General features: G+C 33.5%; 2 protein-coding genes and 1 non-coding gene across 4 annotated transcripts; 1 reads left to right on the top strand and 2 right to left on the bottom strand.

The window, feature by feature from the left end:
- Positions 1-3,003: 3,003 nt before the first annotated feature.
- On the bottom strand, positions 3,004-4,586 carry LOC114281355 (uncharacterized). Its single transcript, XM_028223801.2, has 3 exons — positions 4,328-4,586; positions 3,992-4,185; positions 3,004-3,483 (listed from the first exon to the last, which is right to left on the bottom strand). The coding sequence occupies exons 1-3, from the start codon at positions 4,584-4,586 to the stop codon at positions 3,004-3,006; spliced, it is 933 nt and encodes a 310-aa protein (XP_028079602.2).
- A 39,050-nt stretch (positions 4,587-43,636) lies between these two features.
- LOC114281356 (uncharacterized) lies at positions 43,637-51,678 on the bottom strand. Of its 2 annotated transcripts, none has more exons than XR_014348023.1 (6): positions 51,498-51,678; positions 50,082-50,225; positions 49,848-49,931; positions 47,496-47,557; positions 46,621-46,770; positions 43,637-43,850 (listed from the first exon to the last, which is right to left on the bottom strand). It is a non-coding gene; the product is annotated as an uncharacterized LOC114281356 (transcript). The 2 variants fall into 2 exon arrangements; XR_014348024.1 differs by having other exon boundaries at positions 46,621-46,710.
- A 1,155-nt stretch (positions 51,679-52,833) lies between these two features.
- On the top strand, positions 52,834-56,461 carry LOC114281374 (uncharacterized). Its single transcript, XM_028223816.2, has 3 exons — positions 52,834-54,270; positions 55,027-55,569; positions 56,129-56,461. The coding sequence occupies exons 1-3, from the start codon at positions 53,344-53,346 to the stop codon at positions 56,225-56,227; spliced, it is 1,569 nt and encodes a 522-aa protein (XP_028079617.1). The 5' UTR covers positions 52,834-53,343; the 3' UTR covers positions 56,228-56,461.
- Positions 56,462-72,089: the final 15,628 nt, after the last annotated feature.

Here is a 72,089-nt window from a genome sequence, read left to right as displayed (position 1 = left end):
CCGCAACCGCCCGCAGTGCGGTTTGCGGTTTGTGCGGATAGGGTTTGCAAATGTGCGGGCGGTTTGCGGTTTACACTTTTTTTCTTTAAAAATTAATTTTCGAGTTTTTTTTCCCAGCGAATTTAGGCATCAAATTCATTTTATATATTTGTGATAACAATTTTTTGATGAGTTTACAAATAAAAATTGAATATCAATGCATTAAATGAAAGTACCCAAAACAAAGAGACTCTATACTAGCATTTTTGCCATGAAAAAAATGTATATCAATGCATTGAAGGTTGTACTCAATTGGAATTGCCAGTTCAGTAATCAATAATCAAACTATAAGTTCCATCGACCATTAGAAGGAAAATTTTATTAGGAAAAAGTGGATGAATCACCAATGAAAATCATATAAGAAACTAAGTTTAGGACTTGATAATTCTACGGTATTAAGAAAGTTGAGAAATACTTAAAAATAAGGATCCTAGTGTCATAGATAATATAATGGTGCTCCTGTAAAAGTTACAAAGTTGGTATATAAAAAATAATAATAATAATAATAATAAAGTGCGGGCGGTTTTGCGGGTTGCGGATTTAAACCGCGACCCGCCCGCAACCCGCAAATTTGTCATATTTCAAACCGCATCCGCCCGCATTATGTTTGCGAAACCGCCCATTTATATGCGGATTGGGCGGTTTGAGCGGTTCGGATAAACCGTTGCCCACCCCTACCATGTTTTAAAAATTCTTCAAGGTTCACACACCTCGCCTTCAACGATTCATCGCTGCACTTTTTCAAGTCAAACAAAAAGCCAAAGTTTGCCTCATATACTTTGAATTGTTCGAACCTAATTTTGAATGAACAAATGGCTTGATCAACAAAATAAAGGAAGTAACCAACTTTAAGGGTGTGTTTGGTAACGTTTACATTTTCAGTTTATATTTACAAAAATTTTATAAACTGGTTTTTGTATATTTTTTGTTTATTTTTAGAAAAACATAAACTACAAACGTGTTTGGTAATTGATAAAATGTTTTAAAAAAAATCTAAATATAAAAAAGAGTGAGAAATGGCAAGTGGTGGCGGACGACGGTGGTGGCAAGTGGTGGCGGACGACGGTGGTGGAAAATGGTGACGGTGGGTGGTGGGTAGCTGGTGGTGGTGGGTGGTGACGGGTGGGTGGTGGTGGTGATGGGTGGGTGAGTGTCGGTGGCGGATGGTGGGTGGTAGCGAGTGGGTGGTGGCGGTGGTGGTAGTGGTGGTGGCGGGTGGTTGGTGGTGGTGGCAGGTGGGTGGCGGATGACGGGTAGTAGGGGGTGGTAGCGGATGGGTGGTGGTGGTGGTGGTGGCGGGTAGTGGTGGTGGGTGTGTGGGTGAAAGTGTCGGGTGGTGGGTGGTAATGAGTGGGTGGTGGTGGTGGTGGTGGTAGTGGTGATGGGTGGTTGGTGGTGGCGGCAAGTAGGTGGCGGATGGCGGGTGGGTGGTGGTGGCAGTTAGGTGGTGGGTGGTGGTGGTGGGTGGGTGGGTGATGGTGGTGGGTGGTAGCGAATGGGTGGTGATGGTGGTGGTGGCGGGTGATGGTGGCAGGTGGGTGGCAGATGGCGAGTGGGTGGTGGTGGCAGTGGTGGTGGTGGGTGGGTGGGTGACGGTGGCTGGTGGTGGGTGGTAGCGGGTGGGTGGTGGTGGTGGTGGCGGGTGGTGGTGGCAGGTGGGTGGCGGATGGCGGGTGGTGGCGGGTGGGTGATGGGTGGGTGGGTGACGGTGGCAGGTGGTAGGTGGTAGTGAGTGGGTGGTTGTGGCGGTGGTGGTGACAGGTGGTGGGTGGTGGTGGTGGTGGTGGTAAGTGGGTGGCGGATGGCGGGTGGTGGTGGTGGTGGTGGGTGGGTGGGTGGGTGACGGTGGCGGGTGGTAGGTGGTAGCGAGTGGATAGTGGGTGGTGGTGGCAGGTGGGTGGCGGGGTGGTGGGTGACGGTGGTGGTGGTGGCGGCGGCGGCGAGGGGTGGGTGGTGGTGGCGAGTGTGTGGCGAGTGGGTGGTGGTTGGTGGTGGCGGGTGGTGGGTGGTGGTAGGGGTGCAACTCGGCCGGGTTCGGTCGGGTTGGGGGTCTGCCCAAGCCCGACCCGAATTGTATTTGGCAGTGCCCAAGCCCGCCCAAGCCCGACCATGAACCCGAGCATTGCTGCCCAAGCCCGGCCCGAGCTTTGTATTTTGAACTTGGGTTAGCCCGAATTGCCCGAATTGCCCGAGTCCAGAAACCTGTAGGTAGATCTAAGGGTAGGCATAAAAGATGCTAATCTAATGGTAGAAGACTAACCAAAAAAAAATAAAAAATAAAAATTAAGGCTAACTCTTTTACTTAATAGAAGACTACCCAAAAAAAAATAAAAAATAAAAATTAAGACTAACTCTTTTACTTGATTTATATATATTATATAATTTATTAAATTATATATATATTATATGTAATTTATTATATAATTTATATAATATATTAAATTCAATTCGGGTTCGGGTTGCTCGGGTTGGCCATTGGTTCTGCCCAAGCCCGGCCCGAATTGCAATTCGGGCATCAAAATTTTGCCCAAGCCCGTCCAGATTACAAGATATAGTTGCCCAAGCCCTAAAAAAACTCAGGCTGGGCTCGGGTTGCTCGGGTTGAGCCCGCCCGAGTTGCACCCCTAGGTGGTGGTGACAGGTAGCTGGTGAGTGGTAGTGGCAGGTGGTGGTGAGGGATGGGTGGTGGGTGGTGGGTGGTGGTGCCGGAAGACGGTGGTGGAAAATGGTGGCAGGTGGTGGCTAGTGTTGGGTGATAAAAAAAAAAAAAAAACTCAAAACTCAAAACGGAAACACATTTTTTGTGTTTTCATTTTTTGGCCAAATTTATAAACTGAGACCACTGATTTATAAATCAAAAATTTTACCAAACAAGTTTTTATTTGAGTTTTTTAAATTTTTGTAAATATAAACAGAAAACTGAAAACGTATTACCAAACGGCACCTAAATGATTCTTCAGCCGACTAGGTCACCTCTTCGCTAACATTTTCATCAAATTGTTTCTTTCTAGAAATGATGAGCTTTTCAACAAATGTAGGTTCAATTCCCAATTCACTTGCCATTTCTTTAGCTTCAACCATAGCCTCCATGAAACCAACTTCTCTATATATTGCAACATACTTAACAAGCCCATCTAGGTGCTTTACAGCAACTGCTATATCTATATCTTCACTTTGAAGAATCTTGCTAACAGAGTTCACATGAAACAACAAATTGTACCAAATTACAATACTAAACAAGAACTCAAAAGTCTCAAGTTCGTGAGTTAGTAGGGATTTAGCTTCACTTTTTGCAATCGAATCTGTGGTAGGATTGTTGTACAAGTCAACTAAAGCATCTCTTATTTTTGAAGCATAGTATCTTAGTGGTTTAACACTTTCAATGTGACTTTCCCAACGCGTTTGCGACAACGACGTAACCGTGAGGCCTTCCTTTAGATTATCCTTTAAAATTGCCCAACGTTGAACGGAAGATGAAAACAATACATATATGCGTTGTACCACACCAAAAAAAGTTTTTGCTTTAGAGCAAGAATTGGCCATATCACAAAACACAAGGTTAAGACTATGACAACCACATAGCGTGTAGAATGCTCTAGGATTTACTTGAAGTGCTCTTGTTTAAACACCTTTGTTTTTGCCTTTCATGTTAGAGCCATTGTCATATCCTTGCCCTCTTAAGTCACCAATATCAAGTTGAAGGTTAACTAATGTTTCTTGAAGTTTATCAAAACGTCCCATCCCCGATGTATCATCCACATTCAAGAATTTCAAAAAAAAACTCTTCCACTTTAATTGGACTTGTTAAAACATCCACGCATCGTACAACAAGAGACATTTGTTCTTGATGGCTTATATCCGGTGTACAATCAAGTATGGCCGAAAAGTATTTTGCTAGTTTGATTATCGACAAAATTGTACTTTTGACTTCCCCGGCCAACATTTGTATCACCTCATTTTCAATTTTGTGACTCAAATAATGGTAATGAATCTCACACTTTTCTATCTGCCGCAAGTGTTGTTCCATCGTTGGATCGAACTCGCCAATCATTTCAATTATGCTTGAAAAAAGTCCATTGCTCTCTTCATAAATCTTCTCACGGTTTCCACGAAAAGGCAAATTATTCTTGGCAAGTGTTTTCACAACTGCAATTATCATCAATAAAACCCGTCTCAAGTGCTTGTATACTGTTAACTTGTTCTTGTATACTTTTATCTATTATTTGATGTTTTCCCAATCTTTCCTCCAACTCAATCCATTTGCTCATGCAAGTAATGTGCTTGTTACCACTTTCATGGCCTTTAAGTCTCTCACCAATATTTCTCCAGCCTTTAAATCCTTCAGTAGCCAATTGAGTCTTATTTCCCTCTTGCTTAAACAACTTACAACAAAAGCAAAATACTCTATCCAAAACTTCTGAGTATATCAGCCATGTCCTATCAAATTTTTCTCCATTTGGTAAATGCCGAATGTAATGAACAGGTGAGAAATGCCTATGCTTAGAAGAATCATCCTTAGGGAAGTTGAACTCATAATTTCTTCTCATAGGACCTCTTTCGACTAAAAAATCTCGTAAATTCTAATCAATTATTCTCCAAGTCCCTGGATCATCTATATTTGAATGCTCACATTCCGTATTCATCTCATCATCTTGATTAGCTTATGTACTCCCAAATTTTTCATTTCCTTCTTCATCCACCAAACTTTCATTCTCATTATTCACCAAAGTTTCAAATTCTTTACTATTCAAGTCTTCAATTGATTGTTCTGTTTGTTTGTCACTCGTAAAGAATTTATCAATAGCTCATCTTTGACACTCAACTAATTTTTCGACTCTTTGCTTATTTTTCCTTTTTGCGAATCCAGATGGATAATTTCTTTTAAGAGTCATGATGAGCTGAGATCAAAATATTTTTTTGGATCAAAATTCAAAACAAAGAGCACCACCACTTAACAAAACACAAAACTTTTAAATTATGTGATGTAAACTATTAAACTTAAACAAATTCTTCTTGATGATGTAAATACCAATATTATAATAGCAATTAATTGTGCAAAAGACAAGACAAATATTTAATTAATGAATAAAAAAATATTTACCTGTGCTTGCTGTGATGAGATCAAAATATTTTATTAGATCAAAATTCAAAACAAGAGCACCACCACTTAGCAAAACACAAAACTTTTAAATTATGTAATGTGAACTATTAAACTTAAATAAATTCTTCTTGATGATGTAAATATCAATATTATAATAGCAATTAATTGTGCAAAAGACAAGATAAATATTTAATAAATTGAATAGAAAAAAAAAATTACCTGTGCTTGCTGCTTCGTTCATGTGTGCTGCTGCTTCATTGAATCGTTACTTTGCTTTGTTGGCTTGGGCTGCTAGTGTGTGCTATCAAACAAATGTAGGGAAGGTTGGATTAAAAGAAGATAGGGTTAGAGGAAGGCTTGGGCTGCTAGTTTGTGCTATCAAACAAAAAGGGGCCTTTCAAACTATTGGGCTGGGCCTTAACCGTTGGCCTTTTAATGGGTCAAAAAAATTAAGTTAGTTCGGGCCTTTTTTTAAATTTTTTTTGGACTTAAAACATACCTAACATATTATACTAACTTATAATAGGAGGGGACGCCTATTTTGGGCCTATTTTGAGGGGCCCTGAGCCATGGCCTTGTGGGCCTATGGCCAGGGCCGAGCCTGAGGCTTAGATGGTTGAGAACTATCGTATTGTGCGGCTCATAGGTAGAATTTTGTCCTTCTTATCTTTCCTTCAATTATTTTTCTTTTTCATCATCGTTTCTTTTTTTCACATTTACATTTACAGTTTTTTGTGCAAAATAGATCCCTTTTTTATTTTTCTTTTTTAATCTTTATAGTAAAGGTTAGCAACTGTGGAGCCACATGGGGACTAGGGGGGTCACGTGCCCCCCTTGGATTTTTCAATTTATTTTTTATTTTTTATTTTTACATATGTGAGGGAGATTTCATAATCTGGCTTTAGGCCGTGGTAATGACCGGGCTAAAAAGAGGTCCGAGCGTGTTTGGGCCAAGATAACGTTGGCTGAACTAGAGTAAATTGCTTGGTTAAGGTCCAGGGCCCATTCAGCTGAGATAATTGTCTGTCAACCAAGGCTTATTGTTCACGCATGTAGCTTGGTAGAAAGGTCTCTCACGGACCAGCCTAACCTGTCTGGAGCTCGGCCGTACTGGAATGCTACCGAGCTCGGTTGTGATGGAGCTCGACGAGTGGCACTGTTAGACTCGTTAAGTAGCTCGGTCGAAGGAGGCCGGGGTGATGCCGCCGGGCTGCCGAGTTCCCGTTAATGTTGTCTGATGATTTGGTTAGGTGGTGTTCGCTGGATTTGTGCTGACAAATGAGAGAAAAGCTCCACATGTAAAGAGACTAATGGGTGCAGAGTTGAGCGCATAAAGTATGTAAGCATGACTGCGCCCCCCATGCCGATGATGGAACATCATTTGGTGAGATAAACTTACATTCATTCAGCTTCTCTCTCTCTCTCTGGGTGTGTGCTAACTTGACCGTCGGAGGGGTTTTCCGGCCACACACCACCGGGTAGCTCATTGCCGTTATGCTCGCAGGTCGATCGGATAGACAAGGAGTTTGGACGAAAGGAGTACAGGCTCCGCGGAATATTTGCGCCCCATATAATTGGCACCGTCTATGGGAAGTCGACAGACAAAACCTTGTCCTCCAAGCTTCTTTGGTCATCTTTTATGGCGAACCACGACGATATTCCGTTACTCGCCATCGATGGCATCACGCCAAAGTCCGTTCGGTGCAGAGATGGCCCCTCCGCCATTCCAACGATGGCTGATTTGGAGACCTCCGAACAAGGTCTTCCTAAAGATGAGCGAAACGAGCACGCAAGGAGTTCTAGGCGCTCTATCGGTGCAAAAGAGCGTCGCCGACAGCGAGATTCATACACTCGGCACCTGGAAGACAAGTCGAGAGACCAAGATACAATCATTAAGAAAATGGCGACAAGGGTGGAGGCCATGAGACGCCAGATGAAGGGAAAGGGCGTCACAAGAGTGAGAAACCATAGTGAGCACGCCCACTCTCGCCGTTCTGACAGTCAGAATAGACGCCGCACCCCTTCACTCTTCATCACGAGAAGCTTCAGAACTGAAGACTATGTCACGCCGACAATGACATCTCGTACGCGGGACAGCAGTTACTACCCCTTACGTCCGACGATGGCGTCGGGATATTCACGCTCCAACCGTTTAAAAGACCTAAGGGATGTGTTGAAGGAGCACACTTGCCGGTGGAAAGCACAAAGGATGGCGGTGCAAACAACCATGGAAGAGATCTAGAGAGTTTGGTTTTGGAAGACGTCAGTCAGAAAGTCGAGGAAAAAGGGCAATCGACAATCATTTTGATGGAAAGATTAGAATTCCTTGCCAGGCTGATTTTGCACGACAAGATGAAAGTTGGTGTTTTGTTCAACTTTGGAATTCCTTACCAGGCGAATTTTGCTCGGCGAGAGATTTGTTGATGGTTTTGATCAACTTTAGAGTTCCTTGACGAGCTGATCTTGCTCGCCAAGAAGAAAGTCGCCGAGTTGACCTCACTCGCCGACCTTGGATTTCCTTACCGAGCTGATCTTGCTCGCCAAGAAGAAAGTCGCGGAGCGGATTTTTCTCCCACTCTTGGAGTTCCTTGCTGAGCTGATCTTGCTCGCCAAGAATGAAGTCGCGGAGCGGACCTTGCTCACCGAGCTTGGAGTTCCTTGCCGAGCTGATCTTGCTCGCCAAGAATGAAGTCGCGGAGCAGACCTTGCTCGCCGAGCTTGGAGTTCCTTACCGAGCTAATCTTGTTCGCCAAGAAGAAGGTCGCGAAGCGGACCTTGCTCCCGCTCTTAGAGTTCCTTGCCGAGCTAATCTTGCTAGCCAAGAAGAACGTCGCCGAGCTGACCTTGCTCCCCGACCTTGGAGTTCCTTGCCGAGCTGATCTTGCTCGCCAAGAAGGAAGTCGCAGAGCGGACCTTACTCGCCAACCTTGGAGTTCCTTACCGAGCTGATCTTGCTCGCCAAGAAAAAAGTCGCCGAGCTGACCTTGCTCGCCAACCTTGGAGTTCCTTGCCAAGCTGATCTTGCTGGCCAAGAAGGAAGTCGCGGAGCGGACCTTGCTCGCGCGACCTTGGAGTTCCTTGCCGAGCTGATCTTGCTCGCCAAGAAGCAAGTCGCGGAGCGAACCTTGCTCTCGCTCTTGGAGTTCCTTGCTGAGCAGATCTTGCTCACCAAGAAGAAAGTCATCGAGCTGACCTTGCTCCCGCTCTTGAAGTTCCTTGTCGAGCTGATCTTGTTTGCCAAGAAGAAAGTCGCCGAGCTGACCTTGGACCCGCCCTTCAAGTTCCTTGCCGAGTTGATCTTGCTCGCCAAGAATAAAGTCACCGAACTGACCTTGTTCGCCTACCTTTGAGTTCCTTGCCGAGCTGATCTTGCTCTCCAAGAAACAAGTCGCGGAGCGGACCTTGCTCTCGCTCTTGGAGTTCCTTGCCGAGTTGATCTTGCTCACCAAGAAGATAGTCATCGAGCTGACCTTACTCCCGCTCTTGAAGTTCCTTGCCGAGCTGATCTTGCTCGCCAAGAAGAAAGTCGCCTAGCTGACCTTGCACCCGCTCTTCAAGTTCCTTACCGAGTTGATCTTGCTCGCCAAGAAGAAAGTCACCGAGCTGACCTTGCTCGCCTACCTTTGAGTTCCTTGCCGAGCTAATCTTGCTCTCCAAGAGGTAAGTCGCCGAGCGGACCTTGCTCGCCGACCTTGGAGTTTCTTGCCGAGCTGATCTTGCTCGCCAAGAAGCAAGTCGCTGAGCGGACCTTGCTCGCGACCTTGGAGTTCCTTGCTGAGCTGATCTTGCTCGCCAAGAAGAAATTCACCGAGCTGACCTTGCTCGCCGACCTTTGAGTTCCTTCCCGAGCTGATCTTGCTCGCCAAGAGGTAAGTCGCCGAGCGTACCTTGCTCGCCGACCTTAAAGTTCCTTGCCGAGCTGATCTTGCTGGCCAAGAGGAAAGTAGTCGAGTGGACCTTGCTCGCCGACCTTAGAGTTCCTTTGCCGAGCTGATCTTGCTCGCCAAGAAGCAAGTCGCGGAGTGGACCTTGCCCGCCAACCTTAGAGTTCCTTGCCGAGCTGATCTTGCTCACCAAGAAGAAAGTCGCCGAGCTGACCTTGCTCTCTGACCTTGGAATTCCTTGCCAAGCTGATCTTGCTCGCCAAGAGGTAAGTCGCCGAGCGGACCTTGCTCGCCAACCTTGAAGTTCTTTGTCAAGCTGATCTTGTTCGCCAAGAAGAAAGTCGTCGAGCTGACCTTACTCTCCAACCTTGGAGTTCCTTGCCGAGCTGATCTTGCTCGCCAAGAAGAAAGTCGCCGAGCTGACCTTGCTCGCCTACCTTTTAGTTCCTTGCCGAGCTGATCTTGCTTGCCAAGAGGTAAGTCGTCGAGCGGACCTTACTCGCAGACCTTGGAGTTCCTTGCCGAGCCGATCTTGCTCGCCAATAAGAAAGTCGCCGAGCAGACCTTGCTCTCCGACCTTGGAGTTCCTCGTCGAACTGATCTAGCTCGCCAAGAAGAAAGTCACCGAGCGGACCTTGCTCGCCTACTTTTGAGTTCCTTGCCGAGATGATCTTGCTCGCCAAGAGGCAAGAGGCAAGTCACCGAGCGGACTTGCTTGCCGACCTTGGAGTTCCTTGCCGAGCTGATCTTGCTCGCCAAGAAGCAAGTCGCCGAGCGGACCTTGCTCGCAACCTTGGAGTTCCTTGCCGAGCTGGTCTTGCTCGCCAAGAAGAAAGTCGCCGAGCTGACCCTGCTCGCCAACCTTTGAGTTCCTTGCCGAGCTGATCTTGCTCACCAAGAGGTAAGTCGCCGAGCGGACCTTGCTCGCCGACCTTGGAGTTCCTTGCCGAGCTGATCTTGCTCGCCAAGAAGCAAGTCACCGAGCGGACCTTGCTCGCCGACCTTGGAGTTCCTTGCCGAGCTGATCTTGCTCTCCAAGAAGCAAGTCGCCGAGCGAACCTTGCTCGTCGGCCATGGAGTTCCTTGTCGAGCTGATCTTGCTCGCCAAGAAGCAAGTCGCAAAGCAAACCTTGCTCGTCTACCATAGAGTTCCTTGCCGAGCTGATCTTACTCGCTAAGAAGCAAGTCGCCGAGCGGACCTTGCTCGTCGACCATGGAGTTCCTTGCCGAGCTGATCTTGCTCGCCAAGAAGCAAGTCGCAGAGTGGACCTTGCCTGCCGACCTTGGAGTTCCTTGCCGAGCTGATCTTGCTCGCCAAGAAGAAAGTCGCCGAGCTGACCTTGCTCGTCGACCGAGAAAAGTGAACCACCGAGCAAAAAGTCTAGCCCGGCCTTGTAATGTAATTCCGGTCACGCAAATGCGGACAGAATTAAGGGGCAATTGTGAGGGAGATTTCATAATCTGGCTTTGGGTCGTGGTAATGACCGGGCTAAAAAGAGGTCCGAGCGTGTTTGGGCCGAGCTAACGTTGGCTAAACTAGAGTGAATTGCTTGGTTGAGGTCCAGGGCCCATTCGGGCAAGATGATCGTTTGTTAACCTAGGTTTATTGTTCGCGCATGTAGCTCAGCGGAAAGGTCTCTCACGAACCAGCCTAACCTGTCTGGAGCTCGGCCGTACTGGAATGCTACTGAGCTCAGTTGTGATGGAGCTCGGCGATTGGCACTATTGGACTCATTAAGTAGCTTGGTCGAAGGAGGCCGGGATGATGCCGCCAGGCTGCCGAGTTCCCGCTAATGTTGTCTGGCGGTTTGGTTAGGTGGTGTTCGCTGGATTTGTGCTGACAGATAGGAAAGCAGCTCCATGTGTAAAGAGACTAATGGGTGCAGAGTTGAGCGCAGAAAGTATATAAGCATAATTGCGCCCCCCATGCCGAAGATGGAACATCATTTAGTGAGATAAACTTACATTCATTCAGCTTCTCTCTCTCTCTCTGGGTGTGTGCTAACTTGACCGTCGGACGGGTTTTCCGACCACACACCGCCGGGTAGCTCATTGCTGTTGTGCTCGCAGGTTGATCGGATAGACAAGGAGCTTGGACGAAAGGAATACGGGCTCCGCGAAATATTTGCTCCCCGTACAACATATATAAATAAAATTTTAAACAAAAATAATATTTAGAATAAAATATCAAGGGCATTTTTAAATTTATGAAAACAATAGTGATTCTTTTATTGAAAATGAAGTGACGACAACAAATTATATTTTTATGTATGAAAATTTTGTGAAAAAATTTCAATATAAAGATAATATCCATCATTATTGATATGCAAATATAATTAATCTCACTATATATATGCAAAAATTACTAGAGTGTTAGTTATATTTGCATGCGGAGTTCACATTTCATATGTTGCTTTACTATTGGTTGGTGATATCATATGTCAATAATGACGTGATATCACTATTATATGAAATTTTTACTCAAATTTTGTAAAAATTTGATTTATCTTACCATTATATAATTTATTTTACGGCTTAAGTATATGAATTTTTTACATTGTCCATGATACACTAGTTACATGCAATACTTTCTTTTCAATTTTACTCGAAATTAATTGTAAAATTTTATGTGAAATACATTTGTAACAATTTGTTTAATTTTTTGTATTTAATATTAATTCAAAAATTATTATTATCTTCTTATTATTGGTTATGAAAGAAAAAAAAGTTATAATTAATAAATGCCCCTCCTGATTTAATTTCCTAACTCCGTCACTGAAGGTTAGCAGCCAAGTGTGAAATCTAGCTTGTTTTATAGGACTTTTATAAGGTATTTGTAGCTCGACTTTTTCGTGCCTCCTTTCGGAAGATAAATAAGCCTTTACAGTATCAGACTCTACCTGTGGTTCTGAATCTGATTTCACAAGTGCCATGTGAAATAATGAAATCACAAAAAGAGTCCAAATCCGGCAATTCTTTTTGAAAAATCGATGTTTGAATCAAATGCCAAAAAATTGGATTGCTTTGCCAGATTTACAGAGTCGCCACCTGAATATTTTATTTTAGAAAATTTAGGAAACACATGACTTGTGCCGAAGGCCACTTATCCGTCATCACCAACATTGTCTCGGTTCGGGAACTTAGGTACGAGAGGGGAAAGTCATGAATGCATTTGAGCACTCTCGCTCGCCCGATCAAAGATCAGCCTTTACTAATCATGAAGCAATTTTTATTCACATTATATGCTCTTATTTCGATTATTATTAGGCTAACTTTACTATGTGATGCATACAAGTATAAACTAATTTTGCAAATATTAGAATACTTGTTTCATGTTTGTTTTGAAAAACAAAAGTGCTTTGAATATGTACCACTTGAAAAAGTGATTGCATGTGAACATTATTCCAATTTAAGCAAATAGCATTCATCCATAGGCATTCAAGCAGTTTATCAATTAAGCATTTAGTCTCATGGCAAGCATGCTAGACATAGCAATAATCACACTTATGCAATGTGCTAAAGCATAAAAACTTACCTCGTACTCCAAGCCAAAAGAAAAACTAGTTAGAAAAATGCATGATCCTAACTATGCAACACGGCTAATGCAACACATGCGATATGCAATTAAATAAGCTCGTCTACTAGCATGGCACATGAATCAATTTGATAGTATGCAGTTTAACATGTATTCGAAGAAGTATGCAAACAAGCAATTTAAAATGATGAACCGAGTCATGGTGCATGCAAGACAAGTGGATGCAAACATGACTAATGCTAAATAAAACACGATGTCCCTAATCTAACCATCATAAGCGATTAAATAAAAGGGAGAAAGACGTGGGGTTGGAAGACCTACACATTATTATAAAATTGTGCCCTCGTACAGGAGGGTTCAAATGTCTGAGTGTCCAAATTAACTATTTATTACAAATCCAAATAAATAAATAATTAAAAGGGCTGTCTAATTTATTATAACAACAATACATATGCAATGCTCGTGTGACGCTCCTCGGAAGCCACTTTGTCTGCCTTGCCTTGTTAGGAACTGTTTTGTTTCACCCTCAGTCACTATTGCAGTCACTATTGTTAACCAAAAGTGTACAGTTTGCCATATATTGTGGTTCGGCTAACCCCGCAATCGATTTGAGCTCAAATAAGTCCGACCATGCCTTATTTCTTTGCAGAAGACTGTTTATTCGTGCCTGAGGTGAAAATAGTGCAGACAAGGTGTTCCGAATTCTGTTTGTCCCTCTCACACTTCTCTATCAAGCCTCGAGAGAAGGGTGGAATTGTTTCTAAAATCATGAATGAGCAAGTTAATTGCTTGATGATTTCAAATAGAATTTGGACAAAAATTAATAAATGAATGGAACCACCACTCCCTCCTATCATAGATTGAAGTCAAAGAGGGAGGTAGAAAGTTCATCTAAAACATCATCATGAATTGATATTTAGACAAGCTTTGATACAATAGACTCGGCATAACGTCCGGCCGAATCCAAGCAATATACTTTATTTTGTTAGTCATAAGTCTAAGGTGACGATTATGTCCACTAAATGAGAAGTGCACCAAATAGGAAGTAATTCTTAATATGAAAGAGAGATTATACCATTGGCGGTGAACCTCCGTAGAGATTAAGCCATTAAGCATAGATCTCTAGCTTATAGTTTGAATAACCATCAACCATTTTAAGTCACTCTCAATTTAAAGAAATGGATAATAGGTGATGCTTCAAGATTCGTCTAAAACATCATGAATTGGTGTTTAGACAAGCCTTGACACAATAAACTTGGCATCACGTCCGGCCAAGCCCAAGCAATATGACTCATTTTTTTATGTATATTGATTGCTTTTAAATCAATTTTCTTAGTCATTTCCATTTTTTAGTTCATTTATCTGAAGTGATTATTAAGTCCTCTAAAAGGAGAAAAGTGTCAAACGGGAAGTTGTTCTTGGCATGAGAGAGATGTAATGCCCTGGTAATGAACCTCCAAAGAGATTAAACCATTTAGCGTGGAAGATCTCTTTCTCATGCTAAAAACAAAATATATGGGATTTCAATTCACAATTTTCAATTAGATTACAACAATATACAATATAACAATAAATCAAAGCAAAAGAGTAAAATAAGTAAGAAATACAAGAAAATGAAAGGTTTGTGAAATTCACCTGGAAATGATGAACTCCTTAGTTTACAAACTCCCTCTTGATCACCCTCAAATGTAGAAATTGTGTTCTCAAATCCTCAGTAGCTATGGAAGTTTGGAAGTATTTTGACTCAAGGTTGATATGTAGACAAAATTACTCTCCTTTCTCTCTAACTCTCTTGAATCATTCCTTCCTCCAAACAAAAAACTCTCCATTTGTGCTGAACCTCTCCCTCTTTATATAAGCAAACATATAATAATATATGCCTAATATATAAAAATATTATAATAATATATAAAAATATATCTTATATAATAACATATATATATATATATACAATCATGATGTTTGATGTCGACAGCCGAGGGCTGACCGATAACAAATGATTTTTTATTATTTTATTTTATAATATGTATAATATAATATATAAAATATATAATTTATACCAATTAACACTAAAAAAATATGAACAAACACATAAAATTATGCAAAATTGTAAAATACTAAACTAATGAAATATTTCGTAGTTTAAAATAACTTGGCCATAATGATAAAGGTTGGGATTAAAGTTCAAATTACATCTCTCTTACTGAGGATTCTGTGAGAAACACATTCTAATTGTCATCATTGGGTAATAAAAAAAAAAGCACCCAAGTCTTAGGGCCAGTCAAAATGGGGTGTCTACAGTATTCTATGATTTACGGTACATAGTGTTGCGTGGTTAACATAGTCAACAAATGAGAGATTTAAGAAATGAATGCATTAAGGGAAGTTACAAGCACCATTTGTAGATAAAATAAAGCTAAAGTTGTTCAAGATGGTACCATGACCAACTACTATATGAGTCTGGAGTGATTTGAAATCTATTGAGGGTGCTAAAAGAAATAGGGATAGGCCAAGGACACAAATTGATACAGTAAGAAAGGACATAAGATATGTTACATGCATATAGGTTAATAGAGTCAACTAGAAGAAAGTGATTTATGTAGCCTACCCCAAAAAATTGGGAAAAAGGCTTGTTGATTTGATTTTGAGATATTTTATGTTAAATGCATCAAGTCGGTAACAGTAAATTCTGCAATTGATTGTTCATTCATTGAAGTCATGGAAAAAAGATGTTAGGCTCTGTTTGGAAGAGTTTTGGAATTGTGATTCCAGCTCTTAATTTGTATACGATGTTTGGTTGTGGCTTTTAAAAATTAAATCCACACTCACTTTTAAAAACTCATTTGAAGGCGGAAAAATTTGAGATAACCGATTGTCCCACCGGTTAACCGGAACAATGCAATTTTTATTTTTTATTTTTTTTTGCAATTGACACATGTTAATTTTTTTAAGTTCAAAGAGCACTAGACTATTGCCATTTCTTTTTGGCTCTTCTCTACTTTAAATGGCATGAATATTGAATTTTGGATTCATTTGTGCTTGATAGCCACTGACCTACCCCCAATCCTAAGTTCTGGTTTTGGTGCCGTAAAAACCCAAATTTGTTGTAGTGTGTATAGTCAGATCCACAGAATTTTACAAAATTAAATGGAAATGTAAGCAAAAATATTATTATTAACAACGTTTTCTTCGTTTTTTTTATTGCAAGTAGCTAGAGGTGTGGTTATGCGTGTTTATGGACATAAGTTTGCCGGCGCATTAATTCTAAGTTGTGCTTATATGTGGAGTTTTTGATATATTTTGCATCAGACAAATATGACACGCACTTGGATATGAATGGTTTTTGAAATCTTTGATGGTCTTGTTAAATATGTTTTTGATGTGGTGAATTCATTTGTAAACTAAATGAATGAATGGATAGTTATTTTGTAAACTAAATGGATGGATGGATGGTTATTTTGTCAAATACTTAATGTGCTTATGTTGACAGGTGGTAGTAATTAGATAGATTAATTACTATTTTGACTTCCTTTCGATGATTTTTTGATTGTAGATTGGATTGTTGATGGATTGGTGTGTTGAAATTAATTGGATGGACATGAATTATGCATTAGTTGCAAATGTATTACAGGTATTACAAAAAAAAAAAAAAATAGCATTACATTGGCCAAAATGATGTTTAAAATTGAAAGCTTTTTTGCGACCAATAAAATTTTAGTCGCAATAGGTCTGTGGGAAGCTTGTAGAAATAGCTGTTGTGATTGACTTTTCGACCAAAATATGTCATCACTAAATGACAACTTTCTGTGACTAAGCTAAGTTTGGTCGCCCAAAACCACTTTTCAGCTACTAAAATTGGTGGTCGCAATTGTTACCTTTCAATGACTAGATTTTTTGTCTCAAAATGAACAACTTTCAAGAAATTGAAATCGTTTCCAGGACCAAAGTTTATGGTCGCAAATGCTTACTTTCCATGACCAACTTCAGTTTTGGTCGCCAAAAACAATCTTTGACGGGCTTTTAGCGACTAAATTACGACCAACTTTTTTTGGTCACTAAAAATCATCAGCGACTAGATATGATCTTTTTGCGACAAAAAAGTTGGTTGCTAAAAGTGTTATTTCTTGTAGTGTCTTCTCATCTCTGCTAGCACGTCGTTGCCCCTCTTAGCTTCATCGCGCCGTCGTGCCTCTGTAGATCTGCCTATCCTAACCCTAGATCCGTCTACTCTAACCCTAGATCTAGACTACTAGATCTCTTTCTCTCTCTTCCAAGCAACATCCTAAACCCTATTTTCTCTTTCTTCTTACTCTATCCTCTTCGCTTTCAAATCCACCGGAAACCTCTCTTCCTCGATTCCCTCCGCAAAGATGGCATTGTTTACATTCGCATGCAGGAGCTCTGGCGACAAATGGAGCAGCAAGTAGCTCTCTGGGGACTTTGAGGCCTCGGTTGGGTCCATTTACAAGTTTGTGAGGAAACTTTTTCAAGCCTAAGCTTGAAATAGTAGGTTCAAATCCTTAAATACATGTAGTTATGTAGAAGATCATGAGTATGATCTGTGATTTGATCTGTTAATTATTATTATATGTGTATGGTTGTTGTAGAAGATCATGGTTGTTTGTTTGTTTTATTTGATCTATTGATTATTATTATATGTATATGGTCTATATATGTTTATTGGTTTTGTTTTTTAAAACTGAATTTGTTTTTTTTTCTTCTGTTGTTATTCTTGTTCTTGTTCTTGTTGAGATAATAATGATGATGATGATGATGATGATGATGATGATGATGATGGAATAGGAAGTGGCAACAATTGAGAAGAATGGAGAGAGAGAGAGAGAGAGAGAGAGAGAGAGAGAGAAGAAAAAAAAGAAAGATAGAAACAATTTTTTTTCTTTGTTGTTTAATGGATCAATCCTTCATTTTTTTTTCTGTCCAACAGATCATTCCTCCAAGTCTTTTATTGTTGTTGTTGTTGATGATGATGATGATGGTGAAGAACAGATTACAATAGATTATAAAAAATAAAAAAAATAAAAATTAACAGATATGACAGATCTGTTCAAAATTTGAATAGATAATAAAATTTGGATAGATTTGAACAGATGGTAGCTTAGTTATTTTAATAACAAAGATTTGAATTTCAACATATAATAGATAATATTTTGTTGATTATTGCAACATATAGGGTTAGTTTGGCTCTGTATTTCAACAGATAAGATTTGGTTTGGCTTGCATTTCAACAGATAATAAATTTGAACATACATTCGAATAGATAAGATGAAAAAATTGAACATATAGCAAAATTTTGACAGATTAAATTCAACAGATAGAAAGAGAGAAAAGATGTGAAAAAATTTAATAGATCGCGTGGTAAATTTCAACATATAGTAAAATTTTGAGCAAATGAGGGGAAAAAATTAAACAAATAATCAAAAATTTTAAACATATAGATATAAATTTAAACAAATATTTAAAAAAAAAGTCAACAGATAAAAAAAATCAAACAGATAAATTTAGGGATAAAATTGAAAACAAAATATCCTCTAAAACTAATAAAAGGGCTTATCACCAGACTATTTTACAAAAGGTAGACGTCTCACCAACAAAAAATATTTGTTGTACTTAATGTCTTATACACTCTTTATATTGGATTTTTCATCAATTTTCTCAATAAATTTTTTACACGAATTTAGGGGAAAAAAATTCTTAAAAGAAATTAGATCCTTTTTATATGTATATTTTATTTATACATATATAAGTTTATTTATATTATGGTCAATAGAATTCAATTTGTTTAGGTTGTGAACCCTACCCAAACCATGATCAAACTGAATTCAATAACAAATTTCAGTTCAAACTCGAAATAAATTTAAAATTATACTGTTTAAAAGCTCTATAGGGCTTCTCTATACTTGCTTTTGGGCCAACTCAACCAAAAAATTTCAGTATAGGCCTGAACCACATAGATAATTGATATTCTACGCTATAATTTTGGATTCATAATAGGAAAAATATTCTCTGGTGTAATATACACCGTATGCAATCTTAACATAAAATTATATAAATTTTCACGAATTTATATAAGTAATCTCATAAAAATGTATAAATTAAACACAAATTTGCGTAAGTTTTTACTAACTTACGTATCTTTGTGAATTTTTATTCAACTTACGTAATTTTCCTCATAATAGAGTTGACAATCCAGTTCAGGATGGGTTTACCAATCTCTAACCAAATCTTCATAAATATCGATTTCCAATTTTTAATAAGTAAACGTTTCACAATTAATAAAGCTTGAGGACACAGAAGAAAACAATAGAGGAATGGCCAAGTTGGCCTCATATTTTTCAAAAAAAATTTAAATAAAAAAAAATCCATCTCTAATTATGCATTATATATATACACATATGCAAGTGCTTACCAAAAAAAAAAAAAAAAAAACAAAGTAATTTATAAACCCAAATCCATTTATTGTAAGACAACCATTATACCTAGGTTAATTACACCAAAATTCATTTAACTATTAGCGAATGTCACTTTGTTTCCCTCATCTATAAACTCATTCACATTGATCCCCTCAACTATAAAATAAGTATAAATGCACCCTTTCTAAAGGTGGTCTAGGAGGTAAAAGTAATAAATTCGCACAATTGAATGAGTCAAAATGAAAAATAAATAAATAAATAAATAAAGAAGATAAATTAGTATTCATACATAATTAAGAGAATTTTAGTGTAATTTCATTCTTCTAAGTATTAATAATTGCAAAACATACAAGTGGTCCAACAACATAATTGAATGACTCGTATTCCAACAACAACAATTGCATCTACATTAACAACAGTGTCAACAAAATGCTCCTCTCTCTAGAATTTCAAGCATTGAAGATGAATCTAGAAGGGAATTAGACTCCCAACAATTGCTTATCCTCTTGGGATTCCTCTCTCTCTCCTCTTCTCTCTCTATTTTTGCTGCTTCTTCTGGAAAAAAATTTTTAATAGTAGTAAATTTCTTAAAAAGCAACAAAGGTGTATTTGTCCAAATACTTTTGTAACTTGATTTGTTATAGAGTATTAATGGCTTTGTTTTCTCTCTCTGTGCATCACTATCTAGGATAACATTTAATAAATCGAGCTACCTAGAAATTTGAAGTCCTTTAATAAATCGAGCTACCTAGAAATTTGCCATAGTTTGAGTCTGAATTAGTATAGATTAGGAGAAAATGAAGATTGAAAGGACTTCACCATTGCAGAGTCGCCGTCTCTCTCTGTTCGTCTCTCATCGCCTCTCCTTGCCTCATCGCCACCTCTCCTCGCCTCCGTTGCCTCGCTAGGAAACCACGTCACCCGCGCATCCCTCTTTGTTCGTCTCTCTCAGAGGGGTTAGGTTTCAAAAACGAAAATAGACTAAAAAGCAAAATAAAATTAAAATTAAAATTAAAAAAACTAAAACGACGTCGTTTTGGAGGGCGGTAAGAAAGCAAGAAAAAAACAATATAAAGTGGGAGATAACCCTTTTACAAGAGCTGGGTCTCATGTATAAGTCTCACACATGTAGATCCTATCCTTTGTAAGAAAATTATGGCGGTGTTTGGGAACAATTTTTTTAGGTTTTTTTTTTTTTTTTTTTCACTAAAAGACAAATTGGTTACAAAACTAAAAAAAACACATCCAAACAAAATATCACATCAAACCTCATAATCATTTCATTTTTTCTCTCACAAACATCACATCCAACCATTAAAAAATCCAACTATTAAAAAATCCAACTATCTTTCCAAACACAAAAAAAAATTTCTTCAATAATATCCTACAACCAAAAAAATCTATAAAAAAATCCACTTCCTAAACATCCACTATATCTCATATTTAATTTATATATACATAGACATCTCTAAAAAACAATCCTCTTTAAACCAAAATTCAAAATGTAGCAAGTGAGTTTCACAGAAAAACGTAGGCTCTATTTGGTTGTGAATTCAAATCACAATTCTACACCTTAATTCAAGTATGGTGTTTGGAAAGGGTTCTCAAATGATGTTTTCAAAACTCTGCACAGACACTTGCGGTTTTCTGTTTTGACAAACGCGTTTTTCCTTCTTTTTTTTTGAAAATTTTGTTTGGCGGGACGTCCGGCCGGTTGACCGGAATAGTGATTTTTTTTTTTTTTGGGCAATTGATTTATATAATCGAAAAAAATATTTTCTGAAATTTTTAAAAATTTTTATGTGCTTTAAAATAATTTTGAGTTGTATATTTAGTTATGAGTTATAAATTTTTGTATCACATATCAAATGTCACATCAATAATTCTCCACTCAAATCAAAACTCTTTTCAAAATTATTTTTAAAACTCTTTACTAAATAAATTTTCTACACTCAAATCATAATTTCACAATACACAAATTCAAAATACAATTCATACTCCCATATCACATTTACAAAACTCAACATAAACACTTGTACATATATGATACCTGTCAAGAACATACATGCCCTACAGTCCAACCACAGCCGGTACCACACCTCTCATTAGTTGTGAAAGTAGTGATTACTTCAAGTGATAAATAAATATATATATATATATATATATATCTCTGAGCGTACCTTGTCCTTGTCAACATTTAATGTTCTTCCCGAAAGCTTGTTTAAATGGTTTTCATTAGCGAGATGTGATTATCCTCGTATGTTTATAAGTTGATGCACGTCAATGTCTACATCTTATATTACAAGCAGTGACTGAATTAGAAAGTTAAATTAGAGTACATTTATTAATTATAATATTAAATAAAATTATAAAAAATTTTACGTAAATTTTTATAATTAATTTCGAAAAATATCATAAAAATAATATTATTTATAATTAGTGTACCATAAATAATATAAAAATATATAGATATAAGTCTTAAAATAAATTATATAATGCTAAATTATTTTTTTTACAAAATTTAATATAATAATAATATGCGATATCATCAATTAATAGTAAATAAACACATAGACAGTGAACTTCACATGTCAAATGTTACCAACGATCTAATAAATTTCATATTTTTATAGTGAGATTACTTATAATTGCATGTCAATGATAATGACATCACCGTTACATTTAAAATTTTCATAGATAATATGGTTTATAATAATCTCTTCATTTTTAATTAAAAGAATCATTATTATTTTCATAATTTTTAAAATGTCATTGATATTTCACTCTAATAATATATTTTATAATCCTTTTTATTTAAAATATTTTCTTTATATTTATAAAAAAAAAAAAAAATCACAAAAGCCAAGGGGACACGAGAACCCCCGGCCCTTTTACGTGGCTCCGCCACTTATTACAATATTATCACCCAGGTTTATAAGTTGTAGCATGTTTGTTTAAAAAAAAAAAACCCTAAAAACTACGTCAATAGGAGAGACAAAAATAACATTTATTAATTATAATTTTTATTTTTATTCATAACTAACAATAAGAAGATAATAATAATTTTTGAAATAATATTAAGTACAAAAACTTAAATAAATTATTACAAAAGCATTTCACATAAAATTTTATAATTAATTTCGAGTAAAATCAAAAAAAAAGTATTGTGTATGACTAGTATATCATAGACAATATAAAAAAGTTATATATTTAAGTCTTAAAATAAATTATACAATGGTAAGATAAATTAAATTTTTACAAAATTTGAATAAATTTTTTATATAATGTTAATATTACGTCATCATTGACATATGATATCACAAACCAATAATAAAGTAACATATGAAGGGTAAACTTTACATGCAAATATAACTAACACACTAATAACTTTTACTTATATATAGTGATATTAATTATATTTACATATTAATAATGATAAATATCACCTTTATATTGAGATTTTTTCACAAAATTTTCATACATAAAAATATAATTTGTTGTAGTCCTTTTATTTTCAATAAAATAATCACTATTGTTGCCGTAAATTTAAAAATGCCGATGATATTTTATTTTAAATTTTATTTATATATATATGTACAAAAAAAAATAAATCTAAAATCGAGGGGACACGTAACCCTGACCTCCATGAGGCTCCGCCACCGAATAAGAGGATTAAGGTGCTAAGAGTACCAAGATGCTAACAAGGTTGACACAAGAGAGAAGACAAATTATCTACCTAAATCAATTCAATAGTGTATATACAATCCTCTCATTTTATAATTGAAACGGTACACTTGCCACACATAACCATTTTTCTAGGGGCAAGAGGGACTTTTCACTCTTATGTATTCCCTTTCATCTTTTTCCATTCTCTTTCTTTCTTCTTTTATTTTTGTTGTGCATGTCAATGGGACCAAATAAAGAAAGTGGGTGTGAGGGGCTAAGGATGGTGAAAGAAGCAACAATGGAGGTTGCAAAAGCGAGAGAGCGATGACAGAGAATGTAAAAGGGAATGGAGGGGACCAAGAAGGATGAGAATGAGGAGTAGGGTAATAAGAAAGGCTGGAAAATAGAAGGTTCATAGTGAATGATGGAAAAAGTGACAGGCTAACAATAGAGGATATGAAAAGGGCTTAAGGTGGCGAATGATGTGAAAAGGAAAGGGGGGGTAACAAAAGATGAAAATACGAGATACCAATGAGTGAGACAGGAAACTAACAAAAAAAGAAGTGGCAAACACAGGCAAACTACTTAAGGCTTGGTTTGGGAAGTAGGTTGGCTTTTTGGCTTTTTGGCTTTTTTGGCTATTTTAGCCTGGGCTAAAAAGTTTGGTTTGGGAAGGGCTTTTTGGCTTTTTGACTTTTTTGACTTTTTTTGTAAGAGAATAATGTAATGATTATAGGTTGGATGTGATGTTTTGTTTGTTATGGCTAAAATAGCCTATTTTATTTTTTGTGACTAAAATAGCCAAAAAAGCCTGAAAATCAACTTGCCAAACGGAGGCTAAGAAGGCTAGAGAAGGATAATGCGTGTGGCATGGCATGCTTGAAAATAGTTGGGAGCGATTGTAAAGACCTCAAAATTTAAACTTTAATAAACTACAATTGTGGCCTTAGTCTTTTATTTAATTTCATTTTTAATTAATTTAATTCTACGAATTGATTAATCAATATATGTGAATGACTTTTCGTTCTGGCTTAAAATTAGGCTCGATATACCAATTGGTTGTTGGTCGAGTGGCGATTGGAGCTCGACTTGGTATGGAGGACTACGGTTCGATCCCCCGCAACGCCAATGGGGAGGGGGCTTGAGTCTAACCATCCAGAACTACTCCCCCGAATCCGGATTAGTCGGCCCAAAGTGGGTCGGATACCGGGTGGGTAACCAAAAAAAAAAAAAAAATTAGGCTCGATATTTGACTTTTTTGTGTCAATATTATTAAATATTTAATATTATATTGTTATTACGGATTAAGATTTATCAATTGCATTAAGGACCCAAAATTTTGCATATTTGCACAATGATCCCTAGATTTTCCCATCTACCCCTTTATTTGGCCAGATTCCCTATTCTGTTGCTATCACCTCTCCTTTTGGTAATATTGAGGAGTTGTTTGGAATGATCTAAATAAGTGTATTTTTTGACTTTTCATGAAATATGGGTTAGATTTGGATTGGGTTTGAAGTGATGTATTAGAGAGGTGATGTGACTTAAATAAGATGATGTGACTTAAATAGGATAGTGACTTTTTGACTTTTTAATTTTTTTAAAACTTGCTTTTGGGAAGTTGATTTTGGTGGGTTAGGGGCTAAAATAGCCACAAAAAATAAAATAGGTTATTTTAGCCACAAAAAACAAAACATCAAACCCAACCCATAATCATTACACTCCTCTCTCACAAAAAAAGTCAAAAAAACTAAAAAGTCAAAAAATCCTTCCCAAACCAGGCTTTTTAGCCTCATGCTAAAATAGTCAAAAAGCCAAAAAACTAACCCAATTCCCAAACGGAGGCTAAACTAGCCCTGAGTTACACTTTGACTTACACAAGCCTAAATTCTAGGATCTTAATTAGCATTAAAAAGAATTACCATTAAAAAGGTAAGATTAGTGTTAAACTTTGCGTTAAGTGTTAGGTGGTGTTTGGCAAGTGGGTTGGGGCTAAAATAGCCACAAAAGACAAAACAGGCTATTTTAGCCACAACAAACAAAACATCACATCCAACCCATAATCATTACACTCTTCTCTCACAAAAAAAAGCCAAAAAGCCAAAAAGCCCTTCCCAAACCAAACTTTTTAGCCCAGGCTAAAATAGCCAAAAAAACCAAAAAGTCAAAAAGCCAACCCACTTCCCAAACGGAGGCATAATTCTATATAATCTTGAAAGACTTGTTTTGAGTCAATCACGTTTTGTGCATTGTTCAAAAGGATTTCATTTTCTTTTTGGAGCATTTATCTATGATATTTACATGGCCAGTCTTGAGTTATTAGGGGTAGGACGAATTTTTTAAATTAAGCATTTCATATATTATTACCTAATAAAAAAATAAAAAATAAAAATTATCTGGATAAAACAAAAAGGATAAAAATTTATTTCTATTGCATTATAATTTAACAAAATTTAGATAACAAATATATATATATATATATATATATATATAATAGTTGAATTTCAATTAGTTGAATCGAATTTTTATTTTTTAGTTTATCAATGCTATAATAACTAAAATTAATTTGAGGTAAAGATGAGAATTTTCGACACAACTCAAACAATACATAAAATTAACAAGTTAGAGTTGACTATTTTTCAACATAAATACAAGTATGACACGATTTAATAATATGAATTATTACTTATATATTTTAATATTCATTAAGGGATGCCGTGATATTTTTTTAATCTTTTATTTAACTCCATCTAACAGAATAAAAAAGTATGTAAAATAATAATTAAGGCTAATATCTTTTTTTCATTTAAGATATGTATTTTTTTGTTATCTATTTTAGAGTCAATCTAGTAAAAAATGTATAGTAATAATGTACAATTTTTTAATTAGAAAAATGCAATTGAATTAAAATCAAACATTCTATGAATAATTTCATTTAGTAGAAATAAATTTTATAAAATTCAACTCATGAGAAAAATTTTAATCTCTCCATACACTTGCTAAGTTATTTTTAACTAAAAGTGAAAGATATCACATTAAACATCAATCGGACACAAATCAAAATAAGACCATACGATAACATGAAAATAAATAAATTGAATTAATATTGAAATAATTATGAAATAACACGACATGATACAACCCCTAGTTGAGGCCCTAAATTTTATTCAAAATTGAGGCTCGAGGCGACTATTTTAGTTGCCTTACCTCAGGGCCAACTATGGATATTTAGACTTATTTTAATAAGTTGATTAAAAGTCAATTTTTTAATTTTTTAAGATTATATCATCTTTTTATTTTTTATAAATTTTTAAAAAAAATTAAAAAATTAATTTTAAAAAAAAAATTCTTAGTACACTTTAATTATTGTTAATGATTTTTGTAATGTTAAAAGTAAAATGATAATTTTGACTCATTAGAATGTCATTGGCGCTGTACGAGACGGGATTCTTATAGTTTGGTGCATAAGTACTATACAAAAATAATAATAAGTATCAAAAAAAAAAAAAAAAAAAACTTTACAATGAGTGGTTAGGATGTTAAGGTCAAAATTAAAATTGACAACAAAATGAAATGACAAGTGATTTGACATGCATATTGTTCAATTTTTCTTCCATTAGTCAAATTAGCAGAGAAGGGCAGGTGGTTTGGATAATAATTTTATTTTTTTAAATACTCAATATAATAAATAATTATTTTAATAACCATTTTTTAGCGTTACTAATTTTTTCCCACATTGAAAAACATTTCTCTTTAATTATTCTAAATTCTCTTTTTGATAAGTGTCATAACAATTGATATGTAATCGAGCAAAAAAAAAGAAGAAAATCAATGGATATCAATATTAATGTGATAATAATTAACAAAATAATTTATAAATCAATTTATAATTGAGTTGTCATACCAAGTCATCTAAATACACAGTTTATTAGTGATCTAGCAATCAAATAGGGCCAAAATATTATTTATTGGGTAAAGAAATATCCCTTAATTTGAAATACTTTTTTTTTTTTTTTTTGTATAGATTAAACAATCTGAAATGTATTATTCATTTTGTATCTAAAAGTTTGAAAAAATCATTATTTAAAATCCATATCCTTTAGCCTCTTTGGGCTCGTTTGTTTTCAGAAGTAGAATGGAGGAGATTCATAGTGAGGGGATTAATGGTGAGAAAATTGTTAGTGAGGGGATCGATAGTGAGGGGATTAATAGTAAGGAATTGTTAAATTATTTTTATACAAAATAATAAAACAAATAAAAAAATATAAAAAATTAAACATTAATATTTTTTAAAAATTCCCAATATATAAAAAATAAAAATAAATAAAAAAATTTCTAATCCCCTCACTATTTTTCTAATACCATCTGTACCTCCTCCTTTCCAATCCCCCTTCCAAGACTTTTACTAATACCAAGGGATTAAGAGTCCCCTACCCGTCTCTCAAAATTAAACATTTGTGTGTTTCATCCTCTGTTCCTTTAATATTTTTGGTAATCATGTTTATTTTTTATCAACACACGACTGGTAAGAAACCTTCACTTTCACATATTTTTGTAATCATCATTGCTAAGAATGTGGATCAATGTGGATAAGAAAAAATGTGGATCAATAAAAATAGGGGGAGAAAGAAAGAGACATAAAAAAAAGGTAAAAGATTTGTATTTTAATTCAATAAAATAAAATTGTCATATATATATATCACATAGATTAATGCCCCAGACCGCCTGTACTTCCCCACCCCCACTGACCCCAGTCCCATGTGGGGTGGGTGATTGGAAGAAAAGAAAAAATAAAATAAAATAAAATTGGCCAATGAAATGCCAGTGGGGTGCTGGGGTGACCCCCGCTGTGGGTCCCTAGCATAGTTGATAGTGGAGTGCTGGGGTGACCCCCGCTGTGGGTCCCTAGCATAGTTGATATCACATAACCCCGCATACCAAGAGCTCTCCTATATGAGTCTGGGGTTATAGGGCAGGATAGCCTACTGTGAGGTTTCGGTCTATTTTAAATCTGTTTCAATAATTCAAATTATTTATATTATATGATTTATAAAATATATTATTTATAAAAAAAATTAAATTGATTAGGCATTTGTAATCACATATCTAGTAAAAAAAATAGATAGACTATTATTAAAATAATACTTCTTGTTTGTTTTTTTAAAATAAATGTTATCTTATTATATGACTACAAATATATAATTCACCTAATTTTTTTACTTAAATAATATTAAGCCAGAAATAAACCCACATGAGATCTAATCCCCTCTTTCCCTTATATACATGCTTAAGGAATATTTAATTTTTTTTAGAAAAAATATTTACTTTTCCTTATATACATGTTTAAATGCTACAATTTAAGAGAATTTGATTTTATTTTATTTTTTTAAATAACAAATAACATAGGGACATGAATAATTTCATATCTTATTAACTCCAAAAAATATTTATATAGAACTTTCAAGTTCAAACACAACATTTTGTAAATAAAATATGCAATAGATTGAGTATTTTGTTGTAAATTCTCTATCTACCAATTCCATCTATAAATAAAAAAGTATCACTTCAAACCAAAGACATCCAGATGCTGGTTTACATGGTTAAGTAAACTTTCAAGTTTAGTCAATTTAAGCATTAAAAGTTCCCCAACTTATCACTTACATATCCCAATTAAAACAAAAAAAAAAAAAATGACTCATCACTTGCATAGCTTTATACACATGATGTTTGGTCTTTCTCAAACAAAAAAGTACCACAAAAAACAGAGAATGTTAGTCAAACAATTACAAGAAACTAAACAATAAACACTTGGGGTAAATTGAGGATGCATTGGTTTTAAGTTTCATGAATTCCATTGAAATACTAGTTAGAATGATGTAAAGCAAGGATTAACAATGAGTAATTAAACTCATTAACCATAAAGAAAATTCAATAAATTAATTAACCAAAAGGAAATAGGATCAAAAAGAAAATTCAATAAATTGATTGACCAAAAGGAAAATTCAACAAATCAATTTAGATTCTAATGTATTGGTGTGCTAAGACATTGACATCTCGCTAGCATATCCCATAAATACAATGAATCTAAAGATGCGCGGTAAGGAGACAGCTTGAAATCGAGGAGCTAACTATTTAAAGACAATTAGATTTAATTAAGAGAAAATTATTTACAAGTCTTATTAAGGAGACCAAGCAACGTCAGAGAGAGACTAAGCAACGTCAGAGACACGATATTCGTCAGGGTGGTTGGAACCCTGTATTTCGGCAAAGACTAGGTCGATATGGAGAGGTTGGTCAGGTGCACACGATTTTCGTCGACGACATTCCGGATTCAATGAGTCCGAGAGGCTTATTCACTCTGTTCTCAAACTTTGGTGTGGTCAAAGATGTTTTCATCCTTGACAAAAGGAGAAAAACGACGAAAACCAGATTTGGATTTGTTAGATTTGACTGTTCGGTTGCAGCAGGGATTGCAATCCAGAAAGCTAACGGTGTATGGTGTGGTGATAAAATTTTGAAGGTGAAAAAGGCAGACTTTAGGAAAGAGAAGGATATGCCAAACATAAGAACTGGGGTACAAAAATCAGGTAGAGGAACAAGCTTTATTAGTGCTGGTACTGGAGGGCGAAGAACCTATGCTGAGGTGCTTAAAGGTGGAAAGGTTGATAGCGGGAACAACATTAGTATCAAAGCGGAGGAATATGTTGTTGGTTGGTTACTTCTGACTGCAGTAATTAAATTTAAACCTCATTGTAGCTTTGAAGGGTTCAAAACTGAATGCCATAACAGAGGTCTTGAGGATATACAGATTAGGGAAGGTGGAGGAAGGAATGCATTTATCACTTTTAAATCACAAGTGGAGTTACAGCAAGCATTGAATAACCCTGGTGAGTGGTTATTGAAATGGTGTGATGCAATCACTCAGTGGAAGAAAGGTATGCGGTTAGAAAATGAAAGATTAGTTTGGTTAAGTTGCTTTGGTATGCCTCCTAATCTTTGGAATGTTACTAACTTTCGCAAAATTGGAGATACATGTGGGAAAGCTGTTCAGTTTGATCACAATGTAATGAGCATGGAGTCTCTCAAATGTGGTAAAATTAGAATTTGTACTACTCAATTGGAACGTATTGATAAGTTGGTTATTCTGGAACGTGATGGAAGTTCCTACCCTGTTCGTGTGGTTGAGGTTAGGGAGTTGTTAACAGAATCCATGGATGGCGGTGATCACAGTTCTACAGTGCCTCATGGTATTAGGAAGAAGGGTGATGACGTGGGAATTATTGTGGGTGATGTGGATAGAAGCCTTGACATGGCAAATAGTAATAAGACTTCTGAGGGGTTGGTAGGGTCTGTCTCCAATCACATGTGTAACTCAGCCTCCATATCGGTAGTTAATGAGACCGTTGCTGAGATGGGAAGTTGTGATCATGCTCTGGTTCATTCTGTCCCCAATGTAAATGTACAGGCATCTTTATTAAGGGAGGCTGAAGGGAGTGAAAGACGAGGCGTTCAGGTGCTGCCATCACCTTTTGGGCCTAATGGGTTTATTAGAAGCTTGAGTGCTGGTGATATTAATAGGCCCAATATACTTTTGGAAGTAGTTCTGGATCAAGCCCAATTTGCTGGGAAAAGTCTGGGGCATGAGATGGATAAGGCCATTCCTGTTGTGGAGGGCAACCAGAATATAGAAGATGAAGATAATGTTAGTACAGGGGATGAGTTCAGCCCAAGTGAGGAAGAAGGGGAAGTGGATCAACCAGGTATTTATGATTGTGCTTTTAGTGCAAAAGCCAAACAACATGAGAGAAGAGTGCAGGGTAAGTTCAGGAGGAAAAGGAAAAAGGGGATCCTTTTCAGGAATGGTTTCCAACGTGGTGCCCTTGTTCGTGCAGCTCCACTGGCATCTTCATCATCTTTATCCATCAGTAATAATTTTTGTAAGCAAAGGAAAACCAGAAATGAAGCAGAGGCTACAGTTCAGATGGGTAAGACTCGGGGCCTTGAAATGAATGGGCAAGGGTTGAAACTGAGGAGCGGCGAATACGGTTGGAACTTGAAGAAATAAATAGTGCTAAGGCAAAGGAAAATCAGAAAAGAAGCTGAGGCTACCATTCAGTTGGGTAAGGCTCTGGGTTTGGAAATAAATGGGCAAGAGGCTGAAATTGTGGAGCGAGTAATTCAATTGGAACTTGAAGATATGAGTAGAGCTAAGGCAAAAGGGGTGGAGCCAGGTGCTTAGTTGCAGCATTTGGTAGGTGGCTATAGTGCTAAGTTGTTTCCTCATGAAAATTTTATCCTGGAATGTAAGAGGGCTGGGGAGGGCAGATAGAAGGCAAAGGTTAAAGGAATTTTTGAGGTTGAAACAGGTGGATATGGTTTTGCTGCAAGAAACAAAAAAATCTAGCCTAGATGCTACTTTTGTTAGGTCTTTGTGGCCTACTGATTTAGTGGAATATATGAATGTAGATGCAGTTGGCAGTGCGGGTGGGCTCCTCTGTGTCTGGAACCCTTTGATTTTTTCATTAAAGGATTGTTGCTATTCCAGAAATATCATTCTTCTGGCAGGTATTATGCATTCTTCAATTAACTGTGTTATTGGAAATGTATATGCTCCAAATGAAGATTCCAATAGGAGGAGGTTATGGGATATCCTTTTTAATCTGAAGTCTTTGTTCCCCAATCCTTGGTGCCTAGTGGGAGATTTTAATGAAGTTAAAAGTATTAGTGAAAGAAAATGGTGTGTTAGAATGGACAGAGGTATGGTTGAGTTTGGAAACTTCATTAATAATCTGGAATTGGTGGATATCCCAATGTTAGGTAGGCTTTTCACTTGGGGTAATTCACAAAGCTGGAGTAGACTTGATCGGTTTTTGGTTAACCTTGAGTGGTTAAAATGGTTCAAATATAAGGTTTGGGGATTACCTAGATTGTTTTCTGACCATTGTCCCATTTTGATGATGGTTGATGCTAGGAATTGGGGCCCTAAACCCTTCAAGTTCATCAATGCTTGGGTGTTACATCCTAATTTTCTTGATGTAGTCAAAACAGCATGGGAATCAACAATTGTTCATGGTTGGGCTAGTCATGTAATTATGGAGAAGCTGAGAGCTCTAAAAGTGGTTCTGAAAAGATGGAATGTGGAAGTGTTTGGGGACGTTGAATCAAAATTAATTGAAGCTGAAAGTACTTTACATTCTCTAGATTTACAATCTAAGTTGAGGGGATTGACTGAGGAGGAAGAGGGTAGAAGAAATGAGGTACTGGGTCAAATTTGGAAGCTTAGAAAAAGAAAGGAATGGTTGTGGGTGCAAAAATCTAGAATGAACTGGGCTTTGAAAGGGGACAGAAATACGAGATTTTTTCATCTTATGGCCACTAAAAAACAAAACAGAAATTCGATTGCATCTCTAATGGTGAATGGGGCTGAGGTGGAGGAACCAAGTGCAGTCAAACAAGCAGTGTATTCTCATTTCCAGGATTTATTTTCTGAACATTAGAGGTTGAGGCCAAAAATAGGTGGAGATTTTAAGAAGATTGATGCTACTCAAGCAGTGGCTATTTTGGAGAGAGAATTCACAGAGGAAGAAGTTTGGGGTGCTATAAAAGTCTGTGACGGGAACAAAGCCCCTGGCCTGGATGGTTTCAACATGATGTTTTTTCAAAAATGGTGGAAATTCTTGAAAGGTGACATTATGAAGTTCATGAAGGAGTTCTATAGTAATGGTAAATTGGGCTATGGGGTTAATTGTTCTTTCGTTTCTCTTATCCCCAAAAAGGAGAATCCTAGTTCCCTTCTTGAGTTTAGGCCTATTAGCTTGATTAATTCTCCATATAAGGTGTTGTCCAAAGTTTTGGCCAACAGAATTAGGCAAGTTCTGCCTTCTGTTATTGATAAGGCTCAGTCCGCTTTTGTAGGGGGTTGAAATATTATGGATGGTGTGCTTATAGCCAATGAGGTGGTAGATTGGTGGAAAAAATCAAAAAATAAGGGCCTTATTCTTAAATTAGACTTTCAAAAAGCATACGATACTGTTAATTGGAATTGCTTGTTGCATATGCTTTCTAGTTTTGGTTTTGGTTCAAGATGGATTCGATGGATGAAGGAGTGCATGGAATCTGCTAGAATTTCCATTTTGGTGAATGGCTCCCTTTCCGCTGAGTTCTGTCCACAGAAAGGGTTAAGACAGGGTGATCCTTTGTCCCCGTTCTTGTTCAATGTTGTTGCTGAAGGTCTGCATATTCTGTTGTCAAGGGCCAAGGAGTTGGGGTTTATAAGAGGTGTGGTCGTGGGTAATAGAGCTGTTAATGTGTCCCATCTCCAGTTCCCTAATGATACTATTATATTCTGTGAGGCTGAGTGGACAGAAATCATGACAATCAAACGAATTTTACGGTGTTTTGAAGTGGTATCGGGGCTGAAGATAAATTTTCATAAGAGTTTGATATGCGGAGTTGGAGTGGAGAGTGGGTTGGTGGAGGAGTTTGCAGAAACACTTAACTGTTTGAGTCACAAATTACCTTTAAAATATCTTGGAATGCCTCTTGGTGCCAATCCTCGCAGGAAACAAACATGGCAGCCTGTTGTGGATCGAGTTAAAAAGAAACTATCTGGGTGGAAAGGTAGGCTGTTGTCATATGCTGGAAGAGTCACACTCATTAAATCTGTCTTGTCTTCCTTGCCTGTTTATTATATGTCTTTGTTTAAGATTCCAGAGTGTGTTGCTAAACAACTTGATAAGATTCAAGCTAGGTTCTTGTGGGGAGGGGATGAATCTAAACGGAAAATACATTTGTTAAAATGGAAAGAGGTGCAGCTGAATAAGAAACAGGGTGGCCTTGGAATAAAAGATATCAGGTTGTTGAATTCATGCTTGCTTATCAAGTGGTGGTGGAGATATGCTCTTGAAAACGAGGCTTTGTGGAAATTTGTGATTTGTGCTAAATATGGGATATCGGGGGGCCGATGGTTTCCTCCAGTGCAGGATTTGGGTTCAGTTTCTTCTATTTGGAAAGATGCTCTTGATGTGTCATTTTTAAACCCTTATTTGTTTAACTTTTTTCGGGAAAATGTGGAGATTAGGATTGGTGATGGATGTAGGGTAAATTTTTGGGAAGATACTTGGTTGGGATCATTAAGTCTCAAAGCCCAATTTCCAAGGTTATATCAACTGAATGTAGATAATGAGATAAGTTTGAAGGATCTGATATATCGCAGAATTAGTAATAATTATTGGTGTTTCAATTTTAGAAGGCCCCTTTTCGGATGGGAAGAAGAAGAGATGATTAGGTTGCAAAGTCTGCTGGGTGTCGGTCCCAGCCTTGATGTTAATCAACGGGATTCAATTCGGTGGAAGGCTGAGCAGTCAGGAACCTTTATAGTTGGCTTTGTGTATAATTGGCGCCAAAACAGAGTTGGGCCTGCCTTAGGTAATTCTGAGCTGGTCTGGAATAATTTTGCTCCTCCTAAGGCCAAATTCATTTCTTGGCTTGCTTGGCGGGGTAGGTTGAAAACATCTGATTTTCTAAGTAGAGTGGGAGTTTTGAGAAGTTCGAGGATTTTATGTTGCGTGCTATGTAAAGATGAGGAGGAGACTTGTAATCATCTTCTTTTGTCTTGTAACTTTGTGTGGCGTGTGTGGTCTAACATCATGGCATGGTGGGAAATCCAATGGGTGTCACCAGGTTCTTTCGAAGGCTTGATGAACTGGTGGTTGGGATGGAGGCTCAAGAAAAAGGTAAAGGAGGTTTGGTGGGTTGTTTTTATTTCGGTCGTTTGGTCTTTGTGGATATATAGGAATGATTGTGTTTTTAATAATGTTAATCCTGATGCTGATGCTTTGTCTGAGCTTATTAAAATTAGAGTGGCCATGTGGTTCAAAATTTATGATTCGGGGTGTTGCTTCTCCATCCAAGAGATAGTGTCAAATATAAAATGGGTGAGACATATGTCTTAAGTTCAGAGGAGGCTCTGCTGTTATTGTGTCAAGGTTGGCTGTTGTGATGCTCCTGCTCAGATTTGGTTGTTGTGTTCTTTGCTGATGCTGGAAGTGAAAGCTTATTTTCTGGGGTGGTGTTGCTGAATTGGGTTGTAACTCCCTTCGCTGTTAATGTTTTCAGCTACTAGTATGGCATTTGGTGGTGCTCAGGTCTGCTAAATGGGGCTTAGGGTGATGAAATGGTGCTCAGGGGAGTTAAATATGGAGTTGTTGCTGTCAACAATGGTCTTGTACTAATATGCTAATTGTTGAACTGACATTTTGTGTTTGTGATGATGGTGAATTTTTGTTTTGTGAGGATTTGGGAGTTGGTGGTTAAGCATGCTTGCTGCTATTCAGCTCGGAGGTGTAATAGTGGTGAAGTTGGGTTTTGTGAGGTTGACTCTTTTGCTGTTGTATTTTGTTTTCTATTCTTGGTTTGCTTGGGGTGTTTTCTGGTTGGCTCCTCACTAACTTTGATGGTGTGCTAGTAAATGATTGGGCGGTCTTATCGGTGCCAACCTGGTTGGGATTGATTTGGCTTGCTATGATACTTTTTGCACCTATCCACTTTTCCTTTATTGTTGTATTTGTCTTTCTTTTCATCAATAAAGATTTTTGTCTTTGCTAATCAAAAAAAAAAAGTCTTATTAAGGAGACTTTTGCTACATATGGTCCTACAAAAAAATTTATGTTCCCATAAGTTCTGTGTGAAATTTGTTAACACATTTGACACATACATAAACGTAACGTGACGTGACACCTTTATAAACGTAACGTAACGTGTCACGTTACGTTTCGCAAACTTGCTTGATTTTTTATTTTTTTAATTGAATGTGAAAATATTACTTTCTATGGTAACATTCAATTTCCTATATAGCAAATTGAATGTTACCACGTTTCGCAAACTTACTAGGTTTTTGATTTTTTTAGTTGAATGTGAAAATATTACTTATGGTAACATTCAATTTCCTATATAGCAAATTGAATGTTACCATAAATTAAATTTGCGAAACGTAACGTGACACCTACATAAACGTAACGTGACGTGACACCTACATAAACGTAACGTAACGTGTCACGTTATGTTTCGCAAACTTACTAGATTTTCGTTTTTTTTAATTGAATGTGAAAATATTACTTTCTATGGTAACATTTAATTTCCTATATATGATCAACTCATAAGATCTTGTGGAATACATTCCTATTTAAATAGGACTTGAAACTCTATAAGAAATTACACAGAACTTCGCCTAGTATAAGTGTCCGAAAAAGGACTTATAAATAAGCCTCCTTTTAATTAATCTTCGTTAAAATTGTATTTATGTGTTTTCTTGTAAAGATATTTAAGCAAATCAATTGGTATAATAAGGTAACGAATTACATTATTGGTATTGTCTTCATCTCCAGGTAAGCCCCATGTGAAGTAATTAAGTAGTTATTTTGTGTATTGTTTTAATACTATTTTAGCATGAAAGAGGAAAATATTAAAACCCACAATATAGGGATACATTCTTAATATAGAACATTGTGTGGAAAATACTAATTCCTTTTGATAAAAGGCAAGGCACGTGTCATTAACATGAGATCATTATTATAAGTCAATTAAATCTAGTAACCCTACAAACAACATGAAACTTTCTTCCAACTATTCTTCTTAGTTCTCTTCAAACAAGCAAGTAACTACCTTAAATTGGGGCTCCAATAAGAGTGTAAGAAAAACCAATATTATGCATCAATTAACTATAAGAAAAAAGGGGAGATTCTATTTACATCAAAAAAAAATGTTTAAGTGGATCTAATTTTTAATACACCCTATTAAAGGTTTGTTTGGGATGTGAGTTATCTTTTTAACTTTTTAACTATTTTACTTTGGAGTTAAAAAGCCTTGTTTGAGATAGACTTTTTCATTTTTTTGACTTTTGTGAGACAAAAAACGAAATAATTGTGGTTTGGATGCGATGTTTTATTATTGGGCTAAAAAGTCTATTTTGTCTTTTTGTGGCTAAAATAGCCAAAAAGCTTGACATGCCAAACGAAGGCTAAATTATTTAGGATTATAATTTATTCTTAGTATATCCTATTTTTTTCCCAAATTACCCTTTTGAGTTCACCCAAATAAAACAAATTAAAAAATTCAATTTACTTTTGAAAAACTTTTTTTTTTCACGTACATACATAGAACACGATTAGGAAAACCCGACACCGATAAAGGAGAAGGAGAGCGACGAAAGAGGACGATGAATATTCAACATGTTTTTCATCTTTATTGTTTAGACCTTCAAAACCAAACAATTTCACTTTATTCGATATCAGGCTTTCAAAACCGAACAAAGCGATTTTCTTCAGTTCTAAAAATCGAACAATAATAACGAAAAACATGTTGAATATTCGCTTTTATGTGAAAAATATATATATATATATACATAAATCAATAACTATATTTTGATATTTATGTGAACACTTATTTCCCACTTGATGGGTTGTTTTAAAAAACTATTTTGATTATTACTCTTATCTATTGTTTGATTTTGTTCAATTTTTTTTCTATTTGCAATAACAATATAATAAAAAATAATGATGTTGATGATAATAGTGAGTTGTGGTGGGATGGATTGAAATTTCGTAGTGAAGAAAAAGAAGAAGAAGAAGAAGAGAAAATAATTAAAACTTGAGAAAGAAGATGAAGAGATTTGAATAGAAAGAATACGTATAATTGATTAGGGTCTACCATGAGAAAAAAATAATATTTTATTTTAATGTTTAATATGTATTTCCTTTATTAGTAAATTTATATTAAGATATAACAAAAATTAAAATTTTAAAATTTAAATTGAAGGTATTGAGATAATTTTTGAATTGAAATAGAATGACTAACCGTTGCTGCTCATAATGTATTATAGGCCCTTTTTTGTGGTGATTGTTTGGCTAGTAGTTATGTATTATTGAACAGTATAATTGTCTACAATGATATAATTCCTCTCATGTTTGTAATTAAACTTGTATCTAGTGGCAAAATATATTTTCTGTTAGATCAATTTAAAAATGTTACTAAGTACTTGTTTGGCATGTGAATTTGGGTTAGATTGGGGTTATTTTAGTCATAAAATGACAAAATAGATTTACTAGTCCCAGATTAAAAAATTCCATATCCAAACTATAATCATTACATTATTTTTCTCACAAAAATAAAAAAAATCAAAAAGTCCATCTTAAACGAGGCTATTTTAACCCCAAGTTAAAATAATTAAAAAATAAAAAAATTAACCCACATCGAATCCTAAATTCACATTAATTATTTGATATATCCTTTCTCGTATTATGAGACTCAAAATCTGAAAAAACAAAAACAAACAAAAGAAAAAAAACCGTGTGAGCATAAGAGCATCTTCAAAGGAGGAGGTAAAAGGACCACGAGACATTTTTGCTAGTGAAGTTGATTTTTTCTTCCTCCAACAAGTTCTGCATTACAAAAGCCAATTTGTCCATTCTCATTTTCGACCTCTACATGTAGCTAGCTTCCATTGCTAGGCAAAATAATTTTTCTTCTGTTTTGAGACTTCAATCTATTCTTGCTCCATTAATCTTTGTTGTATTTTTGCTTGTTCTAACCCATTGTTATTTTTAAAAATATGATTGTGTAAGAATATTATCTTAAAAAATAATTTAATTATATATTTAAAAAATAAATAATTTTTTGTAAATGTCACGTCAACACTAGGTGCATAAACAACATATTATCAAAAAATAATATCTTTTATTTAGGTTTATACTATTTTTCTTTTAAAAATTAGTTACAGATAGTTTAATTGATTAAAAATAAAATAAAGAGTATGGTTGAAGTGTACACTTAGCTAAATTAGTTAGGCAAGATTAAAATTGTACTTTTCTATATACTTTTTTTTTATTACACTAGTTTTCACACATCAAACTAAATTCTTACAATTTAAACAAATCTTTTGAAACACGAAACCTTTTAAAATAAATTTTTCTGTAGTCCGTCACCTCAAGAATTTTATGTTGATTGGGCAAATCAAACCTAAAACATATAGGAAACAGATCCCACAACTCCAAATCTCAAGCCACTAGACCCACTCCTTAAAATTTTTTGTGTACCTTTAAAAGGCATTTTGCCTAGTATTCTTGAAGTACGTGGATTTGGATTTCTTTAGCTTGATGTTGAGGTGGATGGGCGAGATCCAAATAGAAAATCCAATGCCTTAAATTTTGCATCCATCCAACATTTACTCAAATGTTTTATTTATTTATTTTTTTAAGGGATTTTTCAAATTTTTCTAATATATATTAAGTTACCAAAGTGTCCTTTAGATCTATGAGAATCATTGAAGGAAGATATCAATGAATGTACTCTGTGATAGGAAGGGTAATTCTTTGATAAGTTATTTGGTGGCCCTAAGCTTGATTAGATGGTGTCCATAAGTATTGTAATTGGTGTAAGAAGTCAGACTCACAATTTGGTATTGAATAATGGCAGAACAATAAGAAAATAATATTTAGTGATTGGTAAGAGAATTGTCATGTTGTCTGAGACTAACTGAAATTTTTTTCAATTCTTGAGGGGTTCAATTAGGGGTGGGTAACGGTTTATCTGAACCGCTCAAACCGTCCAACCCGCCCAACCTGCATATAAATGGGCGGTTTCGCAAACATAATGTGGGCGGATGCGGTTTGAAATATGACAAATTTGCGGGTTGCGGGCGGGTCGCGGTTTAAACCTGCAACCCACAAAAACCGCCTGCACTTTAATTGTTATTATTATTATTATTTTTTTTTATATACCAACTTTGTAACTTTTACAGGAACACCATTATATTCTCTATGACACTAGGATCCTTATTTTTAAGTATTTCTCAACTTTCTTAATGCCGTAGAATTATTAAGTCCTAAACTTGGTTTCTTACATGATTTTCATTGGTGATTCATCCACTTTTTCCTAATAAAATTTTTCTTCTGGTGATCGATAGAACTTCTAGTTTGATTATTGATTACCAAACTGACAATTCTAATTGAGTACAACCTTTAATGCATTGATATACATTTTTTTTATGGCAAAAATGCTAGTGTAGGGTCTCTTTGTTTTGGATACTTTCATTTAATGCATTGATATTCAATTTTTATTTGTAAACTCATCAGAAAATTGTTATCACAAATATATAAAATGAATCTGATACCTAAATTCAATCGGAAAAAAAAACTCAAAAATTAATTTTTAAAGAAAAAAGTGTAAACCGCAAACCGCCCACAACCGCCCGTACATTTGCAAACCCTATCCGCACAAACCGCAAACCGCACTGCGGACGGTTGCGGGTTGACTTTTTCCCAAACCGCATAAATGCGGGCGGGTCAAAACCGAACCGCAAACCGCACAAAATCGATCCGCGAACACCCCTAGGTTCAATTACTTCTTCCCAAGGGAAAACCATAACCAAAGCTTTGACATCTCATTCACTCCTTATCCCAATTAATGTACATTTGCATTAAGGATTTTGGGTGAAGTGATAAATTGAAAATATTTACTTCATAAAGGAGACACAAGTGAGAAGAAGTGAAACTTTTTAGGAGAATTTTATTCTACACTCAACTATTATATGTACCTTTAGTTATATATATATATATATATATTTTTAATTATGACAATTTTTTTTAATTATGATATTATTTTAAAATAGGGTAAAACACCAATAAATCCTAAAATCAGATCTTTTGAACCATTTAGTCCTACAATTTATCTTATGAACTAATAAGTCTTGGCCTAATGTTAATTACATTAATATCCATTGTTTTCGAGCGTGGTTGACATCAAATAGGGATATAATGGGTTTTATAAAATGTAGAAATTACAAATCTATCCAAAGAGCGCACAGTATGCATTTAACATTTGAGACGATAATGGAAAGATCTTTGTTGCCAATGTTAGATCATTGATATTTGATTTACTTCTGGTAAATCCTAGGCCCATGATGTTAATTCATATTTCCATGTTTCGCTGATTCTACGTTTGAAAGAACCCCACAAACCCAACCACATCGAAACCCCTTTGTTCCAAACGTTGACTGGTAGCGAATGCTGATCGATTTTGCCTTGTTGTCTGGCGATGACGACATATTGCAGTGACTTCAGAATTCCACCTTCATCGCCGGCGGTATATCTATGTGTAAAATGAGAATAGGTATCTGCTACGTCATAATGTTTTTATGTCGTTTGATTTGGCATTGTGAGTTCATGAAGCTTTTGTGTCTGACGTTACATTTTTGAGCATGTTTTGCAGTGGTCATTAATGTCATAATGTTGAACTATCATTGACATTTTTGTTGTGTGATTAGGGCTTTGGGGCATCGAATTACATTGGAGACGTGGGTGGTGTAATGTTCATTAATTGTTTTGTGTGCAGTATTAGGGGCGTAATTGTTCGTGGTTGTTGTTCTGTAGCATTCAGCTCAATGTTAATCACCGTTGTGAGGGGGGAAATTGCGTTGGTGGTGTACAATGGTAGCTACAGGAAATTTTTTTTGAGGGGGGTTGCATTGTCAAGACCCTTTGTTCATGGGATGCAGTAGTCGCACATAAGGATGGGAGTGCTAGTTTGTTTGGAGGTAAGCGATGTGGTGGAAATGAGTCCCCTAACATCACCATGTGAACGTGTAATGATGATGTCATAGTTGTCTGATGTTTGGTGCGGGGGCGTGCCTATGGCGTTTCGACGTTAGTTGTCAAACTTTGTTGTTGTTTACTGTATGCATTGATGTTAAGGGACAAGTGTGGATGGGATGTGTGGTTGAGATTCATATGGTGATGTTAGTTATTTATTTTGTGTTAATGTTTGGGTATCATTTTGTGCAATTGTCATGGCAATATGTTTTGCTGTATGTCATGGGTTAGCACGGTGAGTGAGTTTGTTGGATTGTAAAAGTATCGTTAGCCGCAACATTGAAATGTTAGTGTTAAGGCCCCGTTTGTTTTGGGAGATAGAATGGAGGGGATTGATAGTGAGGGGATTAATAGTGAGGGGATTGATAGTAAGGAATTGTTAAATTATTTTTATATAAAATAATAAAACAAATAAAAATATATAAAAAATTAAAAATTATATTTTAAAAAAAATTTCCCATATATAAAAAATAAAAAAATTTCTAATCCCCTCACTATTTTTCTAATACCATCTCTACCTCCTCCTTACCAATCCCCTCTCCAAAGGTATTAGTAATACCAATGGACTAATAGTCCCAAGACCTTCTCCCAAAACAAACAAGGCTATTACTAATATCTTGGTATTAACAAGGCCCCGTTTGTTTTGGGAGATAGAATTGAGGGGATTGATAATGAGGGGATTAATAGTGAGGGGATTGTTAGTGAGGGGATTGATAGTGAGGGGATTAATAGTGAGGGGATTGATAGTGAGGGGATTAATAATGAGGAATTGTTAAATTATTTTTATATAAAATAATAAAACAAATAAAAAAATATAAAAAATTAAACATTATATTTAAAAAAAAATTCCCAATATATAAAAAATAAAAAAATTTCTAATCCCCTCACTATTTTCTAATACCATCTCTACCTCCTCCTTACCAATCCCCCTTCCAAAGGTATTAGCAATACCAAGGGACTAATAGTCTCAAGGCTTTCTCTGCAAACAAACAAGGGCTTTAGTAATACCTTGGTATTACTAGTCCCAATACCCTCCCTATAGCCCAAAACAAACGGGGCCTAAGTGTGTTGTGACGGTAGTGCCCACAAAAAGCAAGTCTAGCAACATCAATATCAATATCAAAGCGGAAGGAGGGGAGGCCGTCGAGCGAGTTAAGGCCTCAGGATTTGAGGATGCGCTTGTGGTTGAACTTTGTGTTAATGAAGGTTATTTGGAAGTCTTTGGTATGGAGAAGTTTGGCTAGTTTTAGCATGGGGTTGGTGTGGCCTTGAGCTGGGAATGGTATACACACTACATGAGGCTTCTCTGACATGGATCTGGAACCCATTCATTCTCTCTCTCTCTCTCTCTCTCTCTCTCTCTCTCTCGTAAGAATGATGCTTATGGCAAAGAGAATATGGAAACAATTTTACAGTCTAGCAAATAATATTTTGAAAATCGGACTGGTAAGCGAATTGGAAAAGAGACTTGATGAACGGGTCATCGGTTCAACTGTCGGGTCAAAGCGGTTAAACCGTGACTTTATAATTAATATCATATAATTAAAATATATAACTATAAATTATAAATAAATAAAAATATATATAAATACTCAAATAAAAATAAAAATAAAAATTATTGCATAGTATTTATTAATAATATTTAATAAAGTCATAGTTGATAAAAAAAAAAGTCACTTGTTTTAAAGAAATTAATTTTTTAAACATTTCCTCCAAACAAATTGATTGAATGCTAGATTTAATTTTGGAGGGAAATGTAATTTTCAACTCTCCCTCCAATCAATATGTTTCAAATAATTTGATTAAATCCCACATAGAATTTTGTAGGTTCTCTTTGAAAAATCTTTTCCTATAAATAGGAATAGACTTTCATAATCTTCTCAAACCTCCAATGAAACTCTTCCTTATGAGAGGAGACTCTTGAAGTAAGAATTTTTAATCAAAATTTTAGAATATACTTACATATATATAAACTAGTGTATGCCCGTGCCTTTAGGCATGGTGTAAATAATATTTTGTTTGAATAATTTTCATATGTCATTCTCTCTTAAGCTAGGAACACTGAGAATCAAGCATACCTAAACTGTTTTACCATGACATACAAAAAATGAATAGATAACATATATTTGAGCAAGGGGATCTCCTTTATTATAAACACAACTTCAAATAAAAGGAACAACAAAATGGTGTTCTCCCTTTGGAGCACACCATGCCAATACGAAAATAGTATTCTTGATCAAAATCTAAATAACAAACACCTTCAAATGTTTACCTCTCAAACCAAACCAAATCTATATAAGTTTCTACAACATCAATTATTTTCAAAGTTTGTCAACGATAAAACCAAAAATAGCGTAAATTCTGCCCTCGAGATTGTTGCTCACTCGAGATTGCCCCTCTTTCAACGCTCATCAATCAAAGAAGTGCACGTTTAGTTTATACAACAATAAATACAAAATCATTAGAGAGATAAGAAAAACTTAAACCTGAAGAAATGTAGACTTGTAAAAAGGCAGTCAATATTACCATTCGCTTGTAGTATTCATCCACCTGTAAAATAGAAAAAAAGCCAATATAATAATTAAAAGAGACTACCCAATTCAAAACAAACACACGCATTGTCATACTAATGAAATGTTTTTTTATAGACCACCCAATTCAAACCAAACACATACATTGTTGCAAAATAATAATTGGTTACCCAATGCAAACACTACGAATAAACACAACACATTATCAACACAAATACAAATTAATGATTGATAAAAATATTAATTTTTAAAAATCAATCAATATTTTCTTTGGATTTTATTTTTTTTCAACTCTTTCTTTTTGGAACTTCCTTTAATTGATCACATAAGGTTAGAGGGAATTTAAGAAAGACGTGTTCTTAAGAAAAAATTTAATAAAATAAAATTTAAAAAGCAAACTCTTCGCTTGGTAATTCAACAACAAACTCTAACTAACTTAATTCTCCCATCATTTACAAATCAATACAACTTAAAAAACCCCATTTATTTTCTTCCAAAAACCCAAAGCCATTTATTATATCAGTTTAGTCCCATCAATTTTGTGTATGTAACCCTCCATCATCTTCTTCAATCTTCACCTACACCCATTCAGATTCATTTTGCTTCCAACCTTAAATAAATTTTGAATATTTGTTAAGCAATACATGACCATAAGCAAAATATGAAACCAGCCCCTTTGGATCTATTTGGTTAGCTCATAGGCAGCAGCCAACAAAATTTAGATTGAAATAAAATAAACTATAAGACTAAACTGATATAATAAAATTCAATGGATAAAACAACAAATCAACAACACACAGTAAGGGGACAATTGTTTATAGGGTCTTAAAAAAGTAATAGGCAATGCTGAAACTATATATATATATATATATATATATTTATCACAGCTTACCAATCCCCACTCCCAAATAAAGGGAGGAAAAAATAGAAAAACACAAAAAGGCCAATAAATATAAGAAAATCAATATCAGCATTTAAAGAGTATTTAGCAAACTCAGAAGTATTTATAGATCCGTATATATTTATGAGTATTTAGCAAACAATAGAAAAACTCATAATATAGAAAAACCCATTTTATGAATAAAAAAATTAACACCCATTTCTTATTAAAGAATCAAACATTTCATTAACCGTGTGTGTGTTGAGTCAGTACCTTTGAGACCAAAAATAGCAAGAAGTGTCTGGTTCATCCTCCTCAGTCACAACATTTAAAAAAGGAAAAAGAAAAAAAAAATGTGTCAATAAGATTACTTGCCTACAATTCTTAACTAATGTCCAATTCTTTGCCTTTTCATGAACTCTCTCAATAAGTCATCCTCTCTCTCCGATGCCAAAACTATTCTTCTCTCATTAAACCAGTTTCTGCTCATCATCTCCCAAAACAGCCTGGCATACAGAACTGGAATTAGAGGTCAGCGATATTTAGATGATTGTTTAAACACCTATTGACATAATGTTGTTTTAAATTGGGGTTCTGTTCCTAACAGAAAATTGACTATATGGTCAGGAGTTATGTGATATAATATTGAATTTGGTTTATAAACATGTATATCCTAAGCAAAAGGAGCTTATTCTAGCTTGAATGAAACGGAACTTTGATATTTGTTCATATTATGTGATCTCAAAAGTAATGTACACATACCTTATTTGTTTGTCAGAAATCAAAATTATATTATGGGAATGGCTGTGAAATGATAAGTTTATTTATTTTTGAGTTGAACAGAAAGGTCTGGAACCATTATTCTGATATTGCTTTCATGGTTAGACAATAATGTGGCCAAAATTGCCCCCCTTGATGTTACAGGGGTTTGGGTTATTATTAGACCAAAATGGGGGCAATCCCTTTGGATGTCTTTTTATTCTTTATTTTTTATTGCAACATTATGAGCTTTTCTGGATTCTGATTTCATTCTTGTTTTGAGAGGGAATTAGAGTTTATTATTCTAGGTATCAATACTTTTCTGGCTCTCAAGGCATTTGTGTCCCTCTCAAATGTAACAAATCCCATGCTACCAAGTATTTGTAAGTGCATTCCTATTATAGAAAGTGGTTGTTATTTGCTGGCAAAAAAAAAAAAACAAACAAACAAACTGACTGAATCTGTACAATTTAGTGCTTAAAAGGAATTCATACCTTTCACTTCCATGTATTATTTTTCATTTATGGAACAGATATTGCAAGGAGAACTGAAAACAATTGGTGTGAACACAGTTTATATTCAACAATAAAGCAAAAAGCTTTGCGAGCAGGTAAAGAACAAATTTTTCCAACTCCTTTAAGATGCTCATGTCTCGTAATTTCCTAAAATTTCAAACCAATATGAAGGACTCACAGACATTCTGTCAAAACCAATGGTAAAGAGGGTGCAAGCCTACGTTTTCTAAGGCTTAATTTAGTTGGTAGTTTAGCAGAAAAACTTGGTAAAATTTCTGAGTCATGAAATTAGTTTGTCTTTTTTATAAAAAGACAAAAAAAAAAAAAAAAAAAAAAAAACTTATTCCAATTAATTGTGAGCGGAAAGACTCAAGTAATAAACTATTATCAATCCAATGGAAAAAGGGTTTGCCCAGTTTCTATATTAAAAAAAAAACACCATTTATATCAAATTAGATCTAATTTGTCTTAGAACCTTGAACCCATTGAAACAAAAAAACTAATGCCCATTAACAAAATTCAGAGAAAATGCAAAGAAACTGAAATTGAATCAAATAATTCAAAGAAAATGCAAAGAACTCGTCAAATGTCCACAATCAACACAATTCGAAGTGGTGGGAAAATGGAATGAATACCTTGGAAGGCGGCGCAAAGATAGATCCAAAAAATTCAGAAGATGATGAAGGTTATCTTGCGAGCAAAGTTCGAGATGCAAAAATCGAGGACTGGAGAATTGGAGAGCAGCATCGGACAAAAACAGATCAATTATCAGAACCTTGAAGCCACTGAAACAAAAAGAAAATTCACAAAACCCAATAACAGAAAAACTGAAATTGAATCAAATAATTCTAATTCTAATTTTAATTTTAGAATTCTAATAAAATAATTATAATCAAAGAAAATTCTAATTTTAATCAAAACCCAATAACCCAATTCTAATTTTAACAGGAGGATCACCACAGGTTTGTGGCTGCTATGATAACAACAGGAGGATCACCCATGTACAACAAAATAAAAAACTAACCAGTATACACTAAATGGTGTTCTACACTCAATGGTCACCACAACCAGTTCAAAAACTAATGTAGTTCTTGGTGCTTGGATAAAATGTATTAGATTGAGATGAGTTGATTTTAATTAATAAAATTGTGGGTTTGGGAGAATGGAATTCTAATAATAACAGTATGGAGCCTAATGTCAATGACCCATAAACAATGTAAAATAACATTGAAGCCTCTGGATTGTAACAATAAAATGGCAGCAAAAAGAACATTGAGAATGAGAATCTAACCCTAACAATTGAAACCCAACTCAATGATAAATAAAAGAGAAAACCCAGATCACCTAATCTATCAAATTCAAATACCAAGATGACAGATCTCATCAAAGATTGAGAAATAATAAGAACTTAATCATTACACATGTTTTGCCACTTCTATAATTTCATATCTACCAAACAAAAACGGTACAAATACATAGATAAGGATATTATATATGTCAGGAATCATACCTGCTGGAGGAGATTGGAGAGGAGGCCGAAGAGCTGGGCAGCTGCTGCTGCTGCTGCTTTTCCTTCAGCGCAGCAGAAAAACAAAAACCCATCTCACAATTAGTTTAAAGTTTAAGGTTTAGAAACACCAATCCAAATAAATTATAGGTGATCCAAAGAAAAACAAAACCCATTGCTAACTGATATATATTTGAGAATCAAACCCATTGCTAACAAAACCCATTTAAGGAAAAGCAAACCCATTACTAAATAAATTATATGAGGCCGAAGAAAAACAAATACATATTAGTTTAAGGTTTAGAAACACCAATCCAAATAAATTGAAAGCTATATAAATAAAAAATGAAAAAGAAACATAACAAAGAGAAGATTGTGAAGATCATCAAACCTGCAAGAGCTTCGAAGCAAAATTCAAAAACTCAGAAGTCAGTAATTCCCTCAATTACTCTCTAGAATGTTTAACCAAATATAAAAACCCATCTCACAATTTGAATACACACGTACTCTATACTAACTATTAATAATAATAAAAAAATTAGCTTATACAAAATATGTTATTAATCAATCAATAAAAACAAATAATCAAAAAGAAAAACAACCTCGCGAGAAGCTCAAAATGGTAATTTCCAAGAAGGTAGGTAAATATGGTGTTATTAATAAATCACTACTAACAATTCTCAAAATGGTGTTATTAAAATAAATCACTACTAAACAATTCTCAAAATGGTGATTTCCAAGAATGGTGATTTCCATCTATATCATCTACTCATGTTAGGTAAAAATGGTGATTTCCAAGAAGTTACGTGTAATAAAATAAAGAAACAGAAATTCTAACATCTATACGTATACATAATCTATGATTATATACATGCACAATTCTCAAACTCTTAGATCTGGGTATGTTCCCTCCATTGAAAGAATTGCTCTCAATCCTTAGCTTTGAATCAAAATCCTTCTCCATATTAGCTACCGCTCCAGGCCCAACATTTCTCTCTCTAAAATTCCCTATTTAATATATAAAAATAGATATATATTATATATATATACGTATAGTTTTTTCTGCTTATAAATATCAATCTCTCTCTCTCTCTCTCTCTCTCTCCCCTCTAATAATAGCACACACTCTCTATAAATCTTGGAAGAAGAGTAGGGTCATCGTCGTCGTTACGACCTCCAATGAAAAGGGAAATTAGGACCGATGAACAGGATAGAGCAGAAGAAGAGCAAAGCCATGGTACATTCAAGTTTTACACACGTCAACACTATTTACAGCCTCATGGCTGTCTTTAGCATTTTATAAGATTTTTTTCTTCTTCTTTTTTTTGGACTTCTTTTACGTCGTTACTGAATTTAAAGAAAAATGTAAATAAGCTTTAGGATTTTGAATTTTACTGGATTAGATGGATTGAAAAAATAATTTTTTTAAAAAAAAAGTTTGAAAAGAAGTCTAGAAAGGCCCAAAAAAAAAAAAAAATTCAAAGCAATTGAATTTCTTAATAGTTTATTTTTTGGAATTTTTAAATTTGTGTCCGCAAGACCGACTAAAAATTAATTTTTTTGATATAATTTTAATAAAAGTTAAAAAAAAATTATGACTTTTACCATGGTTCCAAGCACCCTACAATTCAAAATGAGGAAATATTTCTTTGTGTAATACATTTATATGTAATTTTATATAAAATTACGTAAATTTTTATAAATTTATATATTACTTATATAAATTTATAAAAATTTACGTAAGTATATGAATTTATATTAAAATTACGCATTTTTATAAAAATATTTACTATGTAAATTCGTAAAAATTTAATTTTCTTTCAAAAATGATAAACGAAAGAAATTGTAATTATCTACATACATCCACAAAATGCAGAGCATTGTTTGATGAAAAGCTGATTCCAATTCCAATCTAATTTTCAGGAACAGTAATCACAATTCATGTTGTTGTTCAAACAGTAGTTGTTATGGCAAATCAAAAATCAATTTCACAATTAACCTTAAATGTGTTCACTCCTAACAATCTCAACATTGTCATCAGTTTTGTGGGTTTTACTATGGAGCCCAATGTAAATGACCCATAAACAATTGAAGCCTCTGGATCTAAACCCTTGACTAATAAAGGAAGAAAAGTGGGTGTGAAATGGCACTTGCAGTTGACTAATAAAGGTTTAAGTAAGATTCCACCTAAGAAAGGAACATAAGCCCATTTGTTATCTTCTTCCAATGAAAACAGAAGCCCAGTTGACCTACATATTTTCTATTTTTTGTTTTATATTTCAAATTCACGGCATATAACTGTTCAGTAACACAATCAGCTAGAGTATTAAGATGGTAAATAGTATAACAATCTACCTGCTGTCCCCTATGAAGTCAGTGGAGACCACATCGTCTTCGGTGAACCCCAAAATACCCTTGAGTTTGCCCTCAGATTTCTCCCTGAAATTAACCAAGAAAGAATAAAAGACCTCGTCACATGCTAATCAAGAGTTGGCAGCCAAAGAAATTTCATACAACTATGCAAATCTCAATTTGCCAATCTAATATACTACATAATGAGGTGAATTTGAAGGAAATCTGAATACTCACTTGATAGCATCTTTGATTTGCTGGTATGTAGCTGCCTTCTCAAGCCTCGCAGTGAGGTCCACAACTGAATCATCCACAGTTGGAACTCGAAAGGCTATTCCGGTCAACTGAAGCAATTTTTGACAGCATGTTTGGTTCTTGAACCTGTGAAGAGGATCATCCGGGAATCATTTAGTGATTTTTAAAATAACTGTTTGGTTCTTGACAGCATGTTTGGTTCATGAACTTGTTTTCAAAAATAACTCGAACAATGATCATTAGGCGAATCATTTAGTGATTTTAAAATTTGAGTAATGAGAAAGACTCAAAAACTGTGATCTAAGACTCAAATGTTGATCAGCAGATTTATAAAGAATCCCAAAGATGAAACCAAAAATGATGATAAATAGAAATGAACCCAAGTCAAGAATTTCAAAGCAAACTCAAACTTCAACCCAACTAAGCAAGATGTACAAAAATCAACAACAATGATAGAGATAGTTTTACATTCAACTCAAACTTCAATGATCATTGTACGCAGACAGCTAAATCAACCCTATAACAATGATAGAGAATAGTGTTATATTCAATTCAAACTTTGATCACTCCATTTGTTATCTTCTTCAAACTTTGATCACTGCAAGTGCCATTTAACTGTTAAGTAACACGCCATTTATTATCTTCTTCCTCCTCATGAATGCATAATGATCAAAGTATACCCAGAAAAAAAATATTCCAAGAAAACTCAAATTCCCACATACCCAATTGAAGTAATAGAAGAAATATGAAGAACTGATAAAAGCAACCATCCAAAGAATTGGGTTTTTTTCTAGCAACTACTACTTTCTGTCAGAACAAACAGAGGGTGTAAAAGCTTTTTCAATGTTCAACTAATAATCAACAACATGAAATAAAACATTTAAAAGAAATATAAAGAGGAGCAATAGGACTGAGTCTGAACCTCCGTTTGGTAGCTCAAATGAGCCAAGAAAACTATAAACTCAATCAGCAAAAGATGGTCTCGTCTAAAATGGGTTGTCTTTGTTTTTTCTCTTTAAAATCTTTTCCTTTTTGGGTTCTGTACAGAGGACGAAAACACAGAGCGACCAACTGAAACAGAAGTCGAGTATACAAATTCTAGAAATTCAAAACCTAGTATTTACATACAACTTTAAACCAATTTTATGTATACAAAAGAAATTCATAATACTCAATTCTAGAACAACATATTGGGTTTTCTAGATTTCATTAGGGTTAATCACTACAACTTCCACCTCTATTTTCAAAACCCAAATAGAAAGGGGAGAAACCCTAGATTCTTCCACCCCTATTGAGGCAGATGGAGCAATATTCTGGAAATAGAAGAGGGGGGAAACCCTAGATTCTTACACCACCTAAAAAAAACAACAAAAAACAACATGGAGGATAGCTTTCTACCTTGGAGCTGTGTAGGGAGAGAGGAGACAGAGATTGAGGCAGATGGAGCTATATTCCGGATATCACCACCGGAGCTATATTCCGTCGGAGCTAATCACCACCGGAGAGAGAAAGCTTGGTGGAAAGAGGAAGATATGTGGTGGGAAGAGGAAGAGGAAGAGGTGTGAGAGAGCAGAGCTTCAAACGGTTTTGAAATCAAAATGAGAGAAAGAGAGAGAGAGAGAGAGAGAGAGAGAAAAGATGTTTGTGTAAATATGTGAAAATCTAGAAGCTAAAAGGAAAACTGATCTCAACCATTTGATATTCACCCAAAAAAAAATCTGAACCATTGAAATGTCCAAGTGTGGGAAACATTTTCAACCATGGGATTGAACCAATCTAACGGTTCATACTTTGACAAATAAACAAAAGTCCCATCAAATATTCAAAAACCTTCTTCCCTTATTATATAGATATATAAGAAAGAAAAAAAAAAAACAGTCCAATCCTCCAAACTCGGTCCGAGTCACCAGTTTTATCGGTTCGACCATCGGGTCTTTCGATTTTTTATTTCTACATCGGTTTTGCACCCAGTCTGGTTTTAGAGGATTGATCAAGCCGGAACGAGACCCAATTCCCTGTCTAACCAGTCCGACTGGCTAATCCGAGCCGAATTTCAAAACATTGCTAGCAAAGAGGTTCAATATCCTCTCTATAACTAGTGTTAACCTGCTGCGTTTGAAGGTGATGAAAACAAGTCAAACATTAGTAAATCTGACGTTAACCATAATTAAATGGAACCCTACCATTGTGAAACACTCTGGAATCACCTCTTAATGGAAATGTTGCATATATTACTTTCCCAAATCCCACAAGTCAATCATCAGTAAATGCAAAAGGAATCTCATGTCAAGCATAGAACTGTAAACTTCAACATTATCAAATCAAATAAATACTCATTGCTAAATTAAATAAGATTAAATGATTCATAGGAGAAAAAATACCGGATTAATTGGATAAATATTATTTTTCATGAGATTTATTGATAAATTTTTTTTAAAATATTTAATTATATTTTTTTTGTATTTACTCATGAATTTTTTTAATTATAATTTAAAAAATATAAAATTATATTATTTTTTTTTATAACTACAAAATACAAAGGATAGACACATGTACCATAATCTTTCTTCACTTTTTAATACTGCATATTATACTGTAAAGCATTAATAAATAGGATTGTGACTTGAGATTTACCAAAATAAATTAAAAAAAAATAGAAAGTACTGACTAGGAGTCTTGTTCATTGAATTGTTGAACTTGGCCTATGTTGTTTGTGTCCACTAATCTCTGGTTCATAATCATATTTATAAATCCAATTGAATTGTATGGAATTTACAGTAGTGGCACTGTCACCAATGACCAAATATCTCTCTCTCTCTCTCTCTCTCTCTCTCTCTCTCTCTCTATGTGTGTGTGTGTGTACCTATATAATGTGTATAAATCCAAAGTTAGAATGATATAAGCAGTCTGTCCATGTAGCTCCATAGTGTTGCAACCTGGCTGCAATGCATGCTCTCACTTTTTATTCATCTCTGAAACTTTCTTCCTCTTTCACTCTCTAACCCTATATCCCTCTCCTGATTTCCTCAGCTACCCCAAACTGAATTCTTTTATTGTGTCATCCTCAATCCCCACCAATCTCTCTTCCTCTTACCTAAAATTTCCAACAGAGATTCAATTTCAAACCCCCCATTACACAGATCTGGTTTATCTTTCTCAAAAAAAGATTGAAAACCCATTACAAAGAAACAAAACACCACTCGATTCGTTGATTTAATCGTATTGTGAGCCTCCATTTGAGGCCATGAAAGTGACCCAGAAAGATTCAGAGAAGGTGGGTTGGGATCAGATGAGAAACCCATCTGGACCACCTATTTCGTCTGGTTCCCAAAATCGTATCTTGCCCAAATTCATGGTCTGGCTCATCCTCTTCGTCTTGGTCTCCTACGTTGTCTACACTCTCAAGCTCGTCTCTTCGTCCTCCCGAGCCTGTGACGATGATCCTCTGTTCACAACCTCACGCAGTCGTTTCGTTCTCCGCCAATCACAGCCCAACAAAACCTCGTCCTCCTCCGAATCCCCGCCACCGATTCAGATTCAGCCGCCGGATATGGCTCCACCCGTCGGACCCGAAGAAACGGGTCTCAAACACATCGCCTTCGGCATTGCCGGGTCGGCCCTTTTCTGGGAACACCGAAAAGATTACATCAAACTCTGGTGGAAGCCGAAGGAGATGAGAGGCGTGGTTTGGCTGGACAGCCCGGTCAAGAGCCGACCCGACGACAAACTCCCGAGACTCAAACTCTCTGGGGACACGACCCGGTTCGCGTACTCGAACCGGCAGGGACACAGGTCGGCGATTCGGATCTCGAGGATCGTGTCGGAGACATTCAGGCTGGGATTTGAGGGTGTAAGGTGGTTCGTGATGGGGGACGATGATACTGTGTTTGTGACAGACAACCTGGTGAGAGTTCTGTCGAAATATGATCATAATCAGTATTATTACATCGGGAGTTCTTCCGAGTGTCATTTGCAGAACATATATTTTTCGTCGAGTATGGCGTTTGGGGGTGGTGGGTTTGCGATTAGCTACCCATTGGCTAAAGCTTTGGAGAAAATGCAAGATAGGTGTGTTCAGAGGTACCCTGGTTTGTTCGCCTCTGATGATCGTATGCAAGCTTGTATGGCTGAACTCGGTGTTCCACTCACCAAAGAACCCGGTTTTCACCAGGTTTGTGTTTTTCTGTTTTCTTGTTTTTCTTCTTTCTGCTAATGATTTTCCTTCTCTGTTTTTTTTTTTTTGGGTTTGTTTTTGTTTTGATGCTTTGTTTTTGCCAATTCTTGCCAACAATTGTTGAAAAAAGCTCCCAAATTTAATTCTAGATTGCATTTTGTTTTGAGAACTGTAATTTTGTGTTTTGTGTTGCGGATTTGGGAATTCTAGGAATTAATTACTTTTGTGTTGAATTGTTGCTTCTTTTTTTTTTACTGTTTCATTGGAGTGCTTTTAAAATGATAGAGGGAAAGATCTGTTTCTGAGGGATTCTTTTCTCTTGAAATTAATGATTTAAATGTAAAAAATTTAAAACATGGCCTTTTTAATACTTTTAAATATAATTAATTATTTAACTGATTCAATTAAACAGAACTCGCACCTAACACTTTAGTACTAGACCCCGACATAGGAATTTATTAATTTCTTCAACCACATTCAATGGGGGTATCTATCTTTACTAGTATATGGTGTTCAAGTTCACTACACTGTAACTTGGGTCTATAGAATCCTCAGGGTCCTAGTCCTATTATTGAGTAAAATCAGGTTTGCAACTCAATCTGTTCTTCTAGTCGCCTAGCCGACACATGCTGGTTGATAGTGATAATTGTTTACTAGTAATATTTTTAATTTGAAAGTTTTGGCAATGTATGATATCATTACTTCTCTCAATTCTCTAATAGTGACTCTTTTTGTTGGTGAATGAAATTGTAGTTTGATGTGTTTGGAAACCTATTTGGGCTCCTAGCGGCTCACCCGGTGGCACCATTGGTGACGATGCACCATCTAGATGTGGTCGAGCCAATTTTCCCTAATGTGACACAGGTGGAAGCCCTGCGGCGGCTCACGATCCCTATGAAGCTCGATTCAGCAGGTATTATACAACAATCAATTTGCTATGATAAAGCGAAGAAGTGGACAGTCTCAGTATCATGGGGCTTCGCAGTCCAAGTTTTCCGAGGTATTTTATCCCCACGGGAGATAGAAATGCCCTCAAGGACATTCTTGAATTGGTACAAGAGAGCTGATTACACGGCCTATGCATTCAACACGCGACCGGTTGCCCGGAATCCTTGTCAGAAGCCGTTTGTGTTCTACATGACGAAGGTGAGGTTAGATTCTTCCACGAATCAAACGGTGAGCGAGTATTCTCGGCATCGCGTGCCTCATCCGGTGTGCAAATGGAAGATGGTGGATCCTTCTGACCTTGACAGGGTCGAGGTTTACAAAAAACCCGACCCTCATCTATGGGATAGGGTAAGCAACATCTTGATCTATACTGACATGGAACATTTATACTCCAGGCATAGTTTTAAATAACGATATCAAGATATATATCGTTATCGGTGATACACGATACGGTCTTATGTCGGCCAATATAAAACAGTATCAAACAACATGGACTAATATATTGATGAATAACGGTATCGGAAGTCCAAAATCCGAAATACAGAACAGCCGATATTTAAAACTTGACTGCGGTCCTACATTACATAACATGAAACATGATTTCTATTGCAATAGTAATGATTCATTTTGGTAGTGTAATACGTGGGTGGTCAATTTCTCTTGCAATATATGGCCTGCTCGTCTGTCCGCTACCACTGCACCATCGCCACGTGCTCTTAGATCCCACTTTTAAACGCTTGAAATTTTGACTTAGATCCCACTTTTAAACTCTTGAAATTTTGAGTTTTTTGAGTCATTACTAAGTGGGCAGTTTTCTTGCGGCTAATCTGTAATTTGTGCGTCATTGTTTTGTTTAGTGTATATTGTGACTTGTTTTTATAATGCGGGTTTAATTGTTTGTTTGCAGTCTCCACGGAGAAACTGTTGCAGGGTCATGATCTCGAAGAGAAGAAGCATGGTGATCGATGTCGGTGTATGTAGGGAAGGTGAGGTCAGTGAAATATAATAGTCGTCATAAAACCAGAGGATCAGAGCTTTTTTTGTCTCTTGTTTCCATTTTTCCATCTATCTTGATTCTTGGTTCTCCATTTCTTAATTTGTTAATGCACACCTTCGAAATTTCTTTCGAAGATCTTTTTTGACCGCCACTAGACAATCAATCTTTGAAAAAAAAATGTTAAATGTAAAAAAACTGTAGTTTATGCTCATAATATAAATGATTCATTGCATTTTGGTTTAATGGTGGTCAAATTTGATGATGTGTCTAATGTTTTCCTTATTAGAAAGAACGCTTGACATGTTGTCGTTGACAGTGAAGTCAAAATGAAGAGGATATATAGTCGACGGAGAAAATTAGAGTCTCTAATCATTGATGTTAATTTTAATCAAATACGAGGGTCTTTGTCGTTCATGTCGACTGATTTGGCATTTTAATCTACCCGGCTGGACTGCAAATGCATTAGATAGCTGGATGATTTTTACAAGAAGCTTGTTGTCAAATTGACTAGTTGTTGTTCAAAATCACAGTTTGGAGGAACATGACAAAAGGATTGGAATATGGACATTATTTGTGAATGATGATGATAAATCCTTGTCAAATGATTTTTGGACCTCTTCTATTATTGTGTTAAAATTCAACAAAACCTTCGTTGAAAGTGTTGTTCAAACTAAGCCCAGTCCTTTTTCCTAGGCACGAGGGTCTCTCTGTCCATATCCTTTGATATAGATATTTTATTTTATTTTATTTTTTCTATTTTCCAAATATTTTTAATGTTATATATATTTATATATTTTTTATTTTTTTTGAGATTAGAATTGTTAAAGATGAATGTGATGTCTATCTACGTCGAGAAACTGTGGCTCCGTGCATGTCTCATTCGGTGGGTGGAACATCCTAGGCTTCCTTTGGAAAGAAGGATTGGGTTGTGAATTGGGTTGACTTTGGAATTATTTTAGTCAAAAAAAATAATAATAAAATGAGTTGAATTGGGTTGAGCTTGAGATTATTTTAGTCATAAAAAAATAGAATAAGTTTTTTGACTCAATAAGATAAAATATCACATTTAATTTATAATCATTACATTCTTCTTCTCACAAAAAATTAAAAAAGTTAAAAAAAAATTTCCAAACGAGACTTTTTAGTCTTAAATTAAAATAATTAAAAAAATTAAAAAGTTAAAAAATTAACTCACTTTTCAAACGAATCCTTAATCAAATTGTAGGTTGTGATTTGTCTTTAAGAGTAATTTTATATAAATAAAAAATTTATACATAATTTATATATATAATGATGTGATTTATTATGAATTTTTTATTTTAAAATAAAATATTATTGTAGATAGATTTATTGACAATAATAGTATTGTTATATCATTATTGTCAAGTTTTTTTTTGTATGAATTCTGTTTGTGTTTATAATTTTTCTTTTTTTAATAACTATTTTGATTTGGGGAAATTTTATATTAAATCAGTGTAAAACTTAAAAAATAATTATAAATAAGTGATAAAATTTATAAATATTAATAATTAAAATCATATATATATATATATATATATATTATAAATATGTAATAATTTTTTTTTCTTCAAATTCCCCATTGTTCGCTAATTTCCCTTTTTGATTGTGATATTATTCTACATTGTTTTGAAAATCTCTACTCATTCATACACTGAATATGAATAGAAATAAATAAATAATGTTATATATATATATATATATCAATTAGTGTACTAACAAATGATATGACATAATTTTAGAGATTTTTGGTATTTGTAATTTGTATAATTGGTGGAATCAGTAATAATGGTATAACACTGGCTGGTACATTAGTTAGTAAACTAATTAGTGCTAGCATCATCGGAAAAAAAAAATATATATATATATATATATATATACATATACATATATAGAAATACCCCAAGAATGATATGGTAATGAAGGTTTTGTAAATAATTTTTTGTATCATCGATGTTTTATTTTAAAATAAAGTACAAATTATACTAACTTTTTTTGAAATTTGAAAAAAATATAATATTTAACATCATCAATTATTTATTAATCATTTAGCTGAAATATTGATGTTAATATTTTTTATATTAAAAAATATATATATTTTTTTAATTATTATATTTCACAACATATGTTAAGTGTAATGCTTTCTATGTATGGAAGATGTTAAATTTCATTTCAAAAAAATATAAATAAATATAAATATAAACAAATAAAAAAATAAAAATTAGTGGATGAAGTTATCCAATTGTGGAATTCAAAGTGATGTTATATCATGTTTTTTAGGTTAGTGGATATCAAATTATATGAGCATAAAAAAACTCATTGAAATGTTGTATTATAGAAAGTAAGGAAAATTTAAATAATAATAATAATAATAATAATAATAATATCTTGGTGTTTAATTTTGTAATAAAAAAAAATCTTAAATTTTTAATTTTGTCAACTTAAATTTTAAATTTTTTATTTTTTTTTAATATAAATCATTTGTCTATTTTTGTTAAGTAAAATTAATGAAAAAATTAAATATTTTATTTATTAAACTTGACATTTTATATATATCTTTATTTAGTTTAATAGTTAAAATTATTTTTTCTATTGATTTACTTAAAAAAAATAAACAAATAATTTAGATTAAAAATAAATTAAAAGATTATGTTTTAAATTAATAAAGTTAAAAATATATTTTGTCCCAGAAAGTACGTGGCTGGATCCTCTACTCTGTCTCCCCTGTATGAAATTCTGTCTCTTTCACTATATAGTCTGCGGAAGAGATGATTTTATTCATGGATTCATGGTGATACAAAGAGGATATGGGATTTTGTTGTGCTCTCTTGTGAAGTGTCGTCCCGAGCCTCTATCGATAATCTAAATCGTTTATATTATAGAATTTATCAAGTAGATCATCTATAGAAAAAAATCAAATTGATTGGATAACTGCAACCCTATAACAAAAGGATATTTGTTTTTATAAAAATAACGGTTAACATAATTTTCGTAAATTAAAAAAAAAGTTAGGACCTAATCATGGGGTTACAAATATCCGATTAATTTGATTTTTTTTTATGGATAATATTTTTGACGAACCCTATAATATAAACGGTTCAGATCATCAAAAAACGCTTGGGACGACCTTTCACGATAGGTCACAATAGCACCCTTGATAAAAGATGTGTGATTGAAATTACATTATGAAAAATTTAACTATAAATTTCATATTGTGCAATAGTGATTGGTTTAGTTTCAACAATTTTTTTTATAAACTAATTACTCCTATTGATTTTGAAAATGTAAATTTAATATATTATTTAAATATTAGATTTACAGTATTTCTATTTTTTTTTATTTTTTTTATTTTTTTCTTTTGCGCGCGCGTACACAAGAAAGGTAAAATACATATCCTATAAGAATCAAATTTTGAATAAATTCTTATATAATAATTTTTTTTTATTTGGAGTGATTGTGAGTTTTTCAAACATTTCAAAAAATTTTACAAAAATGGCTTGAAATAAAATTTTCAAACATTTCAAAAGGATGTAGGATTTTTCAAATATTTTAAGAGTACAAAACCTCTTTAGTAAAATTTTGGACAAATGTATAATTTTAAACTGTAACACGTAAACATAACATTCTAATATAATAATCAAACGTAACATTCCAATGTATATTTTTCTCAAATGTAGCACTCCAAAAAAAAAAAAATCATTAGTGTAACACAAAAAAAAAAAAAAAGGTGAATTACACTAACGGTCTGTGTAATTTAGGGCTTATGTCACTTTGATACTTGACATTTCAATTGTGATACATTTATTACTTTTGAATTTTGAATTTCGTTCTAAATAAGAACAATTGAAGATATAGTTGATTTATTTTAAGAGTAGAGTCGTCAATTTGATAAAATATAAATTAATTTGACAAAAATAAATGTTAAAAATTTATTAAATTTTTAAAAATTATTTCTACTCACCAAAGATAAAATTATATAAAAATGATAAATCTTTTTTATTTTCTTTACTTTTTTACCAAATTAATTGTTAGTATGTGTTTGGATAATGATCATGTAATCGGTGGTTATTTTTGTTGATATTTTTGGATGGTTATATTGTTGTATTTGGATGATTATTAGGTTTTTAATATATAATCGATATGTTTTTAGTTTTGAATTTTTTGATTAAATTGATTGGTTTAATAATGATATCAAAATTGTCGTCATGTTTGGCTTTTGACAAAAATAAAACTAATTTAATGAAATAAATATCAAAGAAATTATTTTACAAAATTATTTATACTTTTCCAAAAGATAAAATTATATAAAAATGATGTAGTTTTAAATTTTTTTCACCAATTTAATTTTAAATTTTTTAGAAAAAAAAATTGAAAACTATATAAAACAGAACTTTATAACTAAAAAAGTTTTAACGTTATTCATTAAAAAAAAAAACGATTATATTTCAAAAAACATATAAGTTAACTAATACAAAATAAGTTGTATGACGATTTTGCCCTTCAAATATAGTAACTAGTGTCTTCAACAAGGGCTGGTTTGGCAACTTTGAAAAAAGCTAAAAAGTCAAAAAGTTATCAAAAAGTTAAAAAGTTATCACTATTCACCCAAAAAAATATTAAAAAATTAATATACAAATATTAAAATACAAATCAATTTTTTGGCCTACGTACTCACGTCAAAGCAACTGCATTGAAGGAAAAAAAAAAATCACATGTGTACATTCACTAAATTAGATGGTAAAGTTGGGTTCGTGGGGCCCACTATAGGTTCTGTTTTGATAATCCGAACCGTTCAATATATAGAACTTGTCTAATACTATATGCATGTAAAAAATTACATTTATTGGATGTTAACTATACGATCAAATCAGTTTTGTATAAAAAATGGATGGTATTATAGTTAACAGTTGACAAAAAAACTAATATGATCAGATAGCTATCGATATCCAATCAACGTGATTTTTTATATGTGTATAGTACTCGACGAGTTCTACACATTCAACGGTTTCGATTAAAAAAAATGATCCATGGTGGGCCCCCATGGGTCGAACAATACCGTCCAATCAAAGCCCGAAAAAGAGGCAATCTTTTCCTATCTACTCACCCAACCGACTGCACTACCAACCTATACGGCCTACTACACTCTCTTCTCCTACACATTTATTTATAAAAATTTTTAATACACATTTTTTCATAAAAAGTCAAAAAATTAACCCAAACATCCATATTTTTTTCTCAACATTTTAGTCCAAAAAGACAAAAAGTGCATTTATTTAGAATACCCCAAACAACTCCTTGTTTTTATTTGGAACGAGATTCAAAATTCAGGGATCAAAATGATACAAATTCCAAACTATAGGGATTGTTAGTGTAATTCGCCTTAAAAAAATTATTTAGTGTATTTTTTCTAAGCGTAACATTTCAAAAAAATTTCTTAATGTAACACTGTAATGTAACACACAGAAAAAGTCCTTAGTCTATATGAGATTCTTTAAACCATTTCAAAAGCATATGAGATTTTTCAAACCATTCCAAAAGGAATATAAAAAATTCGTAGTAAGTTTTAAATAAATGTATAATTTTAAAATGTGAGTATTACGTTTGAGAAAATACACTAAGGAATATTTCAGTATTTTTGTGTGTTATATTGGAGTGTTATGTTTGGGATTACATTGATTGGAATGTTACATTTGGAAAAAGTACACTAATTTTTTTTTAATGTATTACGTTATTGAAATGTTACATTGAAACATTATGTTATTATTCGTAATGTGAGTTTTGTTTCAGAATGAGGGAAAATTCATAATCTTTATAGTACAGATGGTCTAAATATGTTATTTCACATTTAGTAGTGATAGAGGCCTTGAATTTGAAGCCTCGAATTTGGCTCGAATGCCCGTTTTTTTTTTTTTTTTTTGGGTGCTATGTGAATTAATATATTTTTTTTAAAGTCTAATATAAAATATTATACATTTCGCACCATCTCATCATATAAAATTATATGAAATTAACAAAATTTAACTAACAGCTTAACTGATCAGTCAATTTTATCACTTAATTGGTCCAACTTAATTGACTGATCAGTCAGACTGTTGATTAAAATTCATTAATTCTGTATAATTTTGTACGATGAGTTGGTACAGGATGTCTAATTTTTTGGCACACACCTACACATAACTACCTTTAAAAAAAATTAAGAAAAAAAAAACGAACACAGCCTAACAAATAAAATTAAACTAAATTAAAAAAAATTTGATCAGTCAATTTTATTACCCAATCAGTCCAACCCAACTCACTTATAAAATGTTTAATTTTTTAGCACACCTGTATATATAATCACCCCTATAAAGAAAAGAGAGAAAAAAAAAAAAACCAAACTAACACAGCTTTGAAAAAAAAAAAAAAAAAATTGGATTTCGAGGCAAATTCGAGGCTTCAAATTCGAGGCCTCAACCATTTTCCTTTCACATTTGGAGAAATTCATTTTTATCCCTAAAAAATTAAACCTAAATGTGTAAATGAATACCTTTTTGTGTAATTTTCACTCTAATGGAATCTTTGAATTCATAAAAATAAATAAAAGAGTAAACAATTCATTAGATCATATTTTGAAATTTATTGGTACTTTGCACAATATGATGGAAAAAAATAACATTACAATCTTTTTATATTAATATATATGAGTTTTTTTCATCTTTATATTTTTTCACTATTTACATTAATTTTAATTTTTTTAATCTAATAAAATAATTTGTATAATTTTGTCCAAACTATAAATTTGTATTTTTTTTTTTCCAGTAATGGTACATTTATCGAATTTGGACTTGCCTAAATTGTCTAAATTTGTACATGTCAATTAATATCATCTACGAAGTTGTTCAATCGATCATTTGGGTGAATACTGATTGACACGCCAATTAATAACGATGACAGTTACAGTTGACAATGATGACAACCGTGATTGACAATTATGATGCCGATTATTCGGGCAGTCGTCCAAAAAGTCGTCCGATTGATCATTTGACTTACTTAATTGAGACAATTAGCAAGGCCAAATTTGATGTATCAATCATTTTTTTTAAATCTTAGAGATGTATAATTTATTTATTTAAAAATTGGATGGAAATTTGTGTCGGTTGGGCCCTTCGGGGGCAGAAGTGGCGAGTCTTGGAGCATTGCTCTACATTATTTATTGACGAACAAGTATCCTATTATTTCTATAAAAAAATGCAAAAAAGTGATGAATTTCATATATTCAACTAATATCAATTGAGTTAGAGCATCACATTAAGGGCTAATTTAGGAACATAGTTAAAAGTTAATTTTTGATTTTTAACTTTTTTTAACTTATTTTAAGTCATATTACTTCTTTACTTTTTATATATTTTTTCAAAAAAAAATAAAAAAAAATAGAAATTAATTTTTAACTAACGTTTCAAAATAACCCTAACTTACACCTCGTTTGAGAACATGTTATTTTAGTAGTTTTTTTGACTAAAATATGAGACAAAAAACTTGTAAGTTTGGAATACCTTTTTAATTTTATACAAAAGATGTACAAAAAGTAGAAAAAAAAAATTTTAGTTTTTTTTTGAATAAATTATAAGTTCTTTTATTTTATTTTTTTTAACTTTTAAATTAAAATTATTACTTCTCAAACGTTACCCGAGAAATAATTTGAAAGTCCAACTGGGCTCCACCGCAAACCAAACAAGTGTAATTTGTCAGCCTAGAAACGTGCCACGTCAAAAATAATTAATAATTTTTTTTCCAAAAACAGTAATAATAGTAATAAATTAGGGGCATTCGCGGATCGGTTTTGTGCAGTTTGTGGTTCGGTTTTGACCCGCCCGCATCTATGCGGTTTAGGAAAAAATCAACCCGCAACCGCCCGCAGTGCGGTTTGCGGTTTGTGCGGATAGAGTTTGTAGATGTGCGGGCGGTTGCGGGCGGTTTGCGGTTTACACTTTTTTCTTTAAAAATTAATTTTTAAGTTTTTTTTTTCCCTCGAATTTAGGCATTAAATTCATTTTATATATTTGTGATCATTTGATAACAATTTTCTGATGAGTTTACAAATAAAAATTGAATATCACTAGCATTTTTGTCATGAAAAAAATGTATATCAATGCATTAAAGGTTGTACTCAATTAGAATTGTCAATTCAGTAATCAATAATCAAACTAGAAGCTTCATTGATCACCAGAAGAAAAATTTTATTAGGAAAAAGTGGATGAGTCATTAATGAAAATCATATAAGAAAAGAAGTTTAGGACTTGATAATTCTACGACATTAAGAAAGTTGAGAAATACTTAAAAATAAGGATCCTAGTGTCATAGAGAACATAATGGTGCTCCTGTTAAAGTTACAAAGTTGGTATATAAAAAATAATAATAATAATACTAATTAAAGTGCGGGCGGTTTTTGCGGGTTGCGGTTTTAACCCGCGACCCGTCCGCAACCCGCAAATTTGTCATATTTCAAACCGCATCCGCCCGCATTATGTTTGCGAAACCGCCCCATTTATATGCGGGTTGGACGGGTTGGGCGGTTTGAGCGGTTCGGATAAACCGTTGCCCACCCCTATAATAAATTATTGGGGTGTTTGGGAAGAAATTTTTTTGGTTTTTTTTTTTGGTTTTTTTTACTAAAAGACAAATTGGTTACAAAATTAAAAAAAACAAATCCAAATAAAATATCACATCAAACCCTATAATCATTTTACTTTTTCTATTAAAAACATCATATCCAATCAAAAAAAAAAAAAACCCAACCATCTTCCTAAACACAAAAAAAAAAATTTCTCAAATAATATTTTACAACTAAAAAAATTTACAAAAAAACTCACTTTCCAAACACCCACAATATTTTCTATAAAAAGGGCAGGCAAGTTGGGCCCCAAATTAGTAGCCGTTTCCAATTCACGGATGTGGTTGTCGGATTCCAATCTTGCACTGCTGCACACTTTTTCGCAGTGATGCATTTTTTTTTTTTTTTTTTTTTTAAGGTTTTATTTGACAACTCAATCTTTTAGTTTAGATGTTAAAAAATTATTTAAAAAATTAAAAAATCAATAAATTATATTAAAAAGTCAAAAAAAAAATTCTCTATTTTTTATACATATTTTCGTAAAAAATTAAAAAATAATCCCAAACATATTAATTTTGTTACCTTATATTTTAATCAAAAAATTAAAAAATTATTAAAATAACATATTCTCCAGAAGGCTAGTTATCTTATTGTGTACAATTTTATTACTCCCTCATCCCATTTTTTTTCACCTTTTAATTTTAATTTGTTCTAAAATATTTATTCATTTTCTATTTTGGATATTAAAATTTTTCAACTTTTCAAAATTACCCATTATATTCAAGTACAAACATATTTTAAAATACAAAATGAAAAGGTATTATGATAAAAGTATTTTAAATTTTGAATTGATGTGTAAATCATTTGTCTCATTAACAAGTTGAATTCTCCAAAATGGGCAAATAAATTGGGACGGATGGAGTATTACATTTTCATTCTACAATCCATGTAAATTATTATCCAAATTTATGAACTAAGCACGACTTTAGAATTGTTTTGAGAATTAACTTTTTTTAGTAATTTTTTAACTTTATATGAAAGGACATGCAAAAAATAAAAAGAATAATTAATTTTTTATAGTGACTTTTTAACTTTTTAATAAAATAATATTTTCCAATATAACCCTTAGTCATAAATATTAAATATATATATATATATATGACCTTAGTAACAAATTCTTCAATTTAAATGTTAATTTTTTCAAAGAATTATTAAGAATGTATTAAATAATACTAATTAAATCCATTATTATAGAAAATATAAACAATAAAAAATATACATCACTTTTTAAGAATGAAAGAAAAAAAAAAGAAAAAAAAAGAAGGTCTAACCATAGGCTCACGCCTATGAGAGAAGACTTTCGTTCTATACTATCGTCCGAATGACTGGCTTAGGGAAAATCAAACGTAGAATCTCAAGATTTATACCTCATGCCTCAACAAGTCGGCTATACCTCTCGGGTTAAACCTTTTAAGAATGTGTTAATTAATATCATTTAATACATCTATACTATATATTAAATAAAATAGGGATTTTTAATCTCAAAATCTGTAAGAGTTTTAATATCTCAATATGAATTTTTAAAATTTTTTATTAAAAAAAAAAACTCAACATTTATTAATTTGGTCAAAATTCCTGATCAGCATTTGTTAATTTTTTTCAATCCACATGTCTTTCCACATGCTTGGATTTATTGATTTGGTCAAAATCCCTGATCAACATTTAAAATCCTCCCATACAAATAATTATAACCCGTGCATAGTTACTACAGTAGCATTTTTAATTTATCTTATACATTATAGTTAGTGATAAATTTGTTAAATTATTTTTATAAAAAATTTTACAAAATATAATTTATATATTAAAAAAAATTTAAAATAAATATAAATATTTATAATTATTTCGTATATAGCACGGAAGAGAACCTAGTTCTTATTAACCAAATTCATAATATAATAAGTTTTCTAATTTGTATGCTGTCGTTGACTTTATTTTCCTTTTCGTAATTAGGGAGCTCAGGGTGGATATTGACCCATTGATCCGTTCAATCCGTTCGGCCTAATTTCTTTATTTTTAGGATTGAAAAGGTTGTTTAGTTTATAATACCAGACTGGGTTAACATTTTCAGTCAGAAATATTACTGAGTTAGGTTTGGAATTTATTCTTTTGACCCAACTCATTAATTAATTTATTATAATTGTGGGGATATATTTTCTTAGTACCAACACGTGGCATGGTGACGTCGACGTATGAACCGAGGTGCCATGTGTCGTGGTAGTTATGCCGAGGTTATCTTGGCGAGGCCGAGGTTATCTCCGAAAATATCAGAATCCGAGATAAGCGGATAAGGGACAAAAGTCCTAGAATAAAGGGGGAACTTTGCTAAAGATAAGGATAAAGCTCTTAGGGAGTTTATCTTTATCTCTTGAAGAGTATTGAATTGGAGTCCATAGAAGTCAAGCTTCTAGTGGTACTAGGATTGAGTAAACTATAAAAGAGAGGCACCCCGTGGGTCTAAGGTATGAGTTTTATGCTTTGAGCAGTGATTTTGGCAATTGATTTATCTTTGAGAGATATACTGACTTGATCGTCGGAGTGCTCCCGGTGGTCGAAGCCACCACGGGATTCTTATATTTCTGTTGCAGGTCAGTCAGGTGCCATCTATTCTGTCAGTGCTCTCCAGCTGGTTACTAAGCGGGCAGTGTGGTCGGAAAATCATCCACACAATAATACATAAAAATATATTTTGAGATCTAAATTTTATTTTTATTGATTTTATTGAAACTCATATTTGTGGTGATATTTTAGGATATCTTTCAATTTATATACAAAATCTTTCAATATATAATGATGTCAATATATTTATTTAAGAAATATAATGTGTAACTGAATTTAATTATGGAAGATTTTAATTTTTTTTTAACATATAACCCGATAGACGGATTTGAGATTTATAATTTTTTTTGAATCGGGGTTGAGCACACACAAAATCTCTTATTATATGGTGTTAACTCTATTCAAACCCGACTCGACTTGACGTTTGTCCATTCCTAAGCCAAACCATAGTCAAATAGCTAGTTAGGATGTTTTGGGAGGGAACCAAAAAAGTTAAAAATTAGTTTTTTTTATCAATTTTGAGTCATATCACCTTTCATATCAAACAGTGAAAAAAATTTTAAAAATCAAAAAGTTAACTTTTTACTATCTTCTCAGAGTACACCCCATCATAAATGTACACATGCTGAGTTTAAAACTTAGAGGTTATTTGGCTAGCACTCAAAAAAATACACTTTTTTAATTTTTTTTTTTGAGTCATATTATTTTTTATTTTTTTGTATATTTTTTTTTTTGAAAAAAATATACTAATCCAGTATATATATATATATATATAAAACACCCTTAATCATTTTGAATTGATGTTGTGTTCTTTTTGATTTTTTTAATGTGTCAATTAAAAAAAAGTAATATTATTGGTGAGGAAATATTGACATGTCGACCATGCCAATTCTACACATAAATCAAAGTTTGCATGAATTAGACTTTGATACTATCTATAGAAAGTATAGTGGAGTTTTCACCCTGAGTTTTTATGTAAAATTATTATTATTATTATTATTATTATTATTATTATTGTAATGTTACATCTACTGAATTTAAACTCACTTAAATTGATTGAATTTATATATATCTGTTGATATGTTAATTAACAAGAATAATAATTGTAATTGATAAAAGTGATGTCAATCATATGAGCTTACCTAATCGATCATCAAACTTATATAATTCAAATAATTCAAACGAATTTAAATTAGATGCAGTGATCATTTTTCTTTTATCTATTGACAAACGAGGACAAAAACCTTTTGGGGAGGGTCCAGCTCCAGCTAATTATTGTTTAGCTCCGTCCCTATCCCTTTGATATGGACATTTCCCTTTGATATGGACATTTGGGGTGTGTTTGGTTTGTGTTTTGAGATAATTTTTTTTTAAAAAATTTGGAGAGAAATTTTACAATTTTTTTGGTTTGTTTGATTGCATATTTTAAAAATAGTTTTGGAGTTTGAGAGTTTGGAATGATTTTTTATTTTTATTTTTGTTTTGTTTTGTTTTGTTTTTTTTTAACATCATTATTATATTTCTTTTTCCAGAATTACTGATGATGAATGTGATTTATAAATATATATATATATATTTGAGATTCTTAAAAAAATATTTTTTAATTTTATTTATTTTGTTAGGTGTCGACTTTTAATTTGTTATAAATTTAATTATATAAAATTTATTTATTTTTATTATATCATTATCATTGTAAGATTTAAATTATAAATTTGTAACAATGCTTCATGCAGATCTCATTCAGGCAGAGAGATTCAAAGGGCGGAACTTCCAGAGTTTTAGTTACTCTGTGTTGGGTTGGGCGATTTAAGGGATATTTGAAAAAAAAAAGAAAAATGTAGGTAAAATATAAATAAAATATATTTATATTTTACTTAATTTTACACATTTTTTTCTCTTTCTTTTCAAATCCTCCAATCAAATACAGCGTTAAAGAGAAATTGTAAATGATGCAGTGAAAAAATATTTTTATTTGTATGATGGTGTAAGTTTTTTTTATTTTTTTATTTTTTTTATTTTTTTTTATGTATGGCGCAAGTTATTCTTTTGCATAGTGCAAGCCCATCTTATATGTTAGAGTTGTACTATAAAATATTACATCTCTAGTGCAACTATTTTTTCACTACTTCACTGATTTGGAATTTATTTTTTAAATAATTAAGTCATAATTTTATTATGAAAAGAGACTGGATTATCTCCAATTTAGGCATTATTTGACATTCCCTACAAAACTGCATTATTTATTTATTTATTTTTAAGTCACATCACTTATTTATTTATTTATACATTTTTTTGGGTAAAAAATCAAAAAAATACATATCTAAGCCTGTGTTTGGCAAGTGGGTTTACAGGTTTTTTTGGTTATTTTAGCCACAAAAAATAAAATAGGCTATTTTAGCCATAACAAACAAAACATCACATCCAACCCATAATCATTACATTCTTCTCTCACAAAAAAACTCAAAAAAGTCAAAAAGCCAAAAAGTCCTTCCCAAACCAAGCTTTTAAGCCCAGGCTAAAATAGCCAAAAAAGTCAAAAAGCTAAAAAGCCAACCCACTTCCCAAACGGAGGCTAAATCATCTCAAACACCATCCTAATGTATAAACTAGAATATATTGAATTTATGGCACTATAAATGTTAAATTAAACTATTTTCATAAATGATCTTAATAAATAAATTTAAAAAATAATAAAATTAATCATCAAAATAGGTCATGTGGCAAGCATGTGTGGACGAAATGGATGGTAAGAGTTCATACATGAGACTTATGTAAAGCCTAATCCAAATTCTTATTTTTAAAATATATATATATATATATATATATATAATGGCTTAGTGGATGGCCTTTAACCTCAAAACACATGTAAAGTGTGTAATAACGTTAAGTTTGACGACTCAAAAATAATTTATCTTTTTATTTTTTTTTATTATATTATCTCTTTATTTTTTTACACATATTTTCGTAAAAAGATAAAAATACACTTATTTAGGTCATTCCAAACAACCCCTAAACACACGAAAAATAGTTGTGATTTTAATTATTTTAATGTTATTATCTTTTTTTTTTATTATTCAAATTTTAATGTTATTATCATCTTAACAACAATTGTGACCTATGATTGTTGGGCAATTTTTAAGTGTGCGAATACATACCATATATATTTGTGTACACGTAAGTTGTCTTATAAAATTGTATAAATTTTTTAAAAATATATGCAATTGAACATATAAAAATTTAAAAAATCACAACTTATGTATATCTGTGAGAATTTACGTGATTTTATGGGATAATTTATATATTATTATGAAGACTTACTAAGTGTATATGATATTTAGTTTACACATTCTAACAGATTCACTACAATAAATTATATTTTTGACGACTAAATTTTAATTGCCAAAAATTAATTTTTAGTCGTCAAAAATTTTTACGGACTAAAATTTTTGATCATCCGTTTGTTGCATTACTTTTGTGTATTTTAATTTTGACATAGATTCCCCTCGTCCTAATAATTCATAACGACGTATGTGTATAATATTTAGCATTTCTTTCAATAATGATATCATTGCATTTTATTGTTAAGGACAAAAATAATATATTTTTTCTTTATGATATGATTGGTGGATGAAATGAGCCAAATGTGGACTTTAAAGTGATATCATTTCATGATTAGGTGTGGTGGGCAATGAAATCATTGTTCTTATTAATTTGTGTTTGTGGTCGTTTTAGTGGGAGGGGTTTTGAGGCCCTCTCTCTACTCTTTGGCTTTATTTTATTTTGTTTTGTTTTTCTTTATTTTGTTTATTATTATTATTTTTATTTAGAACTAAGAAACTAGCATATAATTAACTGATAAAATTGTTCACAAACCTAGCCAAAGAATGTACCGGCATATTTACACAGCGATCAACTTTTGTGGTAACTAGGTTTCTAAAAAGTCTACTAGTATATATTTAAATGATGTTTTTGCATGCATAAAAAAAAATAAATTAAATTGTTGTTATTATATTCTTTTATTAGAAAAGAATAATGCTTGAGACCCCATTTTGGGGTCACCCCTCACCCCCCTTGTCACGTGGCGGTTGGTAATTGGAGGAGCAGGAAAAAAAAGAAAAAGAAAAAGAAAATGTAACCAATGAGAGAGAGAGGGGGTCAAAGGGGATGGAAGAAAAAGGGGGATGAATCATTGTTGATTAGAAAATTAGAGAATTAGGGAAAAATATTACAAAAAAATATAGAATTTTTTATAATAAGGATGGGATTTTATTTGTTATGTAAAAATATTAGATACAAATGGAGTCACCATTTTTTAAGAAAAATGTTTGGTGACTTAAATTTTTGTAGCTTGAATAGGTCGAATGTGTCAAAACGATATCGTTTTATACTCAAAACAACATCGTTTTGAATATTTCGAGTTATTCAAACCATAATTTTTCAGACTATTTAACATTGTTAATTTTTTAATACATTTTTTTTTCCTTTTATCTTCCCTTCTCTCACCTCTTTTTTCCATTCACTTCCTTTTACAACTCTGGTGGCCGCAGCCCACTTTTAAACACCTAATTCCCAGTGTCCCCACCACCCTTCTCTATCAGTAACCACCCCTCTCCTACTCTCTCACACTATTTTTCTTACCTTCTACCA

The sequence above is a fragment of the Camellia sinensis genome, chromosome 13 (genome assembly GCF_055761805.1).
Source record: "Camellia sinensis isolate YWXY chromosome 13, ASM5576180v1, whole genome shotgun sequence".
NCBI classification, from domain to species: domain Eukaryota; kingdom Viridiplantae; phylum Streptophyta; class Magnoliopsida; order Ericales; family Theaceae; genus Camellia; species Camellia sinensis.
The sequence above is the reverse complement of the archived record's forward strand: the minus strand, read 5'-3'. Positions and strand labels throughout refer to the sequence as shown.

What these genes read in the sequence shown, in the direction of transcription:
- LOC114281355 (XM_028223801.2), bottom strand. Translation starts at nt 4,586, where the DNA reads ATGAGAAGAAATTATGAGTTCAACTTCCCTAAGGATGATTCTTCTAAG. An exon ending in ACTTAAAGGCCATGAAAGTG is followed by an intron (nt 4,186 to 4,327) that starts GTAACAAGCACA and finishes TGATAATTGCAG; the next exon opens with TTGTGAAAACACTTGCCAAG. An exon ending in GTCACAAAATTGAAAATGAG is followed by an intron (nt 3,484 to 3,991) that starts GTGATACAAATG and finishes GCAATTTTAAAG; the next exon opens with GATAATCTAAAGGAAGGCCT.
- LOC114281374 (XM_028223816.2), top strand. Translation starts at nt 53,344, where the DNA reads ATGAAAGTGACCCAGAAAGATTCAGAGAAGGTGGGTTGGGATCAGATG. An exon ending in AAGAACCCGGTTTTCACCAG is followed by an intron (nt 54,271 to 55,026) that starts GTTTGTGTTTTT and finishes ATGAAATTGTAG; the next exon opens with TTTGATGTGTTTGGAAACCT. An exon ending in ACCCTCATCTATGGGATAGG is followed by an intron (nt 55,570 to 56,128) that starts GTAAGCAACATC and finishes GTTTGTTTGCAG; the next exon opens with TCTCCACGGAGAAACTGTTG.